Below are 55744 nucleotides of genomic sequence, written 5' to 3'. Positions count from 1 at the left end.
TCACTAAGTGCCCTACTGAAGCCCATTTCTGAGACGCTGACTTAGCTAGCAGGTGTCAGGGCCTTCAGGACTTAGGCCAGTATTCCAGAAATGGAAAGGAACACTGTGCTTCCTAAAATGTTTCTGAGAGGAACATAAAGGACATTCATGGAACTTCCCACAAATTTATCCAGACCGCTTGCTTTTCTTATTTTTCTTCCTCCTTTCAGGCAAAGGACTTGTCACAATAGTTCATAACTTCCATACTTTCATGGCTGGGTAAAGGTACAGCTTTTTACAAGTGACAAAATGGAATGGGGTGGGGGAGCAGGAAATTCCTAAGATCTTTCTTAAACCTCTAGAGAGATAGGTTAAGTGAGGTTTTAACTGGTACTTCCCTCTGACATTATTCACACAGCATCTCTCATAGTACATACTTTTTAAGACAGTCTTTACATACACCCTGATCTCAGACCCAACCTCAAACAAATTCTGGCTCATTGTCCTGTCTAGTTTCACTCTAAATTCCCATATCCACAGCATCTCTTTGCCACCCTCAGCTTAAGCAAATTTGTATCTCGGAAGCAGCACCAATAACTAATATAATAACTAAAAAATAAATAATAATAAATAACTAAAATAATGATACCAGTAATACTAATAAACAATGTTCAAACGTCCAGGTGGATTACCAGAAAGCAGATGCAGGGCAGAAGCAGCGCCCCCTGGTGGGCAGTAAACAAGAGCATGCTTTTCTCGTGGATCAGGAATGAGTCAGAGCCACGCCCATCAAGAAGCCACAACCCAGTGGAGGAGGCAGTTAAGAAAATAATTACAGAGAAGGCGTGGTGACTCAAGCCTGTAATCCCAGCACTGGGAAGGAAGGATGGAGAGTTCAAGACAAGCCTGGCCTATAAAGAGTTTGAGGCTAGCCAGGGCTATGGAGCAGGACTCAGTTGGCGGTAGTGTGGGAGATAATTATAGCAAGAGTAAGCGCCCAGCTGGTGCACAGGCCGTTTGCTTTTGGGCTGGTATCTTAGGCCAGTGATTCAGACCCAATGAGGAGAGAACCTATAGGTCAGATCTTAGGTTGCACTTTAACTTCACGACATACTAAAAACTCATGACAATTAAGGGTCAGTATCAGGACCACAAGATTAGTTTTTCAATGCCTGTGGCTGAAGACTCCAGGAGTTGAAAACTAACGTGGTGGCATGTCCCGTGTTCGTCGGCTTGTTTGTTTGTTTGGAATGGGTTGGGCTTTAGGTTTGTTTAACTCATGCTCTATTTTCACTCATTACTTCTCCCAGAACCAGTACTCTACACTCCCTGAAGATGCCAGGGCACGCAGAGAATGTCTGGGAAATCTCTGGGGAAATGGCCCGGGGTCAGGACATTCCCGATTGTGAGTCTGAACTTTGCACGCCCTCTGACTGCAACCGGACCCTAGGGCACTGAACAAAAAGAGACTTCTGCTCGGTCCCGCCCGCAGCCAAGATTTTATCCAATCACAGCTTGCGACAAGATTGATGTGCCTTTTCTCCAATCACCGCCGAGGGGAGAAGGGGTTGCCGGGATGTGGCCGTAGGTAACATGGAGCCCTCGGTAGGATGAGTGTGAGCTTGCTGTTGCTGCCTGCTCCTGTCTTAGTGCCTCAACATGTTGGTACACTTATTTCGAGTCGGAATCCGGGGTGGTCCAGTCCTAGGATGGTCGCTAAAATCCTTGCGCTTCCAGACGTTCTCGGCCACCAGGTAAAAGAACAAGAGCTACGTGGAGTGTGGGCCATTGACCGGCCGGCAGCGCGCGGGGCCCGTCGGGAGGTGTAGTTCTGGGCTCGCGCGTGGCTTGCTGGGAGCTGTAGGCTAGCTCGGAGGGAGTGGAATGTCACTCCCCGGGGAATTGGCCTCAATTATTTATGGCGCGTGTGGGTGCCAGCAGGAGGCTCCTCAGGTCTGCATCTCCTAGCGGTCTGGACGCGACCGACTTCAGACCGCTGGGCACGCCCAGTTATCACTTGCCCACCAAGGGGTGCCGTGCCATTCACAACCCACGTCCGCTCCCTGGTAATTCATCTCTGGAGATCTGCACGTATCTGGAATTGGTGCCCGCAGATATATACTATTGATAGTGCCTTGGCATTAGTCGAAATAATTTTAAATGATCAAAAGTGATTCCTGAGCTATCGAGATAGTACAGCAGGTAAAGGCACTTGCCACCAAGCCTGAAGACCATACGAAGAACTCATATGTAAGAGAGTTGCAATTTTGGTAAATTATCTTTTTACCTCCACTACCTCAAACCCACTAAATAAGCAAATACATAACACTTAAAACAAAACAAAACACTTACGTAGTTCCTAGGCTGGGTTTAGTGGACCCTGTGAATTCAAGGCCAGCCTGGTCTATAGAGAGCTCTAGGCCAGACAGAATTACATAGTGAAATATCACCAGCATTCAGGGGAAAACAGGAGGGTTGGTGGGAATTTGAAGCCAGCACAGTCTTCATAGTGAGTTCTGAGTGAACAAAACAAATAAGGAATTGATCGTTAGGGCTAGATGCATTTGCTGGGCATCTGAACTGGGCCTAGTACTGGTCAGTAATCCCATTTACTCAGGAGGCTGAGTCTAAATTTAACGCACAGTGGAATGTATACCATATGTTCTAAGTTCAAGGCCTCCTTGAACAACTTTGTAAGATCCTGTATCAAAACAGAGTAAAAAACAATTCAGGTGGCTTAGTGGGTAAAGATGTGCCACCAACAAGATGTGAAAGGAGAGAACCAACTCCTGCAAATTGTCCTTTGATCTCCACTCACTTGGGTGGGCGTGACAAACAGACACACACACACACACACACACACACACAAATAAATAAATAAGAAATTGTAATAAATATTTAAAGTAAAGAGGGCTAAATCAGTGGTGGAATTTTTTTTTCCATACATGAACAATAGACTCATTTCCTAGTTCCCTTGGTGGAAAAAAATCTAATCCAATTAAATTCAGCATTTAATCCCAGCATTTGAGAGGCAGAGGCAGGAGGATCTCTGAGTTCAAAGCCATCCTGGTCTACAGAACAAGTTCCAGGTCATCATGGCTACACAGAGAAACCCTGTCTCAAAAAGTTAAAATAAATAATAACTTTTTAAAATCCCTTTTTGGTAAGATAAAAAAAAAAGAAAGAAAGAAAGAAGGGAGGAAAGGAGAGGAGAGGAGAGGAAAGAGGAAAGGAAAGGAAAAAGGAAAGGAAAGGAAAGGAAAGGAAAGGAAAGGAAAAAAAAAAAAGAAAAGAAAGAAAACTAACCCATATTGGTCCAGAGAGAAAAATGGGTTGAAAGCATGCAAGAATCCAAAGTCTATTTTTTTCTTTTTGTTGTTTTAAGACAAGGGTTTTCACTGTGTAGTTCTAGCTGGCCTCGAACTCAGTAGACCAGTCTGACCTTGAGGTCACAAAGATCCATCTGCCTCTGCCTCTCCAGTGCTGGGATTATAGGGGTGCTCTGCTACCCAGAAGCTAGATTTTTTTTAATGATTTTATTTATTTATTTATTGTATGAGTGTTCTATCTGCATGTACACCTGAATGCCAGAAGAGGGCACCAGTGCTACCATGTGATTGCTGGGAGTTGAATTCAGGAAGAGCCTCTGAGCCATCTCTCCAGCCCCAGAGCCTAGAATTTAATTGTAAATATGCTTCCAGAAGCAGCTGTTTCCCTGGGGGAGTCCAAGAGAAAATTGCTAAGGGTGGGTGATGTATGGAAAGCCCATCTGCTTGATGGAAGGAGGGCAAGCACTGAAGCTGGATGACCTGGTGCTGGGAAGTTGTCCACCGACTGTTGGCAATTGCTATGCCTTCTTAGATTCTTGGCTTGGAGGAGATGAGAGAAGCTGGAAAGTAGCCATGGTAAATTATTAATGGTTTGAAAACAATCTTTAGAAAAGAGTGAGGGTGTTGATAATATTTGAATCATAAAGAGACACAAGGTAAGACCAAATAGATGAATGTGTTCATTTCAGTTCATGAAAGGAATTTAGCAGATTTTAGCCATTTTGAAAGGACTGTAACAAACTATCAGAATATGTATTTCATAATTAAGGGTAGTACTTTGGAAGACATTTCAGCTTTGGTGCACACACCCATACACACACACACACACACACACACACACACGGTATTGGGTTGTACTGGGGCATTGTATTAAGTTGCAGCGTACGGTGTCAGTCACAGTAAATCTGTATGGCGAGGCCAGTCTGCACTGCATCTCTAACAAGGACATGCACAGCTCCACAAACATCTGCTCAATAGACAACCCAGAGATTTCCTAAGTTCTAGAGCATAAGATGCCTCTGGCCCCTCAGTAAGCTACTGTCTGATGGAAAATTAGGACAGTGGGACAGGAAGAAAAGAGAGTGAGTTTTATCTAAAACTAAGGATAGATAGATAGACATAAGGCATCGTGGACAAGAAAAGAAAAGCCAGGCAGGTAGCACAGGGCCAGGCACAGGCTTCCCTGAGAGCAGGGGTGGGGGGGGGGGGGTGAGATCTATAATGAGGGTCTGAAAATATGAGAAGCCATGACACTAAGGACCAAGCAAAGCCTCGCTCTGGCTTTTATTTATTTTTAGTTATGCGTGTGTGCATGGGTGTGCGCACATGAGCACAGGTTTTGGGAAGCCGGAGGGAATGCATCCCCTCAAACTGCAGTTCCAGGCAGTTGTGGACTTCCTGACAAGCATGCTGACGTCACAACAGGCCCTCTATAAGAGCAGCACATGCTCTTAACTGCTCAGCCATCTCTCCAGCCCCTGTTTATTTTATTTTTATTTTTTTTTAAAGATTGATTTATTTATTATGTATACCGTGTTCTGTCTGCACACCAGAAAAGGACACCAGATCTCATTATAGATGGTTGTGAGCCACCATGTGGTTGCTGGGAATTGAACTCGGGACCTCTGGAAAAGCAGCCAGCCCTTTTAACCTCTGAGCCATCTCTCCATTCTCCCTCTCCTTTCCCCTACCCCCCTTTTATTTTATTTTGAGATAAGGTCTAACTTTGTAGCACAGGCTGGCTTTGAACTTGAAATCTTCTACCCTCAGCCTTCCAAGTGCTGGGATTTCAGGAATGCACTACCACGCCCTGCTTATATATTCTTTTTTTTTTTTTTTTAGTCTTTCCTCATCGTTAGTCTATTTTGAGCATTCCTCTGTGTACTTTTGGCCAGATAATTTCTGCTCTAAACAGGTTCCCTCTGTCCTGTCCTTCCCCTCTGGTTCTTCTCTATTATGACCTCTAAAGTACAAATCTGATTTTATTATACCTTATGCTAACAACTGCAGATGGCTCTGAAAACCCAGCATGGTGGCCTTCTCATGTCTAGGTGCTTTTCAGAGACTGGGGTCACTGCCCTTCCAAGGCACCTGTTTCCTTTCCCTTCCCTTGAGCTCTGTACAAGCTACATTGTTGCGGAAACTCTTACTTCAGGACACTCTTGAGAGCTTTCCTTGCCTGAGCCTCCCAACTCCTACCTGCCCCAGTCTGAAGTTGGCCAGTGCTCATTCACCAATGTCTTTTCTGATGCTGTTGTCAAACACAGCAGCACCTGCTCTCTGACCTCTATGTTTCCCCACCTACCCTCACGCCAACTAGCATGACCCCAGGGAAGGAACTTTGTTGGATTTGGTCAGTGCCATACTCTGTGATGCTATAAGTTTACAGATGTTGTCAGCAGCTGAATCTGCATTTCCATTTTCTGCACGTGCGTCCTGAAGGGGGAAAAGGGCTTGGCCATCCATGAGGACGCTGAGATCGGTCCTTTGCAGTTTTCTTTCTGTTTACTGTCAGCGGTGGCAGAGGAACATATGGCCCTGTGTCTTCAGGTATCACACACTCAGGGCCTGCCAACAGGAGGTGGGGTAGTGGGTGAAATAAATCCAAAGATTTAAGTACCCTCTGGCCCTGACCACCATACATAGCCTTGGCCATATCAAAATTAGGACAGTAGAATGAGCCTGCAACCAGACAGCAAAGTTCTTTCTTGACCACCTCATCAGTGGGAGCAAATTATACCCCCTCTCAGTTCTCCTTACCAAGTGAGAATACGCGCATCTCCCAGGGTCAGGAGCCGTGGGCCATCAACTCACTATTGCTAGGTCATGTCTGCCATGTTGGTGACCTTGCACATGAGCAGGCCCAGGCACGGAGAAGAAGCTTGCCCCCAGGATTCTCTCTGAGCCTTCCTCTAGGAAGCCGTCATGGTCTGTCTCTTCTCCAGCAGGCTGGAGACCTGCATTGACTGGGTTGCTGGAGGCTAAATGGGGGCCTTGCTGGCTGCTGCTGGCTGGAGGACAGTGCTCGAGGGAAAGGCTTCTAGGATAATGCTCGGACAGCATTGCATTCCACAGCCACTCCACAAGTGGGCAGGTGTCTTACAAATCAAAGCTGCCTAAGAATGTGCTAAGATATTTGTTCTGGGTGAGGTAGCACATATCTGCAAGTCAGAGCTACTCAGAAGGCCAGGAGGATCACTTGAGAGCAAAAGTTCAAGGCCAGGCTGGGTAATATTGAAAGATTTTTTTTTTTTTATCTCAAAATAAAATAAAATCATCCCTGGGCCAGGCAGTGGTGGCACATGCGTTTAATCCCCGCACTCCGGAGGCAGAGGCAGGTGAATCTGTAAGTTTGAGTCTGATCTACAGATGAGTTCCAGGGCTGTTAACATAGAGAAACCCTGTCTTGGAAAAAAAAAAAAAAAAAAAAAAAAAAAAACAAAACCTGGGAGAGGCAGCAGATAAAATGCTCTTCCAGAAGATGCTCAGCCAGAGCCCATGGGAGGGGCAGTCTGTCATTCGAAGGCCTCAGGGCTACAGTTGTCAATGCCTTTTTTTTTTTTTTTTTTACTTACAGGTCTTCAGATGACTGTTTCAGCTCATGCCTCCTCCGGGCTGTGGCCCGGCTGCGGTCACAGCTCCGGACTCAACTCCCTCGAGCCCCACCAGCTTCCCGCCGGAGCCCCTCTGCCTGGTATTGGGTTGGGGGGACCTTGGTGGTCCCTGCAGTGGTGTGGCAGCATCCCCGTTTCTGCCTTAGAGCACTGTGTGAGGCCGAAGGGTCTCCTGGCCACCCCCAACCCAGTGCCCTGGAGCTGCGCTTTAACTGGAGGCTGTTCTGGCATTTCCTTCACCCCCACCTGCTGGCCCTGGGGGTAGCCATTGTGGTGAGGCTTTTCCTGCTCCTCCATGCTCAGTCTAGGATGGGCCTAGGCACCTCCAAACCCAAGTTGCACAGGGACAGCATTTCCCCCTTGTGGAAGCAGCAAGGGCTCTCCTACGCTCTGGGGCATCAGGATAACCTGTACGAGGAGGCTGAGTTTGTGGGCTGTGAGGACTCACGGGCTGGAGGTCTGGACTCGAGCTCTCAAAGAGGCACTTCTGTGACCACATGAGCAGCCACAGTGCCAGGCTCAGCAAGGGGAGAGGAAAAGGCAAAATCAGAGCTGGGGAGGGGGTGACATGGCCTCCTCTCCAAGTGTCCGTTCCCTGTGTCCTCCTTGTCCCAGTTGGCCTTGGGTGCTGCGCTGGTGAATGTGCAGATCCCCTTGCTCCTGGGCCAGCTGGTGGAGATCGTGGCCAAGTACATGAGGGACCGCGTGGGGAGCTTCACTTCTGAGTCCAGTAGGCTCAGCACCCAGCTGCTCCTACTCTACGGTGTTCAGGTACAGCCAGGTGGGAGGGTTGGGGGCTCACAGCCGCCCTCGGGGGGCGTCCCTGAATGCCAGGTCTCTCCCACAGGGACTGCTGACCTTCGGATACCTAGTGCTGCTGTCCCACATTGGTGAGCGCATGGCCATGGACATGCGGAAAGCCCTCTTCAGCTCCCTGCTCAGGTACTGGCATCGGCAGGGCGCGGGGCCAGGGTGGCTGTGGGCTCCCACCAGCTCTGAAGTAACTCTCCCCTCTCTTCCTCCACCTGCTGTCATCATGTTTACCACCAGGCAAGACATTGCTTTCTTTGATGCCAAAAAGACAGGGCAGCTAGTGAGCCGCTTGACTACAGACGTGCAAGAGTTCAAATCATCCTTCAAGCTTGTCATCTCACAGGTCAGCGGGTCAGGGCCCTGTGCAAATTCAGCAGGCCAGATTTGCCTGGCCCCGCCTTGACATCCTGACATTGCCTTGCCCAGCTCTTAGTGTAGATCAAGACTTGCTACTCCCTGAGGAAGGTATGAGAGAGGGAACAAAGAATCTGAAGGGAAGCACCGGCAAAGTGTCAAGGTCAGGACGGGCTTCTGTTTCATGCTCTGAAACCCTGCCTCCCCTGGAAAGCCATTTTGAGGCAATTATGAGCGACCCTGACAGGAGCAAATTCACTTGACCCAACCTAATGCCTTTGTACTGATTGCTAGCCAGCATCGAACCCATGCATGACTGTACTGCGTACTGACAGCCCACCCTGTGTGCCCCTCTAGCACCTGGCCCCAGGTTTGGCAGGGCACAGGTTTGGATTTTTCTAGAATAAAAAGGGTATAGCCTATGGACATTCTCACCCATCCCTTTCACAACAGTCATCAGATCCTGGATGGTCAAGAAAGGGTTTCATTTGGTAACCAGTGACTGCCCCTTGACCGCCAGGGCCTCTACTTGTGGCTAATGCTGCATGCCTCCCACCCTCCTCTCTCTACTCAGGGACTGCGCAGCTGCACCCAGGTGATTGGTAGCCTGGTGTCCCTGTCTTTGCTGTCCCCGCGCCTTACACTGCTGCTGGCAGTCATCACACCTGCCCTCATGGGAGTGGGCACCATGATGGGTTCGGGTCTCCGAAAGTTGTCGCGCCAGTGTCAGGAGCAGGTATGGAATTCTTGACTTGTTCCCCTTGTTTCTTCCTAGCATCTCTGGCCCATTCTTCTTGACCCTCCTCACTCCTCTTCCTGTCTACAACCTCTTCCCTATTTCCCTGTCTTCATGCAGGTTGCCAGGGCAACAGGTGTAGCAGACGAGGCCCTCGGCAATGTTCGGACTGTGCGGGCCTTTGCTATGGAGCAGAGGGAAGAGGAGTAAGTCCTAGAAGGCAGAGTATAAAGCTGGTCCATCTCTCTCACACACCCTCCCCTGCCCTGACCCTCAGCACAGCTGCTTCCTGAGTGCCCAGCCTGGTCTTTCTTCCCAGACGCTATGAAGCAGAACTGGAGTCATGCTGCTGTAAGGCAGAAGAGCTGGGCAGGGGCATTGCCTTGTTCCAAGGGCTCTCCAACATCGCTTTCAACTGTGAGTGAGTGAGTGAGCCTGGGAGGGGACGTGGGCATAGGCTGGCTGGGAGCAAAGACAGGCAGCAGGCAGTCTCTACCTGCCTGGGTGTTCTAACGTTGAGCCCCTTCACGGCGAGGCGCCCCAGCTGCCAATACCTGTAGGTAATGAGAGAGTGATAGCATCCCTTAGCTTGTAGAGAGTGCTGTCCTCCTGCCCTGCCCCACTCCTATTTATTTTCGTGCCACTGGGGTAGAACGGGGGCCTCAATGTTAAGAAAGCGTCCAACTACTGAGCTGTTTCTCCAGCCGTTTTGTTTGCTTGTTTGTTTTCATTTATGTATACATGTGTGACTGTATGTGGATGTGACTGCTCACAGAGGCCCTAGAGCTGGAGTTAGAGGCAGTTGTGAGCGGCCTGATGTGGGTGCTGAGAACTGAACTCAGGTCCTCAGCATGAGCAGTATTTGCTTGTAACCACTGAGCCATCATCCCTGCCCTTTTATTTTTAGATAGAGACTCACTAAGTTACCCAGGCTGACTTCAGACTTTTTCTGTATCCCAGGCTGCCTTGAACTCATGATTCTCCTGCCTCAGCCTCATGAGTAAGTGTTACAGGCCTATATCACTATACCTGGGCTGCAGTTCAAGGCTGAGAGTCAGCTGGTTGCAGAGCAGGGTTAAGACTCGGGACTCAGCCCTCATCCCTTGCCACTTCCTGCCTCACTGCCTGGCCCCTTTCCGTGTAGGTATGGTCTTGGGCACCCTGTTCGTTGGGGGCTCCCTTGTGGCTGGACAGCAGCTGAAAGGGGGAGACCTCATGTCCTTCCTGGTGGCGTCCCAGACAGTACAGAGGTGAGTGGGGAATACTCTCATCTCTCAGGACTCTCCCTCCCACACCCCCTCAATACTTCCAGAACCCTGCTTACTTGGAGAATAGAGATGTCAGTGTACTCGGGGACAGGGCTGTTGCCTAGCACTAACCCTGGTCCTCAGGGGAAACACAACAGGGAAGAGCCCCTAAAACTTCTACAAGAGCCTCCTCAGGCTCCACTGGGCCTGCATTCAGGGATGCAGTCAGCACCATTAGCTTTCCCAACAACTCTCAAGTGTCCCTGAGAAGCTTTAAAAAAAAAATTAATTGTGGTGAAACAGACAGTGGGAATTTTACTGCCCTAGCCATTTTTAAGTGTATGCTTCAGTAGTGTTATGCATGTCCCAGTTTTCAGCTACCACAGACACCATCACCAGAAGTTTGTCTTACAAAAGTGACATAAAATTTCATTTCCTGTGGGTAGGGGGTGGGACTGGGAGGCGAGGTGGGATGGGGCTACCACCAGGATGTAAATGAATAAAAAAATAAATTAAAAAAAATTCATTCTGATTAAATAAATACTAGCTCCCCATTCCTCCCAGCTCTGGTACCTCCTTCTGCCCTCTGTGATTCTGACCACACGGAAGTGTAATCACACATCATCCTTCCCTTTGTGCCCGGCTGGTTTCACCTAGCACAGTGCTGGGGGACAAATGGGGAGCCCCTTCATGTTGTGGCATGTGTCAGGGCTGAGTATTTATAGACCTTCCTTGACAGGCTTTTTAAGGGCTGTCTTGGCCTCAGACCACTTTCTAGAATGAGACACAGACCCCTGCTCCACAAATGGTACTCCTGTAGCCTTCATTTCCTGTGCAGGCACCTGGAGCTCATCTACTACCTTGGCCATAGGTAGCCTCAGTGGGCCGCCCTAGCAGGCCTCTAATCTAATCCCCTTCTCCTCCTCAGCGAAACCCAAGCACTTCCTACTATTGTTTTCTACCTTGCTTTCCCCATCCACAGCAAATACTTAAATAAAACCAACATATAAATGTATGTTATAATAATTAAAGAGCGAGTATGCTGTGATAAATAAAGAGCAAAGACGTATTAGCACCAACAGTGTCAAGAAGCATCCTCAAGTTGGTCCTTCCCCACAGAGGTGACACTCGATCAGTGGTGCCCAGTCCCTGCCCAGAGGCCTATCTTGCCATTGCTGTGACTCCACAGTTTCTTAGGGAGAGGCTCAGTGTCTGCTTGACCCTGTCCAGTGTAAAGTAAAGCCAACTCAAGGGTGGTGGGACAGTCTCATCCCCACCACAGCGGGGGGTCTGCAGAGCACACCCCTGGGCACTGGTTCCCAGAGCTTCTGCTCCACACCAAGGACCCTCAGACCTCTGGCCCCAGAAGCCTTATCTGTCCTCTGGCTCAGCAGCTGTTCCTTCCTGCCTTTTCCATGTAGGAACTCTGATTGCAGAAGAAGTGGAGATTACCATGTCCCCTCAGCTACCTTGCATTCCTCATGCTGACTTAATTCCCTGATCAGCGTGGCTCCAGCCCCTGATGACTTTCCAGTCCTTTCTAGTCCTGAGGACTCAGATGAACAGCTTGGCTCTGCTCCCTGGGCACACACCTCTCTTTTTCATGTTCTTACATGCCTGCTGTTTTCAGTCTACTATTCAGCCCTAAGCAGTGCCGTGCTTATAACTGCAGGGCAGCCCAGAGAGCAGCCTGGACTGTCTCAGGGCCCTGACCAGGTCACCACCACTAGCCACCTGGAGGAATTGTCTCCTTGAGGAAGCTACTGTGTTTCTTCCTGGTTCTTGCTGTGTATCCAAGGGCCCGTGTGTCAGAGCTGGGGGCCAAAGGGAGAGATGAGCAGGGCGTCACAGCTCCAGCCAAGGGTGCCTTTTGGCAAAGAATGTGTGGTCCCCAGATAGGGAATCTTTCCAGAGCAAGGGCAGGGCAACCCCGTGAATCATGTGTGTTTGGATTTCAGTTGCAGCTGGCCCCTTTGCCAGGCTCTCATGGATTACTGGTGTCCTGTGAGCGGGTCCATCCACATCCACCTAGGTCCTCCCACCACAGCCTTCCTACTCCCGGCAAGTGCCTGTTGCCCTGAGCCTGTCGTAACTGTTTCCCTGAGGGCTTTGGGTGCTTAACCCAGCACAGGAAGAACTGGATTTGGTCCATAGCTTGCTGGGATGGTAGTCTTCTCAGAAAGGACCCATTGCACACTGGCATACACAAGTCATGGGTTGGCTAAGCCACGGGGGCCGGTGACTAAGGCCGTTGACTCATCTTCCTCCGTAGCTCACAGCAGGCGACCAGCCCCAGCCCTGCCAAGACAAGGGAGGTGACCCACTGTCTAGACAGATAAACACATAGCATTTCCTACACATACCCACCTTTAGGGCAAGCCCACAGTAAAATCTTCATCAGGGAATTTTGCTTTGGGGGCTCCTCAGAGATTTCCCTTTTAGGCCCCCTGTCTCTGTGTTCTTTGTCCAGAAGGGCTTAACTTTTTTCCACCTTAATTTGAAAGTAAGTCCTTGCTTCCGAGAAGTCTAGCATTAGATCTGACCTCCCACTTCGGACCTATCTTTATCCCTGTGAGCTCTGTCAAGGCATCTGTGCAGTTAGAGCAGGTAGATGGTATCAGGCCCCTTCCGGTGGGCCGATGTCCTCCCTCATGCTGTGGGTGCCCTTCACCCTGTCCACTGGAGGCCTGGAAAACATGGGCCTGCCACTGAGTCCCAGGCATTTGCCCCTCACCCACTGTCTCCTGGACCCCTCTCCCCTGCCAGATCCTGGCTTAGGCAGCAGACAACTGGTACTGTGTAACTGAAGAGGAGACAGAACAGGTGTCACAGGGTCCTGTGGCTCCTATAGCCATAAGATCCTGGGGGCCTTCTGTGCATTAGCCCTGTGTCCTTGCCTCCCCTACCACAATTTTCCCTTCTCTCTAGCTCTTGCTAACCTCTTCTAACCCTCTTTCCTCCTGGCAGGTCTATGGCCAGCCTCTCTGTCCTCTTTGGTCAGGTAAGTGCCCACGTCTGGGATAGTCTCATCCATCACTAGAGAAGGTGTGCATGTTTTTGTCTGTGTTTGTGTGTGTTGGCTGCTGTGAATACTGCCTATGGTTGGGCATGAGCAGGGGCAGAACAAAGAACAGGGTTTTTGAACCCCAGGACCACAGTCTGGCTCCACTCTGCAGTCTATCATGAGGGCCCTGGACACACTGCAGCCCTGTCTAGTACCCAGAAGTCCCCTTCTGTGGAGCCCCAGTTTTTATCTCAACCATAAACTCGATTCCCACTGCAGGTGGTTCGTGGGCTGAGTGCAGGTGCCCGTGTCTTTGATTACATGGCCCTGAGCCCCTGCATCCCATTGACGGGGGGCTGCTACATACCCAGCAAGGACCTCCGTGGCTCCATCACCTTCCAGAATGTCAGCTTCAGGTCAGTATCGGTGGGTAGGCTGAGAAAAGGGGTCTTTGGGAATGAGAGGGCATGTCAGGTGGCATTTAACTAACTGCTCCCTGTGAACAAGCCCCTTGGGGAAGTAAGGACCGGAGCCTGCTCTGACTAGGGCTTTCTTGGCCACCCTCAGCTATCCCTGCCGCCCTGGCTTCGAAGTACTCAAGGACTTCACCCTGACACTGCCCCCTGGAAAGATTGTGGCTCTTGTGGGCCAGTCTGGAGGAGGTAAGAGGAAGCTCACCGTCTCCCATCCTCTGGTTTAGTTTTTGGTAGCCACTTGGAGCAGGACTGGTAGCAAGCCATTAGTGGTTCCCGCTTTTACCTGGGATGGGGCATTCTCTGTTCTACAAGGGTTTCTTTGTTGGGAGATTATCCAAAACCTTCCTTCTCCCCACAACTCCCCTCACCTCCCCCCTCCAGGAAAGACCACAGTCGCTTCCCTGCTGGAGCGCTTCTATGACCCCACAGCTGGCATGGTGACACTGGATGGGCATGACCTGCGTACTCTCGACCCCTCCTGGCTCCGGGGCCAGGTCATAGGTTTCATCAGCCAGGTGAAGGGCAGAGGTTGGGGAGGGTCTGAAAAGCAAGACTGGGACCTCTTTTCTTTCTTCCCCACTTCCCTCTCTGCTCCTCTGAGGATGCCTATGGTCTTCATGATGCCTAGCCATCCTCTGGGTCCAGGATGTCCCTCTCCCAGACAGCTGCAGCTCTGTCCTTGTACTCCGGGGTATAGACACTGCTCCAGTGGGCTGCAGTCTTAGGATCCCAAAGCAGTGGTTCTAAGACTACCAGTGACCACCACCCACCAAGCCCAACAAGGAGCCATTTTTTTTCTTTGTGGACTTGAGATAAAGCCAGCATACCATTGTAGTAGGGGCAGCTACCCACATGCAGGAAGAGACTGAAACTCAAATGGCCTCCTATCAGTTTATAGGGCCTGTCCGTCATCACCTATGGTGAGGTAGTCTGTGTCCTCTGTGGGAGGGACCTCTGTTTCCCTTTAATACTTCTGAGGCTGACTGAAGAGTATAGTCTGTAGATACTATCTCTGTGTCCCCGTCCCCCTCAACACTGCAGGAGCCAGTCCTGTTTGGAACAACCATCATGGAGAATATCCGATTTGGGAAGGTGGGAGCTTCTGATGAAGAGGTGTATGCAGCTGCGCGAGAAGCCAATGCCCACGAGTTCATCAGCAGATTCCCTGATGGCTACAGCACCATGGTTGGTGGGTCCCTTGGTGGGAAGCTGCTGGGTCAGCAGGGCAGTGGTAAGGCCTAGGAGCTTAGCTCTATGGGCATGGAGCAACTCAGGTTGACTCTCCAGAGGGGCATCTAGGAGACAGTCAAGCCAGGAAAAACCAGACCATGGCTGAGGGGACAAAGATGGCTTTACGGAGACAGAAGAGCACCAGCCCATGTGGCTCAGGCATAACAGACTAGGCAGGGCTCTGAGAGATGAGGGATACAAGAAAGGCAAATGAGAGAACCCTGGCGACACACTTGTGCACTCTGGAGCCTACCACAGTCCAAGACGGGAACCAGGGCTTCTCCCAAAACTGTCCCTGCTCTTCTGATTCCTGGACAGCTGTAGTTCTGTTCTTCTGTGGCATCCCTCAGCACAACAGGCAGGTGTCTTGTGCAGGCTTTTCCTGTCTTCAGGGTACCGGACCATACAGTGGCACACTAGCTTGTGCCCATGGCAGCCTAAGTCTTTGATAGCCATCCCCATAGCTCTCTGCCTGTCTCTGGGGCTGTATGTACCACATACAGAGTAGGTACTGCCCGGTGCTTGGCTATGCTTGTCTTTATCAGTCCCTCCAGGTCCTGACACGGCTGTGCTCACATGCTTAGGCCTCTGCGCTGTTGTGATGGGAGACCCTCGTCATCTTTTCCTTTGCCACTTCCTTGTCCTTTTAATTCCAGTGTAACTCTTGCTTGTTGGGGCTCCCCTGGACTGCTCCCCTTATTGACCTGTGACCCTGACATCACTTTGCAGTCCCTTGAGGTTATTTGTGGCTCCCAGGTTGTCACTTCTGTCTTCTGTGGCTTCAAATCGCTCTGAGTTTAGTATCTGTGCTGTGCAGCCCATGGTTGGGTGCCAAGTGGTCTTGCTGCAGCCAAGGCCAGGATCCAGAAAGAGAGTTGTTGCTGTAGGCACCTGGTGAGAACTGCCCACTCAGCTCCAAGCCCCACCTAGGAAGGGACACTAATGCAAGACACTCATGTTTTGGGTGCACGATCATGCTGGAGCAGGCAGACTGACAAGTATGAACATGGGGTGGGGTGGGGGTGGGGTCCTTAGAGGAGCCTGATGGGAGTTTGTAAGTATCCAGTGCCATTTGCCTGCCACCTCCGAGTGTGGAGCTAAGGATCACTTTAGACCCCTGTCTTGTGCCCTCTCTCCCTAGGTGAGCGGGGCACAACCTTGTCTGGTGGCCAGAAGCAACGCCTAGCCATTGCACGCGCCCTCATCAAGCAGCCCACCGTGTTGATCCTGGACGAGGCCACCAGTGCACTCGATGCAGAATCAGAGAGGGTAGTACAGGAGGCGCTGGACCGGGCCAGTGCTGGTCGCACTGTGTTGGTCATTGCCCACCGGCTCAGTACTGTCCGCGCAGCCCACTGCATCGTTGTCATGGCCAATGGCCAGGTCTATGAGGTCAGTTGGGCTGGGAATCAGCAGTGGCTCAGGTAGCATAGCTAAGCTATATGAGCCTGGCCTGGTTCCAGGGGCTTGAGGTCATGTTCTGGGAACAGCACCCCAGCAGATCAAGGTCTTTCTCTCCTTGGATAAGTCCTGGCCTCTGGCCTCTGGGAAAGCTGAGCTGCAGGCTCTCAGGACCAGAGGATGTATATGGTGTTGGTGAGGAGTCTGAGGCAGAGCTGGCCACCCAGGGGCTAAGCTGCAGAGAGGCTGTGTCAAGGATTCTTCCAGTAGCAGTCAGGGCAGAATCAGAGTGCATGCCTGTGTACCCCACAGCCCCAAGCTGAAGGAGATGAGGGATCAGGCCTCTCAGTGTCAACTGAGTAGGAGAGGGCACTGACGGATAAAGCTGTACCCAAGGTAGTTCCTTTAAAATGAGTCCAGAGTTGTCAAGAGTCCCTAGAAGGGACATCACCTTAAGTGGCTATGAGCCTCACAGGTGATGGAGAGCAGTCCTGCTGGTGCTCTGAGTTTAGCTCTGTTGAAATGAACCTCCTTCTGTCTCCAGGCTGGGACCCACGAAGAACTCCTTAAAAAAGGCGGGCTCTACGCAGAGCTTATCCGGAGACAAGCCCTGGATAGCCCGCTGACCTCAGCCACACCTTCAGAGAAGCCTGAAGACCCCAGGGGCTGCCAACAGAAAGCCTGAGAGGCCCCCCAGGGCAGGTCACGGCCAGGCATCAGCCTGGGGCTGGAGGCCTGCTAGAGACAGAGCCCTTGAAGGGCCAGTGTGCTGGGGTATAGCCTACACTCCTGTTTCGTTCAAGGGACTGAGTCCAGCAGCTGGGGTGGGAAGATGGCTTTCCTCCCTCCTGCTTCTGCCATGCTGGCTCAGTTCTGTGGTCACCGGGATGCACACAGTGAGGCAGAGTCGCTGAGTACCTCTGCTTGAGCCTCTCAGTCTGACCCAGCTCTACCCAACACTCACTCTGGGGCACTGAAAATTCATGGTCTGGACAGGCCCGGTAGAATGGGCTGTAATCTCAGTACTTAGGAGACAGAAGTAGGAGGATCAAGAGTTCAAGGCCATCCTGGGCTACATAGTAAAACCCTATCTCAAAAAAAAAAGGAAGAAGAAAAACCTAAATAAATATAATAAAGAAATTTTGAAAGAGGCTGAGGCTGAAGCTTAGTACAGAGTGCTTGCCTGCCATGTTTGGGGCCTAGATTCAATGCTTAGTACTGCAAATAGAAAAATAAAACCCGGGGTTGGAGAGTAACCCAGGACCTCAGACATAGGCTATGCCCCACCCTAAGTAGGCCCATACACCCCCAGCCTTACCCTTGCATCCAAAATGTGTCTCTTGGCCCATCCTCCACACAGCCACAGTCCGGGCTTCTGGCAGAATGAAATGGTAGTGGTCCATTGTACAAGAAGCTCCCGCCTACCACGCTGTGCCCTGTGTGCTTCAGTCAGACCTGGTGAGACTGCAGAGCCAAAGACAAGACACTGAAGGGGCTGAGACTGGGCCATGTGTACACCAGAACACTCAGACCAAGGCATAGTGCCAACCGGTACAAACCAGGCATGGAGGTGCACACCTGTAATCCCAGATGGGGCCTGGAGGCAGGGTGATCAGTTGAGATCACCCTTGGCTGCATAGAGAGTTTGATGCTAGCCTGGCCTCGGGAGAGCCTGTCCCAGAGGTGGAAGGCACGGCTAGTACAAATCAATGAGGTTGACATGAGTAACACAAGGATCCTGGGAGTCTTAAAGGGGTTAAGCAGACAGCCTGAGCGGCTTGAGTTGGCCCCAAAGCTGCAAATGAGGCAAGCTGGGGCCTCCATTGGCTTCTCAGGTGTAAGAAAGACCCTCTATACTGCACTGCTGCCTCAGAGCATCAGGACTTTCTCTTAAGCTGCTGATCCACCTCACTCCTAAAGGACCATGGCCCCCAGCCTTGGTACTGTAGGTCACTTCCCACTGAGAATCCATCCCTGGCCAGCCACATCCGGGTTGTAGGACTCTGTGCAGACAAAGGAACCAGGCCAGGGGAGAGGTGCTGTAACTCCATAGCCAGACAAGCGTTTTGTACTTTTCATGTGGCAAAGAAGAATGGTCTTTCAGGTGTGAGGGGTGTAGGGTGCAGAAACGGTTGCTGTTGGGGCCAGTGTGGGAAAGGTGGTAGGTAGTTCAGCTGAGTGCAGAAGCTGAGGTGGGGCTTGTGCTTAGGGCCGCATATACTGCCCTGAGGACAAGGAACCCGAGAACCCTAGTCCATAGCGCCCCAGTTTGCTGTCTAGTGACAGTCCAGGAAGCAGAGTTCTGGGGTGCATTTCCTGGCCAGTGCCTCCCCCGACCCCCTGCCAAGTGAAACTTAGGGCACGGCCTCTGCTTTCCACAGAAATGCCCCTCTGTTTGGCCTTACCCTTTGTCCAGTTGGGACATAAAATCTTCACGGAGCAACCAGCTCCGGGAATGGCCCCTCATGCACAGTCACCAGATTCTCAGCTCCGATGGCTACAGGATGACTGCCCACCAGGGAATGGGACGCTGCGGTCAACGGCTGGTGACCCCGCCCTGTAGCTTTGTTACCCTGTCACCTGGCTTTCCCCTTCCCTCAGAGAAAAGCAGTTTGGCTGCACTTGCTCTCAAGGAAGTTGAGTGGGGCATTTTGTAATGATGCCCTTAAAGACCGCAGTGTGGTGGCCCCAGAAAGTGGTCACCATCTGGGCCACAAGCCATTTTTACTCAGCTCTCCTTCCTAGCCTACCTAGCCTGTGCCACTAAGCTTGGGACAGTTTCTGAGACTGTGAGCCCTGAGTGCTTGCTTAGGCGGACCAGTGGGCATAGAGTTAGGCAGCAGTGTGCCTGGTTGGCTGGTGGAATTATGTCCCCACCACTCATGGCCAGAAGCTACCAAATGAAGCTGGCAGTCTCCAGGGCTTTTCAAGGACGTGGAATACAAATAAAATCCTGGGGTCAGTGGAATTGCTCAACAAGCGGGGACACCTGCTGCCAAACCTGAGTTCAGTCCCCTAAAACTCAGGTGGTGCATGAGAAACTCCCAAAGCTTATCCTCTGACTTCCATACACATGGCACACATACCCAATAAATAAATAAATAAACATTAGAAAAGTGTATCAAATAATGTCTGATTACTCCTGAGCATACAAGGTTTTGCCCAATTCCTAGATACATGAGGTATATGAAAGTTTACCCAGTACAGAACATGACAGTGACAAGAACCAGGTCCCCGTGCAGATGTCCTTGGGCTACTGGCCCTTCTTGTCTGAGTCCCTTGAACTCACTCATCCAAGCCAGCTAGCTCTGAGCTTGTGGCTGTCTCCTTCAGCTCTGGAAGCACACACCCCACCCTGAAGCTCTCCCCTTACCTTCCTTTCTGAATTCCTGGAAATAGCTCCATGCCTCGGATCGCATGCTGCCTTTGCCCCATGGAGGGTAGGGTGCAGGGAGATGACTCAGTGGCCTGGATCCCCTCCAGGCATATTCCCTGGTCAAGATTAATGGGAAAGCAAAATGGCATAACTGCTATTGGGGTTGGGGTAGGGGATCTGATGACATCTATCAAATTAGCAAGGCAGTGCCCTCAACCCAGGAACTGTCTCCGGGAGTTTCTCTGCCATTGATAGCGAAGGTGCCATTGAAAGGCTGGAAACTCCAGTGGTTATCAGAGAAGACAAGACAGGACAGCACCTCCACATGATGGACTAGGACCACCTTCAGAAATGAGGGAGCTTTCCGGGGCTGGCAGTCATGATCCCTAGACTATGTTAATTGAGAGAGGGAGATGTAAAGTCACAGGGTACCCTGGACACCCTGAGGATGGCAGGAGAGTCCGTAGTCATTGTGAAGGAGGACAGCCTCACCATCAGCAGGGCGTGAGAATGAGCTGCATCCTGGGGCTCCAGGCAGAGGAGGACGCTCAGTATGCAGAAGGCCTCTGGATATGGAACCTGAAGAGAGGCCTGGTCATGCAGTGTTGCTAAGATGCTGGGGTCATAGGAAGAGAAAATCTGCCTGTGCCAAACCTCCCACCACTCTATAACTTGGTCAAGAGCCAAGTCCACTCTGCAAAAATACAAATGATGCCAGGTGGGTTCATGGAAAGGCACGAGAGGCAAAAGGAGAGAGGGGCTGGATCAAGATTCAGCAGCTGACCCTCAGGTAGCCCTCAGGGCTAAAGGGGCCTAAAGGGCCCCAAAGGCATCCCCAACCCCAATGCATATCTGGGTTTCCTTCAAGCCCTACCCTAGACTGCTGTGGTTTCCTCCTGGCGCCTCTGGTCTTTGATAGCAGTGACTCCCCCCCATGCTGCACTAATGGCTCAGCCTGGGGCCCCAGGGACCTTCCCTGCCCCTCCAGACTGCTCTGCTGGCCCCCCAGCCCCCCTCATGCTGAAACCTAATCCTCTGCAGCAGCTTTAGCTCAGTCTTGCTCTGCAGCCCCTGCCTGCCACTACCTCCTGCGCCCTACCTGGTCTTTACTGCAGAGCTGTAGCCCCACGAAGCCAACGCCTGTTCTGGGGAAGGCAGAGCTGGACCGAAGTTCTCCTCATCCTGTCCTACCAGGCCAGTACTTTCACCTCTCAGTCTTGGCTCCTCCCTTCTCTCCACCTTTCTTCTCCTTTTTTCCCCTGCCTAGTCCTCTGCTAAGCCACCTGAATCCTATCTCAGCCCCCACCCCCCTCCGTTAGCCCTACAAAACAGCCTGTCACTCCTTGGAAGCCCTGTACCCAGTCAGCAGACCCCTCCCTGGGCTCCAGCTATGAAACCCCCCTCCGGACTGGAGGAGGCCCCGAGGCGACAGGCCTCAGACATCCGGGTGTTTGCCAGCAGCTGTACGATGCATGGTCTGGGCCATGTCTTTGGCCCCGGAGGCCTGACCCTGCGCCGTGGGATGTGGGCCACAGCTGTGCTCCTGTCGCTGGCGGCCTTCCTCTACCAGGTGGCCGAGCGGGTGCGCTACTATGGGGAGTTCCATCATAAGACCACCTTAGATGAGCGTGAGAGCCACCAGCTTACCTTTCCAGCCGTCACTCTGTGTAACATCAACCCACTGCGTCGCTCACGCCTCACACCCAATGACTTGCACTGGGCCGGAACAGCGCTTCTGGGCCTGGACCCTGCGGAACATGCCGCCTACCTTCGTGCCCTGGGCCAGCCCCCTGCACCGCCTGGCTTCATGCCCAGTCCCACCTTTGACATGGTACAACTCTACGCCAGAGCCGGCCACTCCCTTGAGGACATGTTGCTGGACTGCCGCTACCGTGGCCAGCCTTGTGGGCCTGAGAACTTCACAGTGGTGAGCCAGTGGCCCTAAGACTCCTACTCAGGGACCACACTCTTCAGCCTTGTCAGCCCGTGTCCCCACAACAGGAAACCACCATAACACCCCTGCCTGAATAGCCCTTCCTTCCTGCTGGCCGCAGGCCCTCCATCCAAGCCGTTCTGTCTAGTCCAGCTGCTTCTGGAGGCTCTCTTCATCTCAGTTAGACATGTGTGCACCTGGCCATGCCTCTCAGCAAGGACGCTGACCCAAGGAAGCTGCAGGGTCAAGGGCTAGTTGGTGAATACACTGCTCCTAGGGTAGAATGCAGTCCCCTGCGACTATTCTGTCTTGCAGGAGAGGACTTCCTTTCCTCCTCCTCATCTGAATTTTGCCACCCCAAAGGATAGATCTATTTTCTTTGGTTTCAATTACCCCCATAGGCTTCTGGCTTTGTCAAGAGGCAGAGGAGTTGCCCTGAGGCAGGAGGCTTCCCCACTCCACAGAGCCACATGAGGCTAAGGACACTGAGATGTGGGCTTCAGAGTTCCTTCAAGGAGGGTGGGAGAACTTGCTTTGCCGCATGAGATCCAGTCTCAAAAATTCCAAAACATAAAACAAGCGTGGTGGTGTATACCTTTAATCTCAGAACCTGGGGAACAGAGGCAGGAGGATCCCCATGAGTTTGTGGCCAGCCTCCTCTACATAGTGTAACAAGTTTTAGGACTACATAAAGAAACCCTGTCTCAAAAAGAAAATCTTAAGAAAATTAGGACGAGCCTTTAATCAACGCACACATTTAATCCCAGTAGTTGGAAGGCAGAGGCAGAGGCAGAGGCAGGCAGATCTTTTTGAGTTTAAGGCCTTCCTGGTCTACAGAGTAAGTTGCAGAACAGCCAGAACTGTTACACAGAGAAACTCTCTCTCTCTCTCTCTCTCTCTCTCATACACACACACAAAGAAGAAGGAAGGAAGGAAGGAAGGAAGGAAGGAAGGAAGGAAGGAAGGAAGGAAAGAAGGAAGGAAAATTAGTTGGACAGGGTGGAAATTCAGCTAGGTCACCTAGACTTAGCCACCTAGGTTCCCCCTAGGAATGTAGGCAACACATCCAAGATCTATTGAACTTGGACTTCCGCTTCCAGGAAGTGGGAGGATTTCTCACTGGGTGTGATGGTTCATTCCTGTAATCTTGGCACTTGGTATTCGGATGCAGGAGAATCAGGAGCTCAAGGCCATCTCGGCTACACACGGAGCAGCAGACAAGCCCAGGCTGCATCAGAACTTGTCTCAAGCCCTGCCCCACCCCCCACCACCACATCAAAACCCCAAACGACAGAGAGAAGGGGCTCAAGGAGGGGAGTGGTCCCATTCCCAAGGGCTTGCTTCAGAGAGGAACCGCCCCTTTCTGCCCCCAGATCTTCACTCGAATGGGGCAATGCTACACCTTCAACTCCGGTGCCCAGGGGGCAGAGCTGCTCACCACTCCAAAGGGTGGTGCTGGCAATGGGTTGGAGGTTATGCTGGACGTACAACAGGAGGAGTATCTGCCCATCTGGAAGGACATGGGTGAGGGGCACAGGGTCGTTTGCCTGTGAGGAGGGATGGGGGTGGAAGCTTGCACGAGGCTGGGAAATCTCAGAGACGGTGGGAAGGAGAGGAGGCAGATGCATAGAGAGCAGCCCCAAAGCATGTCTTTTTGTGAGAAGAGGCAGGGTTGGCTCTTCCAAATCCTGAGGAGAGGAGCCGCTAAGGGAGTCTCTCCTGGGAGTGGAGTGCCTGGAGCCTTAAAGGTCCCTCCCCGCAGAAGAGACCCCGTTTGAAGTGGGGATCCGAGTGCAGATCCACAGCCAGGAGGAGCCCCCTGCCATTGACCAGCTGGGCTTTGGGGCAGCCCCAGGCCACCAGACTTTTGTGTCCTGCCAGCAGCAGCAAGTATTTTGGTTCATTTCTCTGTGCCCCTCACCCGCCCCAAGCTCCTACCCTTCCCCAAAAGACCCTCAGACCCCAAGCCACGGTGCCTCAGCCTGTCCTTGGGTCCCTCTCCCCAGCAGCTCTCAGTAACCGTGTCCCCTAACAGCTGAGCTTCCTGCCTCCGCCCTGGGGCGACTGTAATACTGCATCTGTGGATCCCGACTTTGATCCGGAGCCCTCTGATCCCATGGGTTCCCCTAGCCCCAGCCCCAGCCCTCCTTATAGCTTAATAGGGTGTCGCCTGGCCTGTGAAACCCGCTATGTGGCTCGGAAGTGTGGATGTCGCATGATGCATATGCCTGGTAAGGGACTGGGGTCTGTTCAAAGTAGGGAATGGGGATCCCCTAGGGGGCGCTCTCGGGCTCCCGGACTGTTCTGGTCTTCCTCTCCTAGGAAGCTCGCCAGTGTGCAGCCCCCAGCAGTACAAGGACTGTGCCAGCCCAGCTCTGGGTAAGGCACATCTCTTCAACTTCCCTGTGCCCATCCACTCGGCCGTTGATCCCAACCTTCCAGCCAAGTGGTCCTTATCCCTGCTTTGCGGCCTGCAGACGCCATGCTGCGAAAGGACACGTGTGTCTGTCCCAACCCGTGCGCCACTACGCGCTATGCCAAGGAGCTCTCCATGGTGCGGATTCCCAGCCGCGCTTCAGCTCGCTACCTGGCCCGGAAATACAACCGCAGCGAGACCTATATCACGTGAGCGGGGGAGAGTACCAAGGCTGGAGGCCCTGTCCCTGAGTGGAGGGGCTCCTAGCAGGGTCATTCTGCATGCAGCCCAGGCTGGATTCATGTCCACATCATAACGGGGTCTGGGACTCTGGGCAAACTGCTTCAACTTTCTGACTTGGGGGAACGGGACTAACCCAAGGTTCTTGAAAGGGGCCAGAATGGCCACACCTACTTCCAGCTGGCACCAGGTGGTGTCCAGGAAGCAGTTCTGGCTTCTTTTCCTCCAGGGAGAACGTACTGGTTCTGGATATCTTCTTTGAAGCCCTCAACTATGAGACAGTGGAGCAAAAGGCGGCCTATGAAGTGTCGGAGCTGCTGGGTGTGTAGGGAGTGCCTGGGTCTGCAGAGGTGTGGACAGGGCAGGCGACTGTGAGCTGACAACACTCTGCCTCCACAGGAGACATTGGGGGACAGATGGGACTGTTTATTGGAGCCAGCCTGCTTACCATCCTTGAGATCCTCGACTACCTCTGTGAGGTGGGACAGAACCCAGACACGACACGGGGAGGGATCAGGCCACAGTGTCCAGGGAAGTAGATGTTGGCCACCCACTCTTGCCACTTGCCCCCAGGTTTTCCAAGACAGAGTCCTGGGTTATTTCTGGAACAGAAGGAGCTCTCAAAGGCGCTCTGGCAGTACTCTGGTAACAGCCCCTTTTCCCCCTCCCACCCCTAGCATTATAGCCCTCACTCCAAACCTTACACATTTGGCCTAGGAGATACATATGTCAATCCTGGCTGGTCTCCACCTGACTCTCCATCTTCCCACAGCTTCAAGAAGGGCTGAATGGCCATCGAACACATGTTCCCCATCTCAGCCTGGGCCCCAGGTAATATGAAATATGCCCCATAGAGTCAAGAGACAGGGCAGCTCGAGAGGAGGGAGTTCGGATCCAGGGCAGACTAGGTGGAAGGGTCCTGTCCTAGTGCTGTGGCTTGTCCCATCAGGCCTCCTACCCCTCCCTGTGCTGTCACCAAGACACTCTCTGCCTCCCACCGTACGTGTTACCTCGTCACAAGGCTCTAGACTGCCAGGACTGCTTGGCTGCACTGTGACGTCTTGGACATGTCCAGCCTCGACATCTTTGCTGTCTTCACCCTAATAAAACTCGTGTACATGTGTCTCAGGTGTATGCCTTATCGATCAGACACTAGCAGAGTCAGGGACAGACCTCTACCCCATCCACTGGCCAGCTGGGACCCAGGCTGAACAATTCTGTTGGGGGTGGGGGCGGGGATAATTTTAAGAGATCAACCAGTTGTACCTTAGAGTTAATGAGCTTATCAAATCCATTTTTCTTTTAATTTTGTTTTTCTTGTGCAATGGGGACTGAGCGGAGGGCCTGGAGGACTCCACTATGTAAGCGTTTTCCCGTGGAAGTACATCCCCGTCACTTGTGTTCTTCTCAGGCAGGGTCTCAGATACTTCCAGCTTGGGTTGAACTGTGTTGCCAAAGATGATCTCGAACTCTTAGTCTTTCTGCTTCCACCTCCCAAAGGTTGAGATTATAGGCATATACCACCATGTTTGGCTTCCCAGCCCTTTTCATAGCTTGTTTATTTAGAAACACGGTCTTAACTAAGTTGTCAAGATCGCCCTGAACTCACTCTGCAGCCCACACAGGCCTTGCAGCTCTCTTGCCTCAGGCTACTTGGTAGCTTGGCATACAGGCCTGTACCACTAGATTCACCTCCTACCAACATCTAAGAAGGCAGAGCTTAGGTGTGATGACCCACAATTGGCATGGTCAGCAGGCATTCCCTGTACCAACGGTGTAGGTATGAGGCTCTAACTAGCTCAGCAAGAAGGTGGAAGTGGCAGGTTTACGCTAAAGGCTCTGGTCCATGGCAAGAACACAAGTTGCTGTCCTGCCTTGGAAGGTCATGCTACGGGAAAGTTCTTGCCTTGCCAACCTCTCAAGCAGGAGCTGACAGCCTGCTTGAGACAGTGGGCCTGAGAGCCCCCGCCCCGCCTTCCTCTTCCTGTCAGGAGGGCACCACTGGACCTCTGCCTCAGGTCCAGTTTCCTTCTTTCACTGCATCCCAAACACTGGAAAACTGGCAAACAGGAATTGGGAAGGGCTGCTATGGAAGAGACCCACACAGCTCTCAGTCTCTCCTGCCCCGGCCTACAGCTTCAAGTGTGAGAAAACAGATGGAAGGCTCTGTACAGGACAGAGATACCCACAGAGAGGTTTGGCCCATTCTCCCCATTCTGTCAAAGGCTCAACTCTGCACCCAGGGTATCTGGCCCTTCTGGGCAGAGAAGAAAAGTGTGCAGAAAGTATACAAGCCTGAGTATGAAAACAGGGCTGCCATGACACAATCAAAAGAATGGTGATCATGGTCTCCTGTACCTGGTCTCAGGACAGGTAAAGAGACAGAGTCAACAGTGAGCAGCTTGTTGAACAAACTGCAGGCTGAATCACAGAGCAGGGTCCCCAGCCACCCTTCAGAGCCACCCCACCACCATATCAGCAGACTGTGGGAAAGGAGCCAATTTATGAAATTAAATAAAGTCCATGGAGGGAGTGAAAACCGCAGGCCAGGGTCCCCCTACCCTGGCTGGATCCAGCACAGCTGGTGCTCAGCATCCCACACCCCACTTTTCCACCCTCCTGGGCGGGAGGGGAGGCTTAAATAGGCCAGGCCCCAGCCTGGCCACCAGGGGTCAGAGGGCCTACGGGGGACAGAAGTCAGAGAAGTAGGGGTGCTGCAAGGCCTCCTCTGCTGAGATGCGCTGCACAGGGTTACACTTCAATAGGTTCTGCAGGTGGGAAGAAAGGCAGAGGTGGGCTCAGACCAGGGTGGCCCACCATCTTTTTGTCCCTCCGGGCAAGCACCACAATCCCCAGTTTTTAGCCCTAAGCAGGCAAATGTCCCCATCTGCTTCTACCCCTCAGCACCTACCTGCAACAGGTCTCTCCCTGTGGCATTGAGCTTGGGTACGACATTCACCAAGGATGTTGTAGCTGGGTACATTGGGTAGGGCTGCAGAGGAGGGCCAGGCAGAGTCAGCTGGGTACGGAGCACAGAGTTGGAAAATAAAAGGGGCTTCTAACGAACCAAGACCTCCCATAGCCAGTCACACCTTATAGTCTGGCAGCTTGGTCATGGCTGGCCATTGCTCTTCAGTCGGTGTCCCTAGCAGTGTGTCCATGTGGTCAAGGGCCACTTGTGGGGAGAGTTATACTTCAGAGGCACGTGGCGGGGATTCCTCACTCCAACCTGCCCTTCTCTTACCTCATCTTGCTCTACCCCCAGTCCAGGCAGAGATGAACCCCATTTTTAGGGTGTTTACAGTGGCCAAGGAAAATCCAACCCCTAATGCTTGTGGTCCTAACAGAGCAGTCATTTTCCTCCAAGAACCCCTGTTCTTTCATCTTAAAGGTCTACTGCAACAACTTCTAACTCCCTCATCAGGTGTGCTAACCTTACAACAGACATCTCTTTCCAGTGACTCCATGAAAGGACAACGTGGAGAGCAAGCAATGGCTACCTCTCACCCCGCTCTAAGCTCCATACCCACTCCCTTTCTACAAAGAGGTGAAGGAGAGTGGGCTAAGGGCCCCGGAAGGATATCGAAAGATCCTCTTTAGCTGGTCATCCACATCATTGCCAGGGAAGAGAGGCCGCCCTGCATTAGCCAGCTCTAAGGAAAAAAACAAGGATAAAACAGTACATGAAGGATCTGTCATTCTGAGGTGCCCATGTTTTCCAGCCCTAGCCCCAAGAGCCCCTCTCCCTTCCCTCACAAGAGGTCCTCTAGACCCTATTTGTTAACCCAACTGGGAAAGAAAAGTGCCTCTTCGGAACCCCAATGTGTCACCTGCAAAGATGCAGCCGGCTGACCACATGTCGATGGACGTGGAGTACAGCTTGGCCCCAAAGAGGACATCCGGTGGGCGGTACCACAGCGTGACCACCTGGAGAAGACCCCACCCACAGGGACCCCCCCTCCCACTTAGACAGCTGGAAGGAGGTCCAGGAGGAGGCTCAGGGAGCAGAGGAGACAATGTAGTATAGAGAAGCCACCAGGGGACTCCCTCCCTTCAACTTGATAGGCCACTTCCCAGGCTCACCTCAGCAGAGTAGCAGCGGACTGGGATACCAAAGGCTCGGGCCAGGCCAAAATCAGCCAATTTCAACTCCCCATTCTGAGGGGGGGATAGACAAAGGGGACATGGAGAAGGACTTTTAAATGGTTCAGGGCAGGCTCCAGCTCCCTCATCCTGTCCCTCGATGCTCCCCATCCCTGGCTCCAGCTTCTGTGTTCTCACTCCCTCTTCCCAGAGCAATACCCTGTTTATGAGCAGGTTCTGGGGCTTCAGGTCCCTATGCAGCACGTTGCGGCTGTGACAGAATCCCAGGCCTTTCAGCAGCTGGAAGAGGAATGACTGGGAAAAGGTAAGGAAGAGGAAGTCAGACCTGATGTGTCCTATAGCCCATGTGACCTGCAGCAAGCGGAGACGTCCATCCAATTACCCTGTATTTGTATCTCTCTTTCTCTCTCTCTCTCTCTCTCTCTCTCTCTCTCTCTCACACACACACACGCGCCAAAAGAAAGGGTCGGGTCCCCTGGAACTGGAGTTAGAGGCAGTTGTGAACCACCCAATGTGAATACTGGGAACGGAATCTTCTGCACAAACAAGTGTTCTTAACAGCTGAGCTATCTTTCAGCCTCTCTTCTAGTTATTTCTGAGACTCTGTTTTGCAGGCACTAAGTAGTAGAGGTACAACAGTAACCAAATTGTCCTTGCTCTTCATCTTTCTGGACTGATAGGTTGGTGGGCCTTCCTGCATTCCCAGTCCATGCTGGTCTCCCCTACATGGCTGCAATTGAGCACATACACTATGACCATCAACACAAATACAAAGTACTCAGGACCTGATTCCCCTAGAACTCAGGCAAAGGCCCTTGATCTTGGGCCTAGAACAGGGACTCATAGCAAAACCTTTAGCAAATATTTATTTCGTTGACTTTTCTCTCTCTCTCTCTTAAGATTTACTTTATTTGTAAATTATGCATGTATGCATGTGCCCTTGGAGGACAGAAGAGGGGACTGGATCCCCAGGACCTGGAGTTACAGGTGGTTGTGAGCCATCTCAGATGGGTTCTGGGAACTGAAATCACAACATCTGCAAGAGTAATGTGTGTTAACTGCTGAGCCATCTCTCTAATCCTTTTTTGTTTTGTTTTTGCTTTGATATTTGAGACAAGGCCCTCCTACATAGCTCAGGCAGGTCTTGATCTTGAGATCTTCCTGCCTCAGCCTTCTGACTGCTAAAGTTAGAAGTATGGGCCACTATGAAGGGCTGGTATTTGATTTTTCTCATAGCTCTCATCTCTGAGGTACAAATGACATCACTGAAATCAGATACTGTACAAGTCAAAAAGGACCAAATAAAAATGTTCGCCAAGACTAGTAGTCCTTGGAGAGCAGAAACACGGTTCCTCTGGTACCCTAGGACCCCAACCTGGCACTCAAGAAGTGCTGATACTTGATATGGGCACCCCCAAGCTCCACAGATAACTAGACACCCCTCCCCTCACCTTCACAATCTCAGGGTCCAGGTCACCATTGCAGCTGTCAAAATATTTCTTCAGGTCCTAAATAGGGATGGTGGTGAGGAGAAGAGGGCAAGTTCAACCTTAGTCGGGACTTCTATACCCTCCCATGACTACTTCCCCACAAGCTCCTCTTTCACCTGATCACAGAACTCAAAAACCAGTGTCAGCTTCTTGTCACTATGCAGGACATCATGAAGCCTAGGGAGAATGAAAGGCTTAGTCAGACCTCCAGATTGGCCTCTAACATCCCAATACCTGCTCAGTCTCAAGAGGATGCTCTACCTCCTGCAACAGACCTCACCTGACAATGTTTTTGTGCTTAAGTTCTTTGAGTAGGCAGATCTCCCGGAGGGCTGAACTTGGCACGCCCTACAATATGCGAGGGGATAGTAGTCACAGAATGCCCAAGATAGGCTTTATACCCCCCTCCCTAACCCCAGTCCTACCTCATCGTCATCATCCAGTCTGACACGCTTCAGAGCCACAATCTCATGGGTTTCTCGGTTTTTGGCCTTGAACACAGTTCCATAGGTGCCTAGGGGAAGGTCAGGGTTGAGGGAGAGGATCCTTCTCAACATTTTAGTGTGTAAGGGCAAGTTTTCAGGGTGAAGGCCAGATGTGGAGTAGTTTTGTGAATGAGGATGCCAAGGAGAAGGTGCCTAAAAAGCTCAAGGTTTCAGCTGCAGGGAGAATCTGCTGTAAGCTCGGGGGATGGGAGGTAGGGTCGGGAAGTAGCGTGGAGTCATCTAGGAGATGAATGAAGGCCTGCAAAAATGTTAAGGTTGGAGGTTCTGCAATGAATTGAAGCAGGGGTTCCAGGTGAGGTTTGCAAGTGATGCTGAGGCTAGGGGCCAGAAATGCAGGAAGTGCCGCGGTTGGGAAGACCGGTCCACAGAGACTGCTAAGACTAAGAGCAAGAGTTTGCCGCAGATGCTAACACAGAGAGGAGGGTTGGTTTCTGCACCGAGTGTTGGGCTCAGCGGCCAGGGCTTTTGCCCAGTGCTGAGATCGGAGCCTGCAGGTATAGCTGGCGGTAAGGGAGCTGGGACTGCAAGCAGGGTCCTCAGAAAAGGACCTTGCAGGAACATCTCGTGGTTCCATTACCTTCCCCAATCTTCTCCAGTTTCTCGTATTTCTGCATCGCAGCGGCCGCGGGGACCCCTGCGGGCCCTCGGTTCTAAGACTCCCGGCCCCGGCGTTGCAGAGGAGGTGGTACCCACAGCCCCAGCCCCGCCCACCCGCTCTCCACGCAGGGACGTCTGGGACTTGTAGTCCCGGGGTGGCCATGTTTCTTAAGAATGCCCGTGGCGGAGAACATGAGGACTACAAAGTCCAACAGGCCGCGCTCGGGCTCTCTGCAGAGATCGACTCCCAGGACTCGTTTCCACCGCGAAGGCAAACCTTAAACTTCAACTCCCAGGAAGCAACGCGTGTCCGCTTTTCGGGCGTCTCCGCCAAGCAGCGGAGCCTCCCAGTGTGCCCCGCTCTTGTTATTATTCCTTTTCTGTGCCCACAGCCTTCCAGAAAAGGGCCGCGCCGGGACTACGCGTTCCAGAATACATTGAGGGTGGGGGTGGGGCGCTCTCTTCTTGAAGTTTGCGTTTTGTCGGCCTAGATCCCGGCAGCTGTTGGCTGGGCTCTGACCTGGTTGGGTGCATTGGGTCGCCAGCGACCTCCTGACAGCTTCGGCACTAGTTCTCACCTCTCCCTAGGCCACTTGGTGATCCCAGGACTGGTTGGGGAATGATTCTGAGCGATGTCTTACTGCTGATGACCTCACAGGGAACAGCTGACCACAGGGCTGGGCAACGAGACAGGTGTGCCCCGTTAGAGGCTGGATTTGAGTGGAGGGACACACGCCAGAGACCCCTCTTTCTGCTGGGCCCATTTTATCGTCTTGAAATCCACCGGACTCCAGCGGTTCCACTTTGACATGCCGAGGCCAGCTGACTGGAGCCTGGGTATCCCCCAGATCCCAGTCTTCACAGCAGGCCCCCTGGAGTCAGCCAGGGTGTGGCCCACGAGGACTAGCAGGTCAGTTACTTCCCTTAACAGACAAGACCACAGACAGATGCTACAAGCAAGCAGCCTTTACCTCACCCTATAAAGGAGTTGATTATAGATTTTCTTGCACTGCTCTCTAATTGTCTCATGATTGCATTCTTGAGGGCTGTGAACCGGGCGAAAACGGCCCCAAACAGCATTCCTCAGCGCCGGAACCAGAGTAGGTGCTAACCATTTTTTGATTAACTCACTTAAATCTGAGCCGCTTTTGCATAAACAATATTGTGATTTGCCCACGTGGCAGACTGGAGACGCATAAACTGCGTTCTTTATCTGAAATCATTGATAATTTAGTTGAAAAAAACCAAGATGACACGGAAAGGTCTTTAAAATAGAGGTGTCGGCTATGAATAAGGTTCCATCCAGCCGCGGAGGAGGTCTAGAGAAAGTGAGGCATCCTCAACAAGTTGTCCTGTTTTCCATCAGTTCAGGGTCACACTACCCAACTCCAGCGTCATTGCCCCTCACGTTCGCGTGCCAATCCGTTCTCTCAGGCAGACACCGGGGCTTTCTTGGAGGCAGTGAGGTTATGTGGGCGGTGTCCTTGAAGAGCCTTAACGCCAGAGAATCTGTAGCTCAACTCCCTGCGCCTCAGTTTCCTGGCCATACTCCACGCCCTCGATCCCTAACGTGAAGCTGGCTTCTTTCCTCCCAGAGGTGGCTCACTCGAGCCGAGAGAAGGCGTCCTCGGAGCCTCGCCTGGCGTGTGTGTGTTTGGGGGAGGGGGGGAAGGACAGCCGGGGAGCCGCGCCAGCGGTGTCGGGCTGTGCCTGGGAGCGCGCCCCCGCTGCGGAGTCTCAGCGCCCGCTCGCAGCCTCTCAGCTAGCCGCGCCGGGGGCGCGCACGGCGCGCTGCGGGGGGCGCGCACGCAGGAGGCTGGCCTGCCCGCAGCGCGGGGGAAAGTTGAGTTGGGAGAAGTTGGGAGCGGCGGGGGCGCGCCCCGGGGTGGGCACCGGGAAATCGTCGGGAGCGCGCGAGGGTTCCGGAGGATCAGGGGAGACCCGGAGACCCCCGGGACACGAAATCCAGAGCTAGCGGGTAAGCAGATAGGTGGCGGAGGGGGAGGGCCGCGGAGGAAGGGGGGGGCACTGGAGACTCGGGCGCCGAGGGAGTGGAAGTGGAGGAAAGGGCGGGGACTGGGGCTCAGGGAGCGAGGTCTTAGGGAGAAGGATGGGGAGGCCAGTGGGAGTACGGGTCCGAATCGAGATTCCGGGGTCCGCCTCTTAAGAGTTACCTAAAGCTAAGGTGCCGCGCCCCCTGCCACCAGGAGGGGGTAGTCTCAGAGAGCTGCTGCCTTCAGCTCGCGCTTCTACTCCCGGGCAGGTTCCAAACGACCCTCTGCTCCAGAAACTCTCCAGTTTGGGTATTCCCCGGGAGCGCATTCCCCCCGGATCTCGGCATTAGGAGGTGGAACCGTGAAAGGGGGTTGGCGGGTCAGGTCAGGACAAGAGGTCAGACAGAAGGGGGAGCATCTGGGTGAGAATGGGAAAGACCTAAAGTTTTGAGTCCTAGGGTCTGCCTTCTCTGTGTAGAGAACTCCTTGCTGGATGTGGAGGAAGCGCTGCCTCAAATCTGGGTCCACTTTATCAAATTCTCTCCGCCCCGACCTGCCCCACAGCCAAGAGCTGTGGAATGTACCAATTCACTTGGGGAATGGTTAATGCCCAAGTGGGGGTCCAGAGTGCTAATCCCTTGGGCTGGGGGAGAGATGCTAATCCTTCGGGCCCGTCGGGGCTGGTCCGGGGAATGTGCCCCCACTAGGATTATCGGCACCAACGCTGTGGACAGAAGCTGCTTTGTATTCTACGACAGCAGGGGAGAGGTGGGGGCGAATGGGTAGAGGGAGGAGGGCTTGGTGGAGGAGCACACTGAGGGCCAAGCCTGGAGGTGGGAGTGAGCACCTGCAGGTGGTCAGGACAGATTCCTATACCCCTTCTAGACCAGGTCCCCTCCCTGGCACCTCTCCCCCACACTGATGACGGGGCCCTGGCTGAAGGCCTGCTGAGGGGGGGAGGTGGAAAGAGCAGTCAGCTGAGTTGGAGTTCTTGCCAGGAATGTGTGGCCCAGACTCCCCACCCTGGGCTGATCCCCCCCAGACCTCCATTATTTGAACCTACTCTAGCCCATCTCATTGCAAAGATAGCCAGAAGTCAGGCAACCCCACCTCCTAGCAGCACTTGAGCAGCTTAGTTGCCTTTAGAGCCTTGGGTGGTGCCTTCACTGTGAATGGGTACCCCGGTTTTGCATTGGTTTCGTTCCCTCCACCCCCATCACAGAACTCACAACCTACAGTCACCATCAGGAGGGCTGCCCTGCCACTCAGATTTTCCTGGCCCAGGGCTAGGGAGGGAAGGGAGAGAGACAGCCCCTCAGGGTTTCTGTGCCCACCCCCTTGACTGTGTCACGTGCCCCTCCCCCATTATAAGCCTGTTGCCCAGCTCATTCGTTCCTCCTCCTGAGTAAGTGGTGCTGGGTTCCTGTTCTGCACTGGGGAGCCTGCTTCTGACCTATGTCTAGGGGTGGTAGTGCGGCTGGCCTGCCTGCCTTGTGGGGGCGTCCCGTCTATACTTGCAGGCCCCCTGCTTTTCCTTGGGTTCTCTCCAAAGTTCTTTCTGGTCCTTCTCCTTTCTGTTTGGGAAGCCAGCCGCCCTGGCCTCCACACCCCTCTTACTCTGCGGGGTGTCTCACTCCCCACCACACCCCTTTCTGGTCTCAGGCTACCTCCAGAGGCTCCTGGTTCCTGTTCCTGTCTGGCCCTTCACTCCGGATCCTTCTGTTCTTTATCATTCCCTCCCTCATCTCTTCTGCTTTCTTTCCAGGACTGGGCCTTGACTCCTTCCTGCCTTGCTTTTTTTGTTGCCTCTTCCCTTTCTGCCTCTGTTCTCAGCTGTCTTTGTGCCAGCCCCCTTGCTGCAGGCCAGCTCTTTAGTCTTCTCTTCCTATACATGCTCTCTTCTTTGTTCTTGCCACCTCTGAGGGCCACTATGAGGCCCTCCATAGTTTAGAAGGCTCTTGTACAGTTAGAGACACTGGAGTGGCAGACAACTGAGGCCCCTTTCTTTCCTTGATCTGGGCTGGGGCCTGGCCTACTCTTCACTGATGGTGACTGGCCCTTTTCCCCACTCAGGTTATGCCTCCGCCTTGTTGCCCTGAAAGCCGAAGCGACAGCGAAAAGGGCTAAGATTTGGCCATGAGCAGCGCCCCCAGGCGCCCCGCCTCGGGCGGAGATTCTTTGCACACGGTAAGCATTGCCTGCAGGTGAGCTAGCCCAGAGATTGAGGTGCTCTGGCTCAGGCTCCAGTGGGGAAGGGGTGGGGTGCAGAAACTACAAAGAAGAGGCTGTGTTGGATTGAGAGGCACCGCCATCAGCACCCAGACTTTGCTGAGTAGTGTGTGAGGATGCTGAAATGGGGAAGAGGAGGGACAGGTGACCTCCACTTATTTGAGGAGTTAAGGCCAGTTTAGCTGTAGTTGGACAGGAGTTTAAGAGCCCTGGGTCCTTAAATCCTGTTACCCTCTCTGATTGGGTCTTTACTGCATAGGCAAGAAGGTCTACAGACCAAGGCTCTAGTTAGAGCTTGCCGGCAGTGACTGGCCCCGCCCCTAGCCCACGTGCCAGCCAGGCCCGCCCTCCCCTCTTCCCAGTGTGGCCACTATCCCACATGGCCCTCTTCTGATTTTCCTAAGAAGTCTAATGATTAACTTTGGTGGCACAATCAGCCGCATTATATTGGTCACTGTGGCCCATCGGGGCACGTGACTGGGAAGGGACACTGGCCGGTGCCCTCCCCCTTCTTCGAGGTTCACCCCTGCCGCCATGGACTTCCTCCTGCGGCCTCAGGTTCGGGGAGATGACCCGTCCCCCCTCCCCAGAAGCTCCTCAGGAGCCGATGCCTTGCTAGCTCCCCAGCTGCTTCCTCACTGGAACCACACCAGCTTCCTCCGGCCCCCGCTTCTGGTGGAAATGGGACAAGTGCTTGGGATAGGATAGTCTGCTTGAGCTGCAGCTAGATGGGCTGGGCAGCCTCTCCCTTCTCTTGTCCCTTCCCTGCCTGCCCTAGATTTTTTTTTTCTGTGTCCCCCACCTCTACCCCTGCATGTCTCCCCAAGATTGATCCTCCTCCCTGGCTCTTCCTTGCTGTAGCAGCTGGCACTGCCATGGAAGGGGTGGCATACCCTGGCTTTTGGAGGTCCTGACGCCCTTCAGGTCCTGAAGCTCTTGAGCAAATATTTGGTGGTGGCGCCCGGAGCTGAGACCTGCTGGGGGTGGGGTGGGTAGGGGGCTGGACCAATGCTGCTGGTCTTTTAGCCAGGCTGAGTTTTCCTGCAGTTTTGGCCTGCACTGGCCCGGCTGGTGCTGTCAGCTGCTGCAGGATGACTCAGGTGGGGGGGAGTGGGGGTGGGGTGAGGGGCGGGGCTGGCTGACTTGCTGTGAGGGGAGGGTAGCGCCGGCCTGCCTGGGTGGGTGTGTGTGCTGCTGTGAAGGGGATGGGGGTTTCTGGCCAAGCAAGAACATGTATTCCTGTCCAGGCAGGGATAGATTTGACTCAGAATTACTCTGGGGGCAGTTAGCTTAGATGTTTTCAGAAGTTACTTTTAAGCAATTGTACTCAGCAGTTGTCCTCTAGCCAAAGGAATTTCTTCTGCCACAGTAACAGGGAAGTTCACATTCTGCCTGCTTGCAGACGGGCTAGACCAGGAATTCTGTGGCATCTTCTAGTGTGGGCCTGCCCTGGGTTGATTGGGCCTGACTGTATAGACAGGGGGTTAAGTTGTTGGGGAGCTAGGTCCCCGGCATTGGAGATGGGAGTTGCTGAGAATGTGGGATTAGGTCCCTGCATTTGAATGTATAGGTTGCTGTACCTGGGGGTTCAGGTTGTGCGTTGGAGGTGATAGGTTGTGGGGTCACTGGATCTCTTGTCCTGGGCAGGTTAGGGCCTTCGGTTATAATTCCCCGTGAGTCTTGTATGTTCTCTCCGCTCTAACTTCTCACAGCCAGAGCCAGAGAGCCTGGGCCCTGGAACACCTGGGTTCCCCGAGCAAGAGGAAGATGAACTTCGTACCCTAGGTGTAGAGCGCTTTGAGGAGATCCTCCAGGAGGCTGGATCCCGAGGAGGAGAAGAGCCAGGCCGCAGCTATGGGGAGGAAGACTTTGAATGTGAGGGGCGGACGGGAAGGGAGGCTAAGGGCTCAGGTTAGACTGTCCAACAGGGAATGGACTGAGTAATAGCGGGAGAGGCCAGAGTGGGAAAGAGGATGCAGTCAAGCCCCTCCTCCCTGCAGACCACCGTCAGTCCTCCCATCATATCCACCACCCACTGTCCACCCACCTGCCTCCTGATGCCCGCCGCCGCAAGACTCTCCAGGGCCCAGGACGGAAACCTCGGAGGCGCCCCGGAGCCTCTCCCACCGGGGAGACCCCCACCATTGAGGAAGGGGAGGAAGATGAGGATGAAGCCAGTGAGGCTGAAGGGTCCAGGGCTCCCCCACAGCAGCCGTCCCCTGCCTCTTCACCCTCTTCAGTGCAAGTAAGTGGTGCCTAGGCCCCTGGGAGCTGCCTGCAGGGTCCTGGCATTGCCTTACCCTCCTGTGTGGGTTCCTGTTGCAGTTCTTCCTCCAGGAGGATGAAGGTACAGAGCGGAAGACAGAGAGAACGAGCCCATCTCCCCCTACACAGATTCCCTACCAGGAGGCAGCAACCCGGGCCTCCAAAGGGGCACAGACAGGGTAAGTACACTGTACTCAGCACTGCCCCAAGTAGACACTCCCCTTACTAGAGCAGGAAGGCGGTGTGAAAGAAAGCAGAAGTCCTGAGCTAAGCAGGCTAGGGTTCAGGTCCCAGGCCTGCCTCTCACCAGCTCCTTGGGGAGGTGATGATGTGACGGATGGGGCGCGCTGGCCTTGATCAGGATTACAGGGCAGTTTAGCAATCTAAGCTGTCCCCATCCTCGGCACTGGCTTGGGCACTTCTCCAATGATGAAGTACCTGCTGAATCCTCATCTTGTTTCTGGGAGCTGCCAGTGCACCCAGGTGGAAAGCACGTGAAGGGGTAGCAGAACATCGCTTCATCTGGTGATCTGGCTCAGGCAGAGTCAGAACCAGTAGTTGGTAGGAGTTTGGGGGCACTAGCCAGAGGATTCCAGAAGGAAATGACTTTGAATGAAATCTCAAGGTTACGGCTATCGCAGACCTGTTGTTTTCTGGGTACCAGGCAGTGTGATGTGCTATCGGAAGTAAAGGGCACGGTGCTCCTCTAGAGAGTGAGTGCATAGGCTCACCGGGCGTCAGGCTGGCAGGGGAGCAGGCAGGGGCCTCAGGAAAGCCTGGCACTTAGGAAGAAAAGGAAAAGCCCAGCAAGGTCATGGGGCTGAGTGTATCCTAGTATTGGCAGAGGGTGTGAGAAGGGGCAGTGCCTCTGAGGGGCAAGGCTCAGTCCTTCAAGAAGCATAGGCGTCTGCTGCAGTGTCAAAGCCCATTTCCAGGTTAGAGGAGCAAGAGAATGAGCTAATGCTGATAAATGCTAGGTTCTGAATGTCACTTTCCCAAAACCTCGCCTTCTGAAACACTGAGGAATGTTGGCCTTTGCTCATGCTCAGAGGAAGGTTTCTGTCCAGAGGAGCCTTGCAGGTACTGCTGGGACTGCATAGCTGTGAAAGGCTCAAGCTGAACTTCAGACGCTGGCTGTTGGCTGTCAGAATCCTGTCTTACCACATGTTCACCTTCGAATAGTGGAAGCCAGGAGGGCTGAGGTACATGTGGTTTTCTACTTAGGAAGGCTGGCTGTTTGGGCTCATGGCTCTTCTGTCTGCAGGACTCCGGTGGAGGAGATGGTAGCAGTGACCACTGGCACAGCTGGAGGTGACGACGGAGGTGCTGCAGGGCGTCCTTTGCCCAAAGCCCAGCTTGGACATCGAAGCTACAACCTTCAGGAGAGAAGACGAATTGGCAGTATGACAGGGGTGGAGCAGGCACTATTGCCCAGGGTCCCTACTGACGAGAGTGAGGCCCAGACCCTGGCCACAGCTGACCTTGACCTCATGAAAAGTGAGTGGTGTCTACAGCAGTCTCATTGTTGGTGGGACACAGGGTAAGGAAAGGAGGAAACTGATCCTGGCCCTCTACTTGCCCCAGGCCACCGGTTTGAGGATGTTCCTGGGGTACGGCGACACTTGGTGAGGAAGAATGCCAAAGGGTCTACACAGGCTGCCCGGGAAGGTCGAGAGCCTGGCCCCACACCTCGGGCAAGACCGCGGGCCCCCCATAAGCCCCATGAGGTACACCTCTCTACTTCATATTCTGTTCCCCTCCCCGCCTTTCCACCAGGCAGACCAGTAGTGCCGTGGAGCCCCAGAGCCGCCCCTGTAGTAGGGAAGGTTGCCCACAGCATCCTTAGGGCAGTGTGCTCTCACCGATGGCACTGTGCTTCACGGCTGGGCCCTCAGTGAGGTGTGTGCTATGGCCATCTGCTGGTAGGCTGCCGTCAGTGGTCTGCAGGAGGAAATAGAAAAGAACCCTCAGGCTACGTCTATGTAGTACTTCATTTTCAAAGCCCAGCCTGCCTGCTCAGCTGACCCTTCCAACAGCTGGTGAAGGTGATCGCTCAGGTGGTGTCAGCCATAAACCAGCCCTGTTCCTTGGCCAAGGTTACCGAGTTATTTAGGGACACTGCCCATCTTGGACTGCAGGGCTCTGAACTTTGACACAGTGTGTGTGTCTGTGTGTTTTTTAAATGTTTTTATTGAGGTATAATGGCACTCTAGTAAATTGAACCTTTGTCAAGTGTCCAGTCCAGAAGCATTCTGTATCCACGGCACCCAGGTGGCCACTGCCCAGCTGGAGACTGTTTCCACCCTCACTAGGCCAGTCCTTTCCTGCCACCGCCCTGGCAGTGACCTGTAGAGGTGGCCGTGCCCTGTCATTTTCATTTGCAGCTTTTCAGGGGAGGAGGCGAAGGGAGATGGGGGGGGGGTGTCACTTTGTAGTCTAGACTGTCTTAGAATTCACTATGGAGCCCAGGCTGGCCCACACATTCAAGGCAGTTTCTCTGCCTCGGCATCCGAAGGGCTGGGACTACAGAAATAACCCACCACTCCGTTACTGTCAGTTTTGTCAGTGCTGTGTTGGTCTCCAGAGGCCCAGGGCTTCCTTACCTGGTGACTCCACTTGGCTCTATGAGTCCTGTTCACAGACTTGCCTGAATCTAACTGCTGTGGAGGCGGGCATCATTGACATTTTACGGATGAGGGAAACCCATGTTCGATTAACCAGCCACACGCCCCTGTACACCATCCACCATGGCCAGGGTCCCCAGCCCTGTCTGATGCTGCTGCTCCTGAGGTGGATCCCAGCATCCTCTGATACCATTCCCTGAAGCATTTTCTCATCTCACCCCCAAGGTGTTTGTGGAGCTGAATGAGTTGCTGTTGGACAAAAACCAGGAGCCTCAGTGGCGGGAGACAGCCCGCTGGATAAAGTTTGAGGAGGATGTGGAGGAGGAGACTGAGCGCTGGGGGAAGCCTCACGTGGCCTCACTGTCCTTCCGCAGCCTCCTGGAGCTCCGCAGGACACTGGCCCATGGTACACCTCCATTTTCCTGCTACAAGAACCCTTTGCTTCTAGCTTCATAACCGAACCTTACTTTTAGGTGCTCAAATGACCTGAAAGGTAAACTTTTGATGGAAAAGGACTGAAATTCCTGACGTGCCTTGTTAGCATGTTTTGTTTTAGAGCTATGTCTCAAGTGGCCCAGGCCAGCCTTGAACTTACTGTGTAGCAGATACTTGCTTTGAACTCGTCCTTCTGCCTCTACCTCCTGAGTGCTGGAATTACTGGCATGTACTACCACACCCAGCCTCCTTAACTTCTCAGAGGATGGGGAGTATTACCTAACCTATAGGGCTGTCTAAACTTCACCAAATAACCACAGGCACAGGACTCCAGTGGACTTGCTTCCTCCTTCCTGTTGAGTAATCACTCCCAGTTGTTCTTTGAAAGGCCGTTTCTAAGCAGCGAAGGACTGAGAACTCGGCTGTTGGAATTGTTTCCAAACTAAAAGCAGATAGGCTGCAAGTGAGGTTTCTGGGCTTTGGGTAAAACGCCAGAGGGAGAGCTTTATCTCTTAGGCTGTTTTGGCTGCTCAGGAGCATTTGAGTCTGTTTATTCCTTAGTTCTTTGTTCTAGAAAGTTGACCTTGCCAGATAAGTGTCTGGTAGCTTTTGAAAGCTCAGAGTTTCATTTCTACAGGTCTGAGCTACCGGCAAGCACCCACTGGCCTTTCAGAAGTGAAGGGGACTTTCAGTTGACCCCAGGCTTGCCATGTGGACAAGGCCACAGGCCAGCTAGAACGTGAGGGAGATCTAGGACCCCAGGAACATCATGGGGAGGCAGCATTGTGGTTTCACAACAGGAATAACTTTCTAACCTAAAGAGGGCTTAGCTAGAGTGGTGTCCTAGGTAACCTAAGCTGGGTGCTCCTTGGATAGGGCATCAGATAACTAAATCTTTCAGCCAGCCTCATACAGTATTCCTGGGAGGGGAGAAGGATGGGGACAAAGAGATCAGAAAGACGAATTGGTAGAGGGGTCAGGAGCAGAGCTGGCCCGCAAATCCAGGCCCCTGACCTATGCTTCCTGGCTGTTCAGCCTGTCCCCACTCTCCCTCCCACCGGCTCCCCACTGTTGTTACTAGTCCTGGGGTGACAGCCTCTCCCTGCCACCTTATTGCAGGAGCTGTGCTCTTGGACCTTGATCAGCAGACCCTGCCTGGCGTGGCCCACCAGGTGGTAGAGCAGATGGTCATCTCTGACCAAATCAAGGCAGAGGATAGAGCCAATGTGCTACGGGCCCTTCTGCTGAAGCACAGGTATGGCCCTCAGGGCAGGAGGACTAAGCCACCTCCTGCCTACCTGGCCCTAGCCCCACTGTTGCCTCTCCTGACCTTTACTTTTTCTCTGTTCCCTAGCCACCCAAGCGACGAGAAAGAGTTCTCCTTTCCCCGAAACATCTCAGCGGGCTCTCTCGGCTCTCTGCTGGGCCATCACCATGCCCAGGGAACCGAGAGTGATCCTCATGTCACTGAGCCTCTCATTGGTGGGGTTCCTGAGACTCGACTGGAGGTGGATAGAGAGGTGAGGGGGACTGGACCCTGCTTAGGGTCAGGCAGTAAGATATGAGCAAACCCAGTGTGGAAATGTAGCTGGGCAGCATGGGACGCGCTGCCTGGACTGAGTGTTGTCCTGTCCCTCCCATCCCAACCCCCAGCGTGAGCTACCCCCCTCAGCCCCCCCTGCAGGTATCACCCGCTCCAAGTCCAAGCATGAGCTGAAGCTGCTGGAGAAGATCCCCGAGAATGCTGAGGCTACAGTGGTCCTTGTGGGTATGTTGAGGAAAAGCTAGGGGATAGTAGAGGCTGGGCTTTTGGGCCATCCAGAACTTGGGATCTGGCGGGGAAAGGGGGATCCTGCCATCTGCTCTTGCCCATGGTGGCTGCACACCCCTAGGCTGTGTGGAGTTCCTCTCCCGCCCCACCATGGCCTTCGTGCGTCTGCGGGAAGCTGTGGAGCTGGATGCAGTGCTGGAGGTGCCCGTACCTGTGCGTTTCCTCTTCCTGCTGCTGGGTCCCAGCAGTGCCAACATGGACTACCATGAGATTGGCCGATCCATCTCCACTCTCATGTCTGACAAGGTCAGCTTCCTCTCCACCTGACCCCATGTGATCCCGCCCCAGCCACTAACCCTGTACAGCCCCAGTTCTCAGCCTCTGGCCCCCTCCTAGTCTACACCCTGACTCCTCTCTGCTTGGACAGCAATTCCACGAGGCAGCCTACCTGGCGGATGAGCGGGACGACTTGTTGACTGCTATCAATGCTTTCCTGGACTGCAGTGTTGTGCTACCACCTTCGGAGGTGCAGGGCGAGGAACTGCTGCGTTCCGTCGCCCATTTCCAACGCCAGATGCTAAAGAAGCGAGAGGAGCAGGGCCGCCTGCTGCCCCCTGGGGCTGGGCTAGAGCCCAAGTCGGCCCAAGATAAGGGTACGCCCATGTAGGCCTGGGCCAGGTGATGCCACCTCAAGGAGGGCGCCCATGGGCAGTAGCCGGGCCTGTAGGCACCTGCCAGAGGCGGCCAGCTACATTGCTTCTGTCTGTAGCTAGTATGGTCTGTGTTCCTGGAGGAGGATCTGATGGGGGTGGGAGGGAGGGTGCCACAGGCGCCCTGACGGAGGCCTGGGTTGCAGCGCTCCTGCAGATGGTAGAGGTGGCAGGTGCAGCTGAAGATGATCCCCTCCGGAGGACGGGCCGGCCCTTTGGGGGGCTGATCCGTGATGTGCGGCGCCGCTACCCCCCACTACCTGAGTGACTTCCGCGATGCACTTGACCCCCAGTGCCTGGCTGCTGTTATCTTCATCTACTTCGCCGCCCTGTCTCCTGCCATCACTTTTGGGGGGCTACTGGGTAAGGAGAGGTTTTGGCGGGGGTGGCAGCCGTGCACAGGTCCTGGCTGCCAGGTGCCGATCTTGTTTCTCTTCCCCTGCAGGAGAGAAGACACAGGACCTGATCGGGGTGTCAGAGCTGATCATGTCCACAGCACTGCAGGGTGTGATCTTCTGCCTGCTGGGAGCTCAGCCGCTGCTAGTGATTGGCTTCTCTGGGCCTCTGCTGGTCTTTGAAGAGGCCTTCTTCTCGGTAAGACCTTTCTCCGTCCTATTTGACTGCGCCTCCTGGACGCGTGTCCTGTCACCCCTGAGGGGTCCCTACCTTTCCTGCTCAGTTCTGCAGCAACAATGAGCTGGAATACTTGGTGGGCCGAGTCTGGATTGGCTTCTGGCTGGTGCTCCTGGCCCTGCTCATGGTGGCCCTGGAGGGGAGTTTCCTGGTCCGCTTTGTCTCCCGATTCACCCAGGAGATCTTTGCCTTCCTCATCTCCCTCATCTTCATCTATGAGACCTTCTACAAGCTGATCAAGGTAGGCATGTGTGGGGTAAGAGTCTGCGGGGTCCTGTCTTGTCCTTAGGAAAAGGAAAAAAAAGTTTTAATTCAGTTCTATTATGTGTGTGCACGCATGTAGTTGTGCCACGTGGAGGTCAGACAACAACCTAAGGGAGTTGGTTCACTTCTTTCACTTTTTCATGGAGTTTAGATTGTCAGGCTTAACAACAAGCACCATTACCCACTGAGCCATTTTGCTGGCTTCCAGTCTTCCTTGCTTTCTTCATTTTATTGTATTCTTCTGTCTTGTGTTATGGTTCTTCTCCTGGACTACAGGCTAGGCTAATTCTGGCATCCCCTGGGAGACTGTTCATGAGCACAGAGTAACATGGAATCAAGAGAGGGTTAGAGGAGCTGGGTAAAGCTGGAAGGCCGTTGGCAGAGATGAGGTACAGTTTCAGTCTTCCTGCTCTCCCACTCCACCCCCATCCTTTCCATGGCCTCCTTGTCATCCTTACCCAGCATCAGATCAATCTTTCAAAAATTCACATACTTTTAATAGCAAGGATAACATGCGCTTTCATTAGAATCTAGGAATGTAAAGATGAAGGCCCAGAGGTGACACACATAGTCCCAGTCTGAATATCCAACGCACGAGTCTTAGGAGTTACTAAGACTGATTCTCCGTGCTCATGGCCTTCTCCCCTTTCCTCAGTGTTTGGAGCCTACCCTTGGCTCTGGGTCTCTCTCACTCCCAGAGAACTTCCTGCCTCCTCTCTATTCCATGTAGCCTATGCTTACACCAAACTCTCTGGTTTCTGCTCTTGCTTTTGCTTCATTTTCAGTCTCGAAATCTTTACTATACGTCATGCTTGCTCAACATGAGGCCGAACAGTTGGTTTTCAAAATCTCTGAATATTTTTTAGATTTCTACGTGCAAGTGACTATGAAAATATTTGCCTTTTTAAAAAATCTGGAATTCTGGACAGGCAGTTACGTGAAGAGAAACATTGGCATCTATAGATGCCATGCATACAGGGTCCATGCAACATTTGGCCAGTGAAAAAGCTAGTTACTGAGCATCTTCTCAGAATGCCATAATAGGGCTAGGGTTTTAACTCAGTGGTAAAGTGCTTGCTAGCAAATGCAAAGCCCTGTGGTTTGGTCCTTAGCTCCATGAAAAAAAAAAAGAAAAATTAGAAGTTTAAAAATTAAAAAACTAGAGTCAAAATGCCCTACTAGCAAAATAAGTTTAAAGAAATGTAATTTCATTTTTTGGGGGGACTCACAAAGGTAACTGACAAAACTTGCACTGAGGTCTATTAAGAAATACTGGGGGCCTCAAGAGATGGCTCAGAGGTTAAGAATACTGGGTGTTCTTCCTAAAGGTCCTGAGTTCAATTCCCAACAACCATCTATAGTGAGATCTGGTGCCCTCTTCTGGTGTGAAGGTACATGTGCAGGCAGAGTGCTGTATCAGTCAATCAATCAATCAATCAATCAATCAAAAAGAAGTAGTGGGGCTGGGTGCAATGGCACACCTTTGATCCCAGCACTCCAGTGGAGGAGGCAAACGCAGATGCTGGTGGGTCTCTGTTTGAGGCTAGCCTGGTCTACATAGAGAATTCTAGGCTAGACTGGTCTACATAGGAAGACCCTGTCTCAAAAAGGAAAAGAGAAATACTGATAGAGGGTCAGCAAGATGACCCAGTGGGCGAAGTTACCTGCTGCCCAGCCTGATGACTCGAGTTTGATCCTTGGGTCCCACCTAATGGTAGAATAGAACTGACTCCCAAAGGTCATTCTGACCTCCACATGGGTGCCATGTGTGGCACATGCATGTGCCTTAGCCTGTATCTACATATATAATACATACGTGTATACCTGCATGTGTACATTCACACACTAAAGTTAAAGAAAAAAGTAGTGCAAAAACCAATGAACTAAGTTAAGTGAAAGTAGTTCTACACATACATTTCACACTTTATATCTGTGGTCCAACCCTATGCATATGGATTTGTGACTGTAACCCTTTTTTAAAGTACTGAATGAATGATTTAGTGCTAAAATAGACTGGGTTAAGTTTTTTTAAACATGGAACACTGCAGTGTTGCACATCATCCTTGCACAGGGCCATTCTGATCTTCTCTGTGTCCTATTTTAGTATATGTGCTGCTGAAGCAAGCACTAAGTCATTTTCTTAACCTGGCAAGACAAGCTTCTAGAAGGCAGGCTGGTGTTTGCCAAACTCCCACTCCAGCCCGCCAACATGCAGCCGCTTAGCCCCCGTTGAGCCCATGTTCCTTTGTGGCTCCTCCCCAGATCTTCCAGGAGCACCCCCTCCATGGCTGCTCAGTCTCCAACAACACAGAGGCAGACAGCAGCAGTGACAACATGACCTGGGCAGTAACCACGCTGGTGCCAGACAACCGCAGCACAGCCAGCCAGTCTGGGCAAGAGAGGCCCCGGGGCCAGCCCAACACAGCCTTGCTGTCGCTGGTGCTGATGGCCGGCACCTTCTTCATTGCCTTCTTCCTGCGCAAATTCAAGAACAGCCGGTTCTTCCCTGGCCGGGTATGTGGGCTTGGAGACTGGAGGAGCTGAAATGAGACTGAGGACAGGAACGGGATGACTTGGAAGTAAGGGGGACTTACATGGAATAGGAGGCCTCTGAGCATGTTGCTTACCCTCCTAGATCCGGCGGGTAATTGGGGACTTTGGGGTGCCCATCGCGATCCTCATCATGGTGCTTGTGGATTACAGTATTGAGGACACTTACACCCAGGTAAGGCATTGCACAAGTGACAGACAGATGCTGCTGGCCCTGGGTTGTTTCCATCCACCACCCTGGCTTCTGGCGTTCCACTGAGTATCCTCTGAGTAACGGCACACTGTCTCTGCCTTGCAGAAGCTGAGTGTGCCTAGTGGATTCTCAGTGACAGCCCCAAACAAGCGGGGCTGGGTCATCAACCCCCTCGGAGAAAAGACGCCTTTCCCTGTGTGGATGATGGTGGCCAGTCTGCTGCCTGCTGTCCTGGTCTTCATCCTCATCTTCATGGAGACACAGATCACCACGTGAGCCATCCTTGCTAAGGGACCAGGGTCCTCAGCCAGACTCAAGGATACACTATGGGATCTATCGCCATTGGGCAAGGACCTCAGGGGACCCTGAATGCTAGGCTAATTGGCTTTTTTTGTAGGCAACAGAAATGTCACTGATGTTAGCTGGGGTGTGACAGGGCATAGGCATTACAGGCTAGCCTAGCAGGGCTTGCTAGGAGGAATTCTACAAGATACAGGCTTAAGGAGACGTTCCGTTCTATGGTGGAGGGCCAGTCCAAATGGACAGAGACCACCAGAACCAGCCGAGCCATGCTGGAATATGATCTCCCATGCTGTGGTAGCCTGGGCTTCACAGTACCAACTCCCTTCCCAGGTTGATCATCTCCAAGAAAGAACGCATGTTGCAGAAGGGCTCTGGCTTCCACTTGGACCTGCTGCTCATTGTAGCCATGGGTGGCATCTGTGCCCTCTTTGGCCTGCCTTGGTTGGCTGCTGCCACCGTCCGCTCTGTCACTCATGCCAACGCACTCACTGTCATGAGCAAGGCTGTGGCACCTGGGGACAAACCCAAGATTCAGGAGGTCAAGGAACAGCGGGTGACGGGGCTGCTGGTGGCCCTGCTTGTGGGTATGTTGCCCTTACTCTGAATCTCACCTTCCTTGTACGTCCTTCAGGTTCACTGGAGGGAACCAACTGTTTCTTCCCCTTCCCCAGGCCTCTCCATGGTTATTGGGGACCTACTGCGGCAGATCCCTCTGGCTGTGCTCTTTGGCATTTTCTTATACATGGGAGTTACTTCCCTTAATGGGATCCAATTCTATGAGCGGCTTCACCTGCTACTCATGCCTCCCAAACACCACCCAGATGTTACCTACGTCAAGAAAGTAAGTTCTTGCCCTGAATGGCAGCCTTGGCCAGCCCATTTGCCTCCCCCCTATACAGAGGAGCTCTGGAAATCCCTGTGGGACTTCATCTCCCAGGGGAGAGGAAGGAGGCTCATGCTCCCGCCGGCTGGGATATATGTCTAGGCTAAGCGCGTCTCTTGCCTCCAGGTTCGGACCATGCGGATGCACCTGTTCACCGCCTTGCAGTTGCTCTGCTTGGCCCTGCTCTGGGCGGTCATGTCCACAGCTGCCTCCCTGGCCTTCCCCTTCATCCTCATCCTCACAGTGCCCTTGCGCATGGTGGTACTTACCCGCATCTTCACCGAGAGAGAAATGAAATGTGTAAGCACCCCTGCCCCTCTGTCCCTCCAGTCCTCTCTCCCACGAATCTGTAAAGGCCAACCCTTCCATTCCTCTCACAGCTGGATGCTAATGAGGCGGAGCCAGTGTTTGATGAGCGTGAAGGTGTGGATGAGTACAACGAGATGCCCATGCCTGTGTAGCTGCTGTCCAGATGGCATAGCAGAGGGACTAACGGGCAGGGGCTGGGGGCTGGGGCTCCCCTTCTCCTGCCCCTCCTCATTTTTATTTAAGTGAATAATTTAAAGCCCCCTTCTCCTTGCAGTAAAGTGCTTCAACCCCAACCTAGGCTTAGTCTTCTTTGTTGGTAGGGGGTCATGAATGGAAAGGGGTGGGGCCCAGCCCTGTTCCTTGTCCCAGAAATGAGACTCACCATGGGGAAAGGAAAGGGATTTTAATGAAAATAAAATAAAATAAACAAAAAACAGGGAGTCAAAGTGCAAATTGTCCACCCTCCTCCCCATAGGGGATTTATCCTGAGCCCCATTATGTACTCCCTCATCCCCCCTCAGGTCCCCAGCGGAGGCCTAAGGCCTGAAGCTTTTGCCTCAGGTAGTTCTTGAGCTGGGGCAGGCCTCTCTGAGATTCCAGTTCTTCAAATGGCAGCTGTGGAGAAAAGACAGGTTACAGTGCAGTGGGTTGGCTATAAGAACACACATGGGTGGCATGGGAGAGGACTTCTCACCGGCAGGAGTTGGTAGCCCATCAGGCCCAGGTGCCGCTCCCTCAGTGCCCGAGAGCCCAGCAGCACCCTGCCATCACGGCAGAAATGCCAGCGTTCTTGCAGCATCAGCACCACCCTGGAGAGGGGTGGACTCGGCTCAGGTTGCTATTGGACCAGCGGCCAAGCTTCCCCAACCCTGTTTCCTTTTCCTTACCTTTGAGTAGGGTCTTGGGTTGTGGGGTTAAAGTTAGCCTGGTCCTCTTGGCAGGACCGAGGTGGGTAGGGCAGGAAGGGGTCCTGCGACCTCACAGGTAGCACAGCACCAGAATTACCCACACAGAGCAGAAAGTCTGCAGGACAGACACGCCTTAGCCTTGCTCCAGCTCGGGCTGTTGACCACCCACACCGTCCGCACCTCACCTGTGCAGTAGCCTGGAGGTACAGTCAGGTCCTGCCGGTATTTTTCTTCCCCTAGCAGCTGGCGCAGCCCCTCAGCTACTATGTCCTTGTGACTAAGGGGAAAGGACAGCGGTTGAGGGACGGACCCTCTATTTGCTGAGCGCTGCCTCCCCGTAAAGCCCCTCTACCGCCTCAAGGCTATTCTTCCGTTAGGAAACATGGGCTCTGGCTTTCCTACTCTCTGCTCCTGTGGCTGCCATTCCTCTGGCCCACCTGTATTTGCAGCGGGCACGGTCAGTGATGAGGGGCTGTGGGAAGATGGGCACTCGCTGCCTTTGGGGAAGGCGGAGGCCTTGGTACCCTGGGAGTTCAAGCTCCACAGCCGTGTCGAGTAGAGAGAGGTAGCGTCGCACAATCAGAGAAGGAGGGGTGCCTGTGGGGAAGCAGGGACTGGGGGACACTGGGCCGCTGACACCTGGGCATGCCTCTGCCCTCCAGCCTTTGGCCCCACCACTCATTTAGTTGCATACCATTGATGTGGTTGATGAAACTGGGCGAGAAGACCAACTGCAGGGCTCTGAAGGGCAAGCACTGCAGCTGGCACAGGGACATCAAAATGTTGACTGTGGCCAAGGGTGACACCCCTGCTTCCCGAGCCAAGATCCTCTCAAGACAGGGCATAAACTGCTGCTCCCGGGGCAAGTAGTTGAGTCTCCCAAAGGGCAGGATCAACTTCTGTACCACCTGCAGAGAGAGGCAGCAGCAGCCAGCAGGAAATGTCATCTTTTCTTCCCACCTCAGCCAGGGTCTCCCTATGTCTCTCAGGCTAACGGAGAACTCACTCTGCAGACCAGGCTGGCCTCAAACTCAAGAGATCTACCTGCTATTGCCTCTGCCAGGATTAAAGTCACATGTCACCATGCCAAGCTCTCTGATATGTTTGATAAGCACAGCCTGAGTCAGTACCTGCTTTCAAGGCAGAATGGCCTCGATATCAGCATTCACCCCAAGTTCTGCAGCATAAGCAGTCTTGAGCTACATGGCTCAACACCACAGAAGGGACGGAACTGTTGGGGGGTGGTATGGCTTGTAGATCTGTAGGAATTAGGCTGTTACGCAACTTTGGAAAGCTTCAGGGCTCTAGACAAACTACTGATGATGGGAGTTGGACAGCCGGACAGTGAGCAGAGACAGATGTCCTGGGGCAGAGAACACAGCCTAGCTGGAATGCTTGTTCCAGGAGAAGCCAAACAAGATAGATAGGGAACTGGGCCTAACCAAGTCACTGAGGACAGCTCAGAGAAGCATGGGAGGACGGGAGGCCAGCCCACCTTGCTGTTTAGCTGGTCTTCCTGAACCACCAGGAAGTGAGCAATGGCTTCCAGAAGCTGGGGTTCCCGCAACCGGTGCCGGGCCAGGTGCTGAGCCAGATGCACCATTACGTGGGGAGTGAGTTCTTCTGGCCTTGCCTCTGTGAAGAACAGCCTGTCATCGTGTGCCTTCAAGGAAAACGCCTGTGGGCTACATTGCACTCCAGCCCAGGTGGTTTAGCCCAGTGGCTCCATCTCATCCCTTGCCTCCCTTTTGCTTTTAACCCTCGGCACCTGCCAAGCTTCTGATCAGATGCTGACGAGGGTACCGCAGGAAACGGGGGCAGCTCAGGGCCGCTTCCAACCTTTGCCCACCATAAATGGCAGGCTGATGTGGGGAGGGTGGTTTTGGAGGGAGACGGGACCTTCGCTCCTGCTCCAGGGCACGCAGGAGTGGGCTATCGGATGGAAAGCCTGGGAGGGAGAGGGACAAAGAGCACCCTGGTAAGAGAGTTGGGTGTGCTGTCTTGCTGAGTGGGATGAATGAGTCCCCAACTTCCTCTTCATCATTTCTTGAGGGGGAACATCCACTTATTTCAGTGGAGAGATGCGGTAGCATGTGGACATGGTGTATCAACACCGCGTGGGGAAGGCCTTAAACAAAAGTCATCTTGTGCCAAGTGTAACCAAATGTGGCTGTGTGGTTTCCTACAAGCACTGTATTAGAAGGAACCTAGCGCCCTGCAGCGTTAGAATGATGCTGTTTGACTTGGACATCCACCGTGGTTACAAGAGAGCAATCAGCAAGGGTGCTTGGAGAGGTACCATTACTGGATGGGAATCTGAAAGTTATCAATGACTTGAGTCTTCAACCTTCTCCTTCTCTACTCTTCCCTAAGTACCCACACCTTCCGACACCCTCCTCACCAAGTAAGACTGCAAGGTGTAGACACACACGGATGGTGTGAACATCAAAGGAGGGGCAGTTTCGGATGATGAGCTGACCCAAGTCCTGCAGTGTGGCCTGCTCCACAGGAGAGGGCCTAGGCTGAGACAACAAGAGCTGGCCCAGGCGACGAAGTGCCACAGGGTAGTGATGAGCTCGCACCTTGGTGGGGTTCTGGCTCAGCCATCGCAGCAGCTCCCCGGGGCTCCGTGCCTGTTCCAGAAGCCGTTGAAGGCCTTGTACAGGGCCTCCTCCAAAAGGCCGGTCCCCCGACTTGTTGGGTCCCAAATAACAGGACTGTACTGGCGGGATGAGCAGCAGACCAGACAGCCGAGCAGGGGAGGTCTGGGCAGAGAGCAGGATTCGAAGCATGGAGTTGGGTGACGGAGACCCTGAAGGTGACCCAGAAAACTGGGTGAGGTTTCCTCCAAGGGGGAATATGCTATCTAGTCCTTAACTCACTTCCCCTCCAAAAGGGCCTGAAGTCACAACCCCGTGTAACTGCTCTGATATTCCTCCCCACCCTGCCCCTCTTCCCCCATTCCCAGCAACAGATACTCTTAATTCTTTAAGTGTGCTCAGTACAGTTCTATTCACATTTCACATGCATATCTCCTTCGATGTTCCGTGCACGCCGACTAGGGCTGGTGTTACCTCATTTCACAGGTGGAGAAACAAGGCCCAGAGCGGCGAAGAGGTTAAGCCCGAGGTCATTCACAGGGTTAGTGGTCGCACCCAGCCTGGGGCCCCGATGGTCCCGGTGACGCTCCCTGCCGACCACCTCCCCCTCCCGCAGGAGGCGGCGGCGGGGTGGGCGGAACGTGGGCTCTGCAGCGGGACGGTGCTGGGTCCCAGGCTGGACGCTCCCACTTACCAGCTGCGTGACCTTGGACAAGTGTCTTCGCCTCTCTGCCTAAGCCTACTCACCAGTGAAATGAGAACACAGCGCAACCTCGCAGGGCCCGCGCTGGGCCCGCGTGCGCCGCCAGCCAGGGCGCAGGGTCGGTGTCCGCGGGACGGGGGGACCCACGCTATGTCCCGGCCCCCAGGAGGCTAGCAGCCCGCGGCCACCGCTGCTAACAACAGCTCCCGCCCCCCCTCCCGAAGCCCGCCCCACAGGCGCCACCCTACATGACTCCCCGGGCCCCGAGTAGGTCACTCTCTCAGTTGGTTTCGGGGCCCGGGAGCCGGGCTCCCCCCGCGGCCTCCTCATCGGCGGGCCACCGAGTCCGCCATCTTCCCGGCAGCCCCCGGATCACCCCCAGACGCCAATCGCAGCCCAGCGCCAGGCCAGGGAAGACGTGGCTCCCGGCAGGCGCTGCGAGCAGAGGCGTCTCAGACTCCGCCCCCTATTTCCGGGAAGTGCGCGCTCGCGCAGGGGGCGGAGTCAAAGAGCCTATCCTGAAGCCCAGCGGAATGGGGCAAACAGCCCTGGTCCGCTGTCCAGCCTTAGTCCGCTGTCCAGCCTACCTAGGCAGCTTGCGCACACAGAACCTAGGGCGGGTTCCAGTCTCCCAAGACAATGGCTCCCCTCCCTCAAGCCCCACACAGACACACTGGGACTGAAAATTTCACAGTTTCTTTAATCTGCACAAATTCCAGGAAGAACTCCGCCCCTCTCAGCTCCCCGAACTAGACGTATCTGGGACCTCTGGCAGCACACTAAGATGGGCCCAGTGGGGTGGCCCGACTCTGCGCCGGGCCAAGGCAGCGACAGCAAGTGCCTGATCCAGAAGAGGCCACTGTCAGCGAAGTCTGAGGGTCAGCAGCCCCAGGAGATGGCCCAGAGCTATGAAGATCACAGGGAGAAGCCTCCACCAACCCCTGGAGCCCTCTGCGGCGCAAGGCTGGGCTCCAGGGTAGTGGGAAAAGGCAGGCAGCGGTTGAGGTGGGTCTGGGCAGACAGCAGCTCCCTTTGCGCCTTGGGGAGTGAGGTCCAGAGGGGCCGGCTACACTGTCAAAAGCCCGTGGAGGCACTACGGGCGATACATGGCAAAGGCCAGGAGACTGAGGAGCAGGGTGAAGCCGGCCAGTCCCAGAGTGGCGGTCAGGGGAAAGAAGGGCCGGTACTGGATCTGGCAGTACCAGAGCAGGAGCAGCAGCAGCAGCAGCAGGGGCAACAGGAGGCTGCCGATTTCCAGCCCGGAGGGGCCGGGCTCTGACCCCGGTGGGCAGGGGGGGTGTGGGGGACCGACTCTCGTGGACACGTGGCAGTGGAGAACGCAGTTGTGGGGGAGGTGGAGGCTGCCCAGTGTCTGGGTGTCGTCTCCTAGCAGTTGGCCTTGGTAGATGAGTCGGACCTGCTGTTCCCGGCCCGGAAACTGGGTCCTGAGGAGAGAGGGACCTGGGTAAGAGAGCAGGCCTCAGGCAGTCCTGGTCCTTTGCGCAGAGGACCAATTCCAACTTTCACCCCTGCCCTCCACAGACCACCCAGATCCTGGCCTCTGGGGGGGGCAGGTTGAAACAGGTTAACAGGTATAGTGTGTAACATGAGGAGACAGTTTTATCAAACAGAAAATATGAAAGAGCTTCAGATATCTCTGGTGGCCCTTTTATAGTCACCCACCCCAGTTTTAGCATTTTGTTCTTACCCTCTTCCCAGCTTACCTTTTCAAGGAGCCAATGGTATCCTGAGGCCAGGCCCTGGCCACCTGCTCAGAGTCATTGAGAAATTTCAACCGCAGTAGTAGGGGTTCCTGCGGAGTGTCCGGAGGTCTTGTTGCTGTGACCCCTGCGTCAGGCTCTGGCTGTGCAGATGGACCTCTGTGTCTCAGGCTGGGGCTCTCAGCCCCTGGGGCCTCCTCTCTGATGCTGTCAATGGCTGCCATGGCTTCACTGGGCTGTCCTGATGTTGTGGTCCCTGACGGCTGTGGCAGAGGGTCTGTACTCTCGGTGGTATGTGTTGAGACCCAGGCAAGGGCCAGCACCAGAAGGCAGGCAAGCACCGCAAAAAGCACAGTCACCTCATCACCTACCCCTTCAATCAAGGCCATGGCACCTGTGTTGCCAGAGGTGCTACCGAGCTAGAGAGGCACAAAGAATTGGTGAAGGGCTGCTTTCTGGCCAGGAGTCATTCCAAACTTCAACTGTCCCAGTTATCCTGTTTCCTTACCCACTCCAGGATACAGACTGGTCCAGCATCCTGCAGTCCCATATTTGCCTTCTTGTTATTTCCATCACCAGATTCCAAGTCCTAATATTGCTGTCTGAATTCTATCTAGGTCGTCATTCAGCTCCCCAATTCACCCAAACCCTATATCCAAGTTAGGGCCTTGCTCTTCTAAGCAACCCCCTCCTAAATTTAACCTTTATCAAACTTTACCCAAAAGCTTACCTATTCTTTGGTCCACTTCATCCCAAAGTTCATTCCTTCACCTATGCACAGTAAAGCTGATGCCCTGTCGTTTAAGTTTCTCTTACAGAAGGGTCCCTTATAGCCCCCTGCTCTCCCCTTTACCATCAACCCAAAACCCACTCCCAATATGGGCAGCTTCCCAGATAACGTCAAACATCAAACTGCTCTGGGCCAATCTGGAACCTGGGGAGCTCAGTTGCCCACACAGCTCTAACCCTCTTGAGTCCACGCAAGCCCCACCCAGCAGCAGCCCCACTCAGCGCCTCCGGGGGCAGTTTCGCCAAACCTAGAAAGCCTCCAGACCCTTGATCCCTCAGGGAGAACCTAGACTTAGCCCTCCCCACCCCCACGGCTCCATCACTCCTCCCATCTTCCCGCCCCCCAGAGCTGCAGGAGGGCACCAGCCGTCTCGGGGCGGGGCAATCAGGGACCAGCTGTGGCCTGGGGCGTCCGGGTGGGCGCGGCCACGCACAACGACTCACCGCCTAGCTCCACCAGCTCCATCTCAGCCTCTTGGGTACTTCCGGGCCGAAGGCACCGAGGTCGCCGACACCTGAGGTCCCTCTCCTTCCCCGCTGCTGAGGCCAGGGAGCATTGTGGGAATTGTAGTCGGCTCTGTTTAGTTCCCGCCCTCCGCCCTGGGGACCCACGTGCGGGCCTGGACCAGCTGTTCTCTGTACCCGCAGATCGTCGATGGACCCATGGGGACGACCCTGGGGGTTCTTGTCCACAGAGCTTTGGTCAGCCGCAAGAACCTGCCCCTCCGCCGCTAGCTGCCGGAGCATCTGTCACTCCAGACACCAACGTCAGCCTGCCTCACGTCAGAGCACCGGCCTTGGTGATGCAGTGATGAAGGCTCTGGGGAGCTCAGGTGGCCTCTACTCCAGCTTAGCCTTTTTTCACAGTGGACGTCAGAAAGCAGTTTGGTTTTCTAAATTGACTCAGCAGCCGAGAAGGCGTGGGTTGCCTACCTCACTTGCTCGGGAGAGTGCCTGACCCTTTCTGTACCCTTTCCTGGCCTCTTCTCCCCTTAGCCCTATGGGATTGTTAAGG

General features: G+C 53.6%; 6 protein-coding genes and 1 pseudogene across 9 annotated transcripts; 3 read left to right on the top strand and 4 right to left on the bottom strand.

The window, feature by feature from the left end:
• The first annotated feature begins 1327 nt into the window (after nt 1–1327).
• Abcb8 (ATP binding cassette subfamily B member 8) lies at nt 1328–17334 on the top strand. The gene is made up of 16 exons (XM_021659327.2): nt 1328–1733; nt 6886–7195; nt 7538–7693; nt 7770–7864; nt 7973–8078; nt 8664–8825; nt 8946–9031; nt 9145–9242; nt 9970–10075; nt 13040–13073; nt 13356–13492; nt 13644–13738; nt 13934–14067; nt 14594–14741; nt 15924–16174; nt 16728–17334. Exons 1-16 carry the CDS (start codon nt 1639–1641, stop codon nt 16866–16868), a joined length of 2154 nt encoding a protein of 717 aa, XP_021515002.1. The 5' UTR covers nt 1328–1638; the 3' UTR covers nt 16869–17334.
• A 3337-nt stretch (nt 17335–20671) lies between these two features.
• Asic3 (acid sensing ion channel subunit 3) lies at nt 20672–25271 on the top strand. 2 transcript variants are annotated; one of them, XM_021659339.1, is made up of 11 exons: nt 20672–21486; nt 22866–23016; nt 23255–23382; nt 23528–23723; nt 23815–23871; nt 23970–24117; nt 24378–24469; nt 24548–24627; nt 24722–24793; nt 24921–24979; nt 25098–25271. In XM_021659339.1, the coding sequence occupies exons 1-11, from the start codon at nt 20950–20952 to the stop codon at nt 25174–25176; spliced, it is 1599 nt and encodes a 532-aa protein (XP_021515014.1). In that variant the 5' UTR covers nt 20672–20949; the 3' UTR covers nt 25177–25271. The 2 variants fall into 2 exon arrangements, with proteins under 2 accessions (XP_021515014.1, XP_021515015.1); XM_021659340.2 differs by lacking the exon at nt 24921–24979 and having other exon boundaries at nt 20950–21486.
• A 1361-nt stretch (nt 25272–26632) lies between these two features.
• On the bottom strand, nt 26633–30974 carry Cdk5 (cyclin dependent kinase 5). Its single transcript, XM_021659342.2, has 12 exons — nt 30826–30974; nt 30168–30256; nt 30023–30090; nt 29859–29919; nt 29704–29760; nt 28451–28546; nt 28232–28306; nt 27979–28075; nt 27732–27801; nt 27241–27301; nt 27060–27140; nt 26633–26916 (listed from the first exon to the last, which is right to left on the bottom strand). The coding sequence occupies exons 1-12, from the start codon at nt 30860–30862 to the stop codon at nt 26830–26832; spliced, it is 879 nt and encodes a 292-aa protein (XP_021515017.1). The 5' UTR covers nt 30863–30974; the 3' UTR covers nt 26633–26829.
• A 4498-nt stretch (nt 30975–35472) lies between these two features.
• On the top strand, nt 35473–48301 carry Slc4a2 (solute carrier family 4 member 2). The gene is given in 23 exon segments (XM_021659349.2): nt 35473–35626; nt 36781–36943; nt 37069–37313; nt 37394–37512; nt 38598–38830; nt 38918–39060; nt 40183–40363; nt 41512–41647; nt 41747–41912; nt 42046–42160; nt 42285–42469; nt 42591–42816; nt 43020–43123; nt 43125–43236; nt 43319–43467; nt 43553–43747; nt 46033–46284; nt 46406–46495; nt 46619–46785; nt 47147–47400; nt 47488–47657; nt 47826–47999; nt 48080–48301. Coding segments are annotated over 23 exon segments (3684 nt in total). The 5' UTR covers nt 35473–35602; the 3' UTR covers nt 48161–48301.
• On the bottom strand, nt 45799–45898 carry LOC132649801 (U6 spliceosomal RNA; annotated as a pseudogene).
• A 93-nt stretch (nt 48302–48394) lies between the features above and the next one.
• Nucleotides 48395–52648, bottom strand: Fastk (Fas activated serine/threonine kinase). 2 transcript variants are annotated; one of them, XM_021659350.2, is made up of 10 exons: nt 52468–52648; nt 51318–51728; nt 50685–50864; nt 50412–50551; nt 49611–49824; nt 49354–49513; nt 49102–49193; nt 48896–49031; nt 48703–48817; nt 48395–48623 (listed from the first exon to the last, which is right to left on the bottom strand). In XM_021659350.2, exons 1-10 carry the CDS (start codon nt 52547–52549, stop codon nt 48516–48518), a joined length of 1638 nt encoding a protein of 545 aa, XP_021515025.1. In that variant the 5' UTR covers nt 52550–52648; the 3' UTR covers nt 48395–48515. The 2 variants fall into 2 exon arrangements, with proteins under 2 accessions (XP_021515025.1, XP_021515026.1); XM_021659351.2 differs by lacking the exon at nt 52468–52648 and adding an exon at nt 52264–52442.
• A 251-nt stretch (nt 52649–52899) lies between these two features.
• Tmub1 (transmembrane and ubiquitin like domain containing 1) lies at nt 52900–55496 on the bottom strand. 2 transcript variants are annotated; one of them, XM_021659319.2, is made up of 3 exons: nt 55174–55496; nt 53944–54359; nt 52900–53664 (listed from the first exon to the last, which is right to left on the bottom strand). In XM_021659319.2, exons 2-3 carry the CDS (start codon nt 54327–54329, stop codon nt 53313–53315), a joined length of 738 nt encoding a protein of 245 aa, XP_021514994.1. In that variant the 5' UTR covers nt 54330–54359; nt 55174–55496; the 3' UTR covers nt 52900–53312. The 2 variants fall into 2 exon arrangements, with proteins under 2 accessions (XP_021514994.1, XP_021514995.1); XM_021659320.2 differs by lacking the exon at nt 55174–55496 and adding an exon at nt 54671–55083.
• Nucleotides 55497–55744: the final 248 nt, after the last annotated feature.

The sequence above is a fragment of the Meriones unguiculatus genome, chromosome 21 (genome assembly GCF_030254825.1).
Source record: "Meriones unguiculatus strain TT.TT164.6M chromosome 21, Bangor_MerUng_6.1, whole genome shotgun sequence".
NCBI lineage: Eukaryota > Metazoa > Chordata > Mammalia > Rodentia > Muridae > Meriones > Meriones unguiculatus.
The sequence above is the reverse complement of the archived record's forward strand: the minus strand, read 5'-3'. Positions and strand labels throughout refer to the sequence as shown.

Bases quoted from the DNA above. Each gene is read 5' to 3' on its own strand.
- Cdk5 (XM_021659342.2), bottom strand. From the start codon at position 30,862: ATGCAGAAATACGAGAAACTGGAGAAGATTGGGGAAG. The intron at 28,076-28,231 runs GTGAGCCTGGGA...GGTCTTCTCCAG, and splicing joins TCCGCTGCTACTCTGCTGAG to GTGGTCACGCTGTGGTACCG. The intron at 27,802-27,978 runs GTGACACATTGG...TTTTTTCCTTAG, and splicing joins AGCCGGCTGCATCTTTGCAG to AGCTGGCTAATGCAGGGCGG.
- Fastk (XM_021659350.2), bottom strand. From the start codon at position 52,549: ATGAGGAGGCCGCGGGGGGAGCCCGGCTCCCGGGCCCCGAAACCAACT. The intron at 51,729-52,467 runs GTAGGGTGGCGC...GGTCACCTTCAG, and splicing joins CTCGGGGCCCGGGGAGTCAT to GGTCTCCGTCACCCAACTCC. The intron at 48,624-48,702 runs GTGAGAAGTCCT...TTTTCTCCACAG, and splicing joins TGGGCTACCAACTCCTGCCG to CTGCCATTTGAAGAACTGGA.
- Asic3 (XM_021659339.1), top strand. From the start codon at position 20,950: ATGAAACCCCCCTCCGGACTGGAGGAGGCCCCGAGGCGACAGGCCTCA. The intron at 23,017-23,254 runs GTGAGGGGCACA...CCCTCCCCGCAG, and splicing joins GCCCATCTGGAAGGACATGG to AAGAGACCCCGTTTGAAGTG. The intron at 24,794-24,920 runs GTAACAGCCCCT...ATCTTCCCACAG, and splicing joins GGCGCTCTGGCAGTACTCTG to CTTCAAGAAGGGCTGAATGG.
- Abcb8 (XM_021659327.2), top strand. From the start codon at position 1,639: ATGTTGGTACACTTATTTCGAGTCGGAATCCGGGGTGGTCCAGTCCTA. The intron at 10,076-13,039 runs GTGAGTGGGGAA...TCCTCCTGGCAG, and splicing joins GCGTCCCAGACAGTACAGAG to GTCTATGGCCAGCCTCTCTG. The intron at 16,175-16,727 runs GTCAGTTGGGCT...TTCTGTCTCCAG, and splicing joins CCAATGGCCAGGTCTATGAG to GCTGGGACCCACGAAGAACT.
- Tmub1 (XM_021659319.2), bottom strand. From the start codon at position 54,329: ATGGCCTTGATTGAAGGGGTAGGTGATGAGGTGACTGTGCTTTTTGCG. The intron at 53,665-53,943 runs GTAAGCTGGGAA...CTCTCTCCTCAG, and splicing joins ACCATTGGCTCCTTGAAAAG to GACCCAGTTTCCGGGCCGGG.